At 51.1% G+C, this 67,852-nt stretch overlaps 2 protein-coding genes across 2 annotated transcripts; both read right to left on the reverse strand.

The window, feature by feature from the left end:
• Window positions 1–306: 306 nt before the first annotated feature.
• On the reverse strand, window positions 307–38,435 carry AP1M1 (adaptor related protein complex 1 subunit mu 1). Its single transcript, XM_033199762.1, has 12 exons — window positions 37,964–38,435; window positions 32,116–32,272; window positions 29,622–29,689; window positions 27,915–28,045; window positions 26,893–27,040; window positions 9,013–9,139; window positions 7,872–8,014; window positions 7,354–7,425; window positions 6,645–6,803; window positions 2,005–2,130; window positions 1,365–1,440; window positions 307–1,226 (listed from the first exon to the last, which is right to left on the reverse strand). The coding sequence occupies exons 1-12, from the start codon at window positions 38,003–38,005 to the stop codon at window positions 1,204–1,206; spliced, it is 1,272 nt and encodes a 423-aa protein (XP_033055653.1). The 5' UTR covers window positions 38,006–38,435; the 3' UTR covers window positions 307–1,203.
• A 7,909-nt stretch (window positions 38,436–46,344) lies between these two features.
• Window positions 46,345–53,036, reverse strand: FAM32A (family with sequence similarity 32 member A). The gene is made up of 4 exons (XM_033196082.1): window positions 52,884–53,036; window positions 52,635–52,776; window positions 47,820–47,873; window positions 46,345–47,505 (listed from the first exon to the last, which is right to left on the reverse strand). The coding sequence occupies exons 1-4, from the start codon at window positions 52,955–52,957 to the stop codon at window positions 47,437–47,439; spliced, it is 339 nt and encodes a 112-aa protein (XP_033051973.1). The 5' UTR covers window positions 52,958–53,036; the 3' UTR covers window positions 46,345–47,436.
• Between the last annotated feature and the right edge of the window lie 14,816 nt (window positions 53,037–67,852).

The following is a 67,852-nucleotide window of genomic DNA, read 5'->3' on the forward strand; positions in this document are numbered from 1 at the left end:
TCTGAGTCGGCCATTAGGTTGGGGAGAGGTGGGGACAAGCTGCTGGCCATCTGAGGGTGAAGCAGACTGGATGAGAGGAGAAGACTCTACCTCCATGGCCTCATCTGTATGGCCTGGAAGTGGTGGCCCATGGTGCAGCGCTGCAGCTGCCTCTTCCCGCAGCTGCTTTTCCTGTGTTTCAGCTGGGGAAGCAGAGGGACCTGGTGACACCTCGTGGGGCCACAGGGAAGGTCGGCGATGAAACTAGGCAAGCCCTGTGGTCACGCAGGAGGGGTCGGGACCACGCCGCATCAGAGGAAGGCTGTGGAGTATTCAATGAATGGAATTTAATGTAACTATGACGTGAACATACACAGGGTAGAGAGGGCGGGTGACCAAGCACAGACGTGGGTGACACGTGGCCCCACTCTCTGGACCCTCAGTGGGAAAAAGTCTGAGGCTGGCGTCTCTCACCGATCCCCACCTCCCCTGGTGGTTCAATACTGATCCGGCTGAGTGACAGCGTCTTGTGACCCAGGCTGGCCCTGGGAAGGCGCCACAGGCGAGGCCTGCGAGTCCAGGCAGCAGGCAGACGCTGCAGTGGCCCCCGAGAGCGCCAGGTGCCGGCTCCAATGTGTAAACGGCCCGCTGTGGGCGTTGCCGGGGAGGAAGACAAGAAGGGTGAGGGCTCGTCCTCACTAAGTGCTGCCTGAGTGCCATAGGACGTGGGTGGGACATGGGGACAGTGAGGGTAACACAAACAGCAACGAATGCACAAAGACAAGTTCCAGGAACACCCATAAACCCATAACATTCAATAAAATGGCAACAAAATGACGCCCCTGCTGGCCCGGCGAGGCTGGTGCTTCCTTCGTGGCAGATGCCAACTGCAGCTGGCTGGCTGGCAAGCATTGGCCAAGCTTTTTGGTACCTGGGAGCTCAACAGCATAAAAGGCTGTAACCTCAGAAGGGAAAATTTTCACATCCTTCCCCTGAAACTGACTTCAGGGACAAAGAGACGAGCCTTCTCGAAGACCAGCCTCTTCTGGGAAAGGGGCTTCTGAAACGAGTGTCAACGGCAGCGCAGATGGCCTGGGGAAGGCAGGGGGTCCCTGGGCGGAGGCTGGGAGGGTGGCCAGAGACCAGGGAGGGCCCCTCCATCTGGCAGGCTTGGCAGGTGTGTCCCAGGAGCCCCGAGGCTGGGGCGTTGGCCACGACAGCCCCTCACTGGGTCCGGAGCTGGTAATCTAGGAGACAGGAGGGAGGCGTCATGCTGGGCTCTGCACCCTCCCAGCTTTTGGGACCCAACCCAATGGCTCCACCCTGGGGGTAGCCACAGAGGACCCCTCAGCACAACCCCATCCCACGGGTGGGGCCTCACTCACCTCCGTTCTGCGTGATATAACGCACCCACGGCAGGGCCTGGTATCCACTCTTCTCAATGATCTTCAGGTAGCGCACCTGGGGCACAGGTAGCAGGGCCCTGAGCACCGCAGGCTCCCGCCCTGTTGGTCCCCCCTTAATCATTCCTGCTGGGGCAGCCTGAGGTTGGCAGGGGAGGCCATGACAAGCGGATGAGTACAGGCCTCAGGGGGGTGAAAGGGATGTGGGAGGGCAGAGCCGCCTCTGGAAGTGGTGAGGAGCCAGGGTGTGGCTTGCAGACACGGCCTCAGTAGCCTGCTGGGGGCACCCGGCCAGAAGGCCCCTGGCTCTCTGGGGGCCTCTCCTTCCTCTGTGAGCTTCTGAGGGGGTGCCAGGGAAGAGGTCCTACGGGGCATGTGTGGATGGCAGAGCCTCAAACGCTAGTTTTGGGGCAGAATGATCTCTGAGCTTTGAACTCAGGGGTCAGGGCTGAGCAGAGGCAGCCTGGCCTCTCCCTGTCTGTGGGGAGGCAGAGGCCGAGGCCCGTAGCACTGCACGGTCCGGATTCCAGCTGACCAACACCCCTTCCCAAGCTGGCTGCGTTGATGTGTCCCCTGCGGCCTGTGTCCCTGCTCTGGGCCCAGCCGCCTGGGCCTTGCGTACCTGGATGCCAGAGGTAGTGAAGTATGGGATCTCGAACTTGACGCTGATCGGGGGCTTGCCCTCCTTGTCCTCAGCCTCCACGCTGGGCAGGCCGAAGTGGGCCCGCATCAGGTACTCCTTGCCGCCCTGGGGAGCAGACGGGGGAGGTGCTCAGGCCCAGGCCCTGCCCCAGCTTAGCCAACAGCTCTGGCCCTAGTGGCGATGGGCAGAGACTGACCACTCACCCCAGTCCAGGGAGCAGAGCATGAGCCCCTGTGCTGGGGAACCAAAGCTTGGCCCTGTGCTGCCCCAGGCTGATAAGGACAGCCTCTGCTCTGGGGTACCCAGCTGCCCCATGAGGACATCTAGGCACCCAGAGCTGAGCTCACCAAGCCGCCAGCCCCAGTCACCAAGCCCCTGCCAGTGTGGCCTGCAGTGGCCCAGCACCCCCCGCTCCAGCTCCCCTAATGCACTTTCCTCCAAGGCTGGCGAACCAGACAGACGGGCCATGGGAAGGAAGTGTGTGTAATGACCGTGGCAGGTGAAGGCTGCCGGGGACAGAGGCCACACGCCCAGTCTCAGGACAGCATGTGAAAGAAAATAGTGTCCAGGTGAGAACCATGACCAGGGAGAGGCGACAAAAGGAAGAAACCAAGGAGCGTGCACTGAGTGACGGGTCAGCCCTGGGTCCTGCTCCTGAGGGTGAGCAGGGGGCGGCTCTGGCTCTGACTGGAACCGGAGTCCTGGCTGTAGCCTTTACCCTCTCCCTGCCTTGAGGAGCAACAGGTTGCAGCCTGGTCGCCCCCAGTGCCTGGTCTCGCCCTGAGCAGTCGGGGGCACGATCTCAGCTCTGGCCACGCCTGGAACCCCACAGTCTGTGCTCCCCAGGGCTCAGGCCGAGGTTCAGGGGGAGCTGCTGCCAACTAGAGCTGTTTCCACCTCAGAGCAGGGGCCGTCCCCATGCACCTGGGGCAGGGCCGAGTGGTCCATCTCTGCCTACTGCCACAAGGGCAGCGTGACAGTGAGAACTCTGCCTGACTTGGTGACATGTGCTGAGTACAGACTCCGGGAGGATGATGGGGGGATGATGCAACATCAGCAACTGGTAAAGCAGGCAGCGAGGGAACAAACCTGCTCGGTGACTAGCCTGTGTCCCAAACACTCAGCCTGACCCCAAATCTGAACCTTAGCAAAGACCAAAGGGAAAACACAAGCCAAAGAAAAGGCAGGGAAGCAGACCCTCCCCAGGGGCCATGGAGGCCTGCATGCCCAGCCCGTGTTGTCATGTTGAGCCGAATGGGTTTAATTCTGCTCTCGATGAGAGCTGTAGGCTGGCACCAGCTCACACACCAAAACCGACTCGACGGCACAAAGGCACAGTGAGAAGGGCTTCCCGGGTAGGAAGAACAGACATTGACAGGCGTGCTGCCAAAGGCAGGCAAAAGAGGACAGGCTGCCATCATCACAAGGGAGAATGACAGGCGAACAGGAGGACAGGCCACAATCCTAGAGGCTGCTGTCCTAATAGTCACAGGTACCCACGCACCAAGTAACGTGGCAGCAACTTCTATGAAGCGGGTGCTATGGGAGATGCAGAGAGAGCCAGGAGAAGGCGCGGACGCAAGGCCTGGCCCAGCTCTCCGTCCAGGTGGACAGTGTCATGGTGCCATGGCCACTCATGGGCACACATCAAATTCTCTACCCTGGTAACAGACGGCAGTAGGGACAGGACGGACAAACACTGCGTTTAAAAGCAAACAGCCTACACTAGGGCACTTCCACAAAAAATTGAACATAGAATTACCTCATGATCCAGCAATTCCACTTCTGGGGATATACCCAAAACAAATGAAAACGGGTCTTGAAGAGATGTGTGTGCACCCACGTTCACAGTAGCATTATTCACAATAGACCAGGCGTGGTGGCTCACGCCTGTCATCCCTGCACTTTGGGAGGCCGAAGCAGGCAGATCACCTGAGGTCAGGAGTTTGAGACCAGCCTGAGCAACACAGTGAAACCCTGCTTCTACTAAAAATACACACATTAGCCGGGTGTGGTGGCGTGTGCCTGTATACCTGGGAGGCTGAGGCAGGAGAATCGCTTGAACCTGGGAGGTGGAGGTTGCAGTAAGCCGAGATCATGCCTCTGCACTCCAGCCTGGGCAACAGGGCGAGACTTCTCAGAAAAAGAAAAAACAAACAAAAACAAACCTTTTAGTATGCAGCAATCTAAGAAAAAGGGAAGGGTATCTATTTATCTAATCTATCAACCATCTACTTCTCTATATTTCTTAAAATTTATTTTCTGCACTTCCTTTTGTCTTTAGGGTGTGTTACTTGAAGTAATGTGTATCTGTAGCTGCCATCAACTTGATACGCTGATGAATTAATTTTGCTTTTCATTTTTAGGAATTACCTTTTTTTCCATTTTGATTTAATTTTGTTTTATATGCTTGGAAAGCACTGACAGGTGTACCTTGAGACATTGCAGTTTGGACACTGCCATAAAGCACATAGTACAGTTAGGCAAGTCACACACATTTTTTGGTTTCCCAGTGCATATAAAAGTTACATTTACTGGCTGGGCTCGTGGGCTCACGCCTGCAATCCCAGCACTTTTGGAGGTCGAGGCTGGTGGATCACAAGGTCAGGAGTTCGTGATCAGCCTGGCCAATATGGTGAAACCCCATGTCTACTAAAAATACAAAAATTAGCCAGGCGGCCGGGCGCGGTGGCTCACGCCTGTAATCCCAGCACTTTGGGAGGCCGAGACGGGCGGATCACGAGGTCAGGAGATCGAGACCATCCTGGCTAACATGGTGAAACCCCGTCTCTACTAAAAATACAAAAATTAGCCAGGCGTGGTGGTGGGCGCCTGTAGTCCCAGCTACACGGGAGGCTGAGGCAGGAGAATGGCGTGAACCCGGGAGGCGGAGCTTGCAGTGAGTGGAGATCGTGCCACTGCACTCCAGCCTGGGCGACAGAGAGAGACTCTGTCTCAAAAAAAAAAAAAAAAAAAAAAGCCAGGCATGGTGGTGCATGCTTGTAATCCCAGCTGCTCAGGAGGCTGAGGCAGGAGAATCACTTGAACCTGGGAAGTGGAGGCTGCAGTGAGCCGAGATTGTGCCACTGCACTCCAGCTTGGGTGACAGAGCAAGACTCTGTCTCCAAAAAAAAAAAAAAAAAAGCTTACTGTATAATGTAGTCTGAATAATGTGCAACAGTATTATGTCTAAGAGAATGTACATACCTTAGTTAAAACATACTTTATTGCTAAAGAGTGACAACACAGAGACGCGAAGTGAGCATGTGCTGTTGGAATAATGGCGCCAACAGACTTGCTCAACATAGGGTTGCCACAAACCTTCCATTTGTTTAAAAACTGAAAAAAAAATAAAAATGCAGTATCTGGGAAACACAATAAAATGAGGTGTGCCCATGCATAGCTTCGAAGTCAAATTTACACAAGCACGGTCCACGCCAGCCTGTGTCTCGGCCCTTAGCCCTGTCCTTTCCTCCTCCGTCTACAGCTCACCATGCTGTTTATTTGATGAGGCATTCTCCCATTGTGTTTTAAATAATAAACACTATTTTCAACAGTGGAATTGCAGGAAAAGAGGAGATAATCCAACAATCAGGGATGGTCACTACCCCTCCATGGAATATTCCACAGCTCCCAAAGCCGACCGCCAAGAAGACAGTCAACACCAGAAGGAAAATGCTCTGCCGCAGCGCTGAGTGGAAGGGCAGGCGCCGAGTTGGCTCTACTTGAGTATAATGAGGAAGACCCAAATACGCAGAAAGAAAGGTGAGAAGGAGACATGCAGAAAGGCTGACGGGAGTATTAGGTGGTGGGGTAACGGGCTTTTCTCTCTCCTTTCTCTACTTTCTGCATTTTATGTCATGTGATTAGATTGAGACTGGGAGGGAAAGTGCCATCATGAAATTCAAGGCGCTTGAATTGCAGCATTTCCAGCTTAACTCAGCTGGGGCTGCAGCCGGAGAGACGGGAGAACATGGAAAGTAGCGCCTGCCCTGAGCCTGCCTGGCGGAGCAGGTCAGTGCCACCCGGCTCAGCTCCAGAGCCATGCCCGGGCCTAGCCTCTCTGTGCACTGTGTACACCCAGCAAGCCCAGACTCAAGTCCTCAGAACCCCTAACACGGTGCCGGGGAAGTCATGCCGGTGCAGAGCTGGCCCAGGACATGGGCGGCTGGTGCAGGGCTCTGGAGGCTATGCTGCTCTGGCCTACAGGCAGCCATGCCCCTTGATGGCAGGCAAGGCTGAGCCTGCACGGAAAGGGCCCTGCACCTGCCAGGGTGGACGGGGCTCCTTCAGGGCCTGCCTGGACAGGAGCCCCATCTCACATCAGTACTCGGGGGCAGCACAGAGAGAGAGGAAGAGGGCACTGCCCTGAGGTTGAAGACAGAGGCTGGTTCACAAACAAGAGGAAAGCAGAAAGGGGCCCAGGGGCCAAGTAAGCCTCTGACTCTTCCCGCTTTTGCTCCAGTCCTTGGCTCTCCGTCCACCCTTTCAGAAGCCCCAGGTGTGGGGGACACGGTGGCCACAGTCATCCCATCTCGAGGTGCTGGGGTCCTGGGCACCCAGGCTGCCTTGCAGAGACAGACACAGGGGGCATGTGGATGTCTGGATGGAGTGCTCACCGGGAAGGACTTGATGGACCACACGATCTCGCTGTTCTCGGGGACCCACTTGACGCTCCCCACTGTCGTCTTGAACTTGGGTGAGTCGGCATCATTGGGCACGGGAATGTGGATCTCCACGTTGTTGGCTGTTGACCGCCGCTTGAACTGGCTTTTGGCCTGCAGGCCAGGCCGATGCGGCCCGGGGTTATGGAGGCCAAAGTGAGCTGGCCCAGCCCCTCCAGGCCACATGTCCCTCAGCCTGGCCTGGGGAATCCTCCCTAGCCCCACTTCTCCAGGCACTACCCACCCCCACTCCTACCCTCGAGACTCTCCCAAGGCCTAATTTCAGGCGTTTCATCTTCGTCCTCCTGTCTGCTCAGCTTCCAAGGCTCCCCATCCCTCCCTCTGCCCTGCCCTCCTAGGACAATGTTGTGTCCCAGGGCCAGGCTGCGCTGGACAGGGTCACTGAGGGGCAGAGGTGCTCCACCTGGGGGCAATACCTCTGGGAGTGTCCTGGATGCCTAGTTATAGGCCCCTCCCCACAAGTGGCACCATCTAGGAGCAGGCCTCAGGCGGTGTCCCCTCAGTGTCAGGCCACTCCTGCATCTGAGGCCACAGCGGCGGTGCATGGACGGCAGCCCTACGGCACCCCCAGCCCTCGGTTAGGCCCCCAGGACAGGCCAGAGACACCAGAAGGCCCTCAGTGGGTGGCCTCAGGCCCCCGCACCTTGATCATGTACTCGATGCGGCTGTGGGAGTGCTTCTCAATCACCGACTCGATCCATATCAAAGGCTTGACCTGCCGAGGAGGGCAGAGAGGGTGCTCACACCTGGCCATGTTTGACAAAGGCCCATTTCAGAGGGGAAACCAAGGCCCAGGGCAAGGGGCCATCTGCCCAGCTGTTGGCCCAGGGCCCGGTGGGGAGTGCACAGCCAGCGTCAGGGAGGGTCAGGGCAGACAGGCCGAGGCAGCAGGGAGCTACTAGGGAGGCCTCGGTACAAATGCAGAAAACGTGCGCAGGGCCTGCTCTAGAGGGCTGCCTGGGAAAGAGGTGTGGTGGCGAAAGGGGTCTGTGCCCCTCAGAAAGCTCGGAGTCCCAGGTCCTCAGACTCCATCTCTGCGGTGCCAGGCAGCTCATGGAGCATGGGGTGGGGCCAGCCCCGGCGCCTGCCTGGGCTTCACCTCCTGGAGGTGAAGGGGAGGAGGCGGCCACCAACAGCCCAGCCCCGGGGTGGCGCACTCACGTGGGTGTTGAGGCGGTAGGACATGAGCTCGAACTCGCCGTCGGGCGGGATGAAGGAGATGGTGCGGTCGTTCTCGAAGCGTGATAGCCGCACACACTGGTGGAACTTCACATCCTCCAGCTCCACAGATTTGCTTTTGCCGCCTGGGGTCAGGGGTGAGGGTAGAACAGACCTGGGCCCTCCGGGTCACTCTCTCAGCAGTACTCCTACCACCTGGGACCCACCCCAGCAGAGCAGGGCCCCCAGTCCACGCAGTAACAGCAGCCTGGGCCACAAACACCAAGGGGGCTGGGTCCCAAGACAACTGCCCCATCACTCCTCATACCCCTGGGGTCCTGGCGGGCAGGGCTGGTGGGTCTGGTTCATGCTGAGTCTCCAGCGGCCACCCCAGGGCCCAGCCAGGGGACCTGCTCAGGACACGTTCACTGAATGGTTGATCAATGGACTTGGCTGGGGGATGGCTCGGGGCTCCCCAAGGGCTCAGGCCCCGGCATCCACGGGGTCCTGGGTCTTCCTTGGTTTCCCACCTCCCTGAGGGCTATGTGGGTGGGGCCTTGCCCAGCCCCGGGCGGGAGCTGCCCTGATGGGCTGATGCCCAAGAAGCCCTCACTGGGCCAGGAACGGGGGCATGCCTAGCCACTGTACCCTTTTCCAGTGGCCTGTGACAGCTGAGAGGTGGGAGGCACAGTTTGCAAACCCAGGCCCTGAGCCCCTCTGACCCCGCCCTGCCGTGGGAAGTGTTACAGACCTGCAGCGGGAGCGAGAATCACCGTGCGTGGCCTTCACACAGCCCACACCTAGGGCCCAAGGTGAGGGGAGAACCTGGCCTGGGAGGGAGCAAGCAGGGCCTCAGCCTGAGCTCCAGCGGCCTGGGCAGTGCAGGGCAGGGTGCAAGACCTGGCATGTGAGGCTGGGTGATGGGGGCCTCCCAGCTGGACTGGAGGATTTCACTCCCCTGCGCCTTCTATGTCCCGGAAGGGAGGAATACTCTACGCAGCTGTCTCAAGCAGTGTGAAATGCTGCTAAACCAAGCGCTTGAAACCAGCTTGTTCCTCCGCCTGGCCCAACCCTGCTCTGGGCTGTAATGTGCGTGCCCGGTGAAGCCGTCCTCACGCGCAGGGCCCTTGGCACAGGTACTCACGGCCCGTGTTGTCGAAGAGGACCTTGTCGTTCAGGCCCAGGCGCAGCTCGGGCATGCCCGAGAGGAAGACCCGCATCTTGATGGAGCCCACAATCTCGCTGCGCAGGACGTTGCCGTTGGCGCTGACCTGGGGGTGGTGGTGTGGGAGTGAGGGGAGGTCTGCAACTCACCAGCCACTGCCTCCTACCACGTCATGTGACCCTCTGGCCACCCTACTCTCAACGCCCTTCTCACCTCCAAGCCCATCCCTCTCCTGGGCATTCCCTGAGCTGGGGGAGTCCCAACTGTGGCTCAGGCCTACCCCCAACCCAAACCAACCCATGCCTGGCTGAGGGTCCCCAGGCTCACCCACCCCCTATTCCAGCCTTAACGCCGGGGCCCTGTGGACATGAGGTGGACACTGTGGGTCCTGCCCTCTAGGCCTCAGGCCACAATGGGGCTTGGTGATGCGTGCCTGGAGCCCCCTCTGAGAGTTCTCTCTCAGGCACCAGTCCCTCCCTCCTGAGAGCCCCCTGAATGCCCCGGGCCAACCTGGCAGCTGGTCCCTGTGCTGAATCAGCCTCGAGAGGCCATGAGCTCGGCTGGCCCCAAGCCAGGACCTTATGGTCCCTGCTCACCCAATGGGCTGGGCTGGGGTCTCTTGGACCAGGCCAGACTTGCTTTTCTTGAATGCTGTTTCTCCTCTTGGCCTCCTGGGGAGGCCACCGGCCCCTCACCCCCCAGGGCTTATGAGAGATGGCACTTCCTGGGTCCTGACCCCTTCCTGCTTCCCAGGGCCACCCTGAAGTGTGATAACGCTTGATTCAAAATAATCAACTTAAATCCAGTCACAGTGGCTGACACTGACAGCATTTCCACCACGCCAGGCATTGTTCCACACACGCCTCGACAACCTCTGGGGAAGGGACCGTGGGGAGAGGACCTGAGGGGCTGTAACCCACTGTGCATGCCGAGATGCATCTGAAAGTGCAATTAAAAATCCACACCAGGGCGATGGTCCTGCATCCCCTAGCCTGTCCTGAGGGAGCCAAGATGCTGGAGCATCTCTTCTTGCATCCATTTTAGAAATGAGGAAACAGGCACAGATCAGAGGCCCCGTGCTGAGGGCACAGAGTGACAGGCAGAAGAATCGCAGGGGCTGCAGCCCCGGCCACCACTGCATACTGCCATACTGCATGAGGCCATGCCCACACCAGCAAGTGGGCCAAAGGCCACCGACTTGAACACCTGGGGCCAGATGCTGGCTCCAGCCAGGCTAACATGGTGCAGGGCCTGTGTTTCCTGTCTGCAGAGTGGCAGGAGAGTCTGTGCAGTCTTATGCATGATGTCCAAAAAGCACTGGGTAGACAAACAAAAGACCCTCACCAGCTTGCCGCTTCTGAGAGAATTGGGAAAACTGAGGTGCCAAGCAAATGACAGCCCGGGGAGGGGCAGGGAACTGGACATGGCCCCAAGGGCTCCGGTTCCGTCACCTCCCCAGCCTCACCTCCTGGTGCTGTCCTGTCCTCATCTCGCAAGCAGCTCCCTGATCCCATGGTGCACAACAGCTTCCCTGCAACTGCCTGCTTGTCTGTCTCTGTCTCCCTGCTGCGGGAAGCCACGTGCGGCTGTGCGCCGCCATGTCCAGCACTGGAAACAGCATGTGTGGCAGCAGGTGCTCAGTGGACACGCAGAGGCTCAGGAGCTCGGGACCCTCACCGGCCAGGGTTCCAGGAGCCCGAGCATTGGGATTTCGCCTGCCTCCTTCTCGGAGGGCCCTCTTCTCAACTGTGACAGCCCCTAATTCCCTTTGGGTGCTGCCTCCCCCTGAGGGAGTAGCTGTAACTGAACACATGGGTCATGAATGCCGTGAAGGCAGGCCCAGGGAGTGGAGCTGAAAAGCCACCCAGTCCATGAGGCTGATCTCAGCCCTGCGGGCAGCAATCAGGACCTTCTCAGCTGAGGTGTGACAAGCCACCCAGAACCGGTGCACTTCCCAGAGTGGGTGCTGAAGGGATGCTTGCTGAGGGCCCGGCTGTGTAAGTACGAGGCTCCACTCAGATGATCGCAACTGGAGGCAAATGTTGACCCAGCCGCCAGCTCTGCAAGCCACTTAGGAAGGCAGCATTCTGACAGCTGCCTTTGTGCTGACCCGTGTGGGATGGAGCCACGGGCAGCAGCGCACTGTGGCAGGGACCCCCACAGCCCCAGCGCTTCCCTGCTCAGTTCTCTCTAAGCTGCCCCCGGGGACTTGCCTTTGCACCCTAGGACACCCAGATTTGGGCTCAATAAACCATCAGTCAAGGGTCCCTAGGGGAGAGGGGAATGTGGTTAGCAAGGCCACTGTCCTGTCCCATGGTTTAGAAAGTAAGAAAGCGAAGAGGTCTGCATGGAGCGCGCTGGAAGAGTCTTTCCGGGCAGCACTCTCCTTGGCAATTCCGTGTCTGGGGCCTCGGCCCTCCAGAAATCCCAGCTCAGGTCACGGAGACACCCAAGTGCACACGTCTGAGGCTGAGCAAGTGTGCCCAATGCTGCACTGCCTGTGGCCGTCAGAAACGGGTGCCCGAGTGACCTGCATGACTGGATCGGCTGAGCCCATCAGTCTACCCACACTGCAGGGATGAGGCCAGAGTGAACATAAAAGCAAGCGGCTGGCGAGGTGGGTCAGCTGGTGCCCCTTCCCCTGCCACTGACTACAGCTCTGAAACCTGGGCAGGAGGCTTGGCAGTTGCTGGAACACTGAGGACAGCGGCAGGTGGACCAGAGAAGAGCCACGAACACAGTGTCCTCACCGCCCCCCATGAGAAAGTGCAGCAGCAATCTGGAAGCAGAAGTGTGCACCACAGAGCACACGAGAGCTCAGTGGAGCCTCCAGGCCTGGCTCTGGGGCCAGAAGAGGAACTTCCAGCTCTCCTGGAAAACACAGAAGTCCCCTGTCTCCCTGGTGCCTCATGTCCCAGGCCCTGTGGTGCCAGCTACTATTCCGAGGGGTGGGGGAACCGTTGTCCTTTTCTCACACTGTCCTCTCCATGTGGGCTGGGAAGTGGGCCCAACGGCAGACGTGTGCAACAGAGTAAACTGCAAGGTATCAGAAAAGTACTGAGTAGACAGCACAGAGCCAGAAGTTCAGGAAAGTCACCCCATGAAGTGGTTTATGTCTCCAGAACTCTCTAGAATCGAGCATGTGTGAATCCTGTGCGTACACCACACTTTGACTTACCAAAGACTTTGAGAACTGAACTAACCACCCTGGTCCCAGACTGGCCACTGGGCAGTGCATACCCAGGAGATTTGACCTGGAAATGGCACAGGGGCTTTAAGAACTGACGTGATGTTTATGGTCTACAGGTTGGGGGCTGGAACTTGTGCCCTAAAACTAAGATTGGCTGTTGGCTAAAACAAAAATATCAATATTTCCCATATAACTTAAACAAGACCTAGAATATCACCACATAATGCTCAAAAAGTCCAGGATGCAATCCAAAATTACTCAGCATACAAACAACCAGGAAAATGTCAACTTGTCTAGAAAACCCAATCAACCACTGTCAACACTTCACAGATGCTGGGATTATCTGACGACTTTAAACAGCTATTTTTAAAACTGCAAATGCTTGCAACAAATGTTAAAATAGAAAGTCTCAGCAAAGAAACAGATCATAAAGAAGAATCAACCAGGAGTTTGAGACCAGCCTGGGCAACATGGTAAGTCCTAGTCTCTACAAAATAAAAAATAAAAAGAATTAGCCAGGCATGGTGGTGCTACTCATGTGGTCTCAGCTACTCAGCACACTCAGATGGGAAGATCACTTGAGCACAGGAGGTTGAGGCTGTAGTGAGCTACAATCGCACCACTATACTCCAGCCTAGGCAACAGAGTAAGACCCTATCTCAAAAAAAAAAAAAAAAAAAAGAGAGAGAGAGAGAAGAATCAAATGGAGAAATTTTAGAACTAAAAAATAGAATAACTGAAATAAACAACTTGCTCGATGGACTTAATAGCAGAATGGAGGCCAGGTACAGTGGCTCATGCCTGTAACCCCAGCACTTTGGGAGACGAGGTGGGAAGATCATTTGCCCCAGGAGTTTGAGATCAGCCAGGGCAACACAGCAAGACCCTCATCTCTACAATTTTTTTTTTTTAATTAGCCAGGCTTGGTGGTACACACCTGTAGTCCCAGCTACTCAGGAGGCTGAAGCAGAAGGATCACTTGAGCCTGGGAGGTTGGGGCTACAGTGAACCATGCTTGCTCCATGGCTCTCCAGCCTGAATGACAGAGTGAGACCCTATCTTGAAAAAAAAAAAAAAAAAAGCAGAATGGAGACAAATAGGAAAGGGCCAATGGACCTGTGAACTTAAAGACAGATCAATGTAAATTGTCCAATCTAACAGAGAGAAGAAAAGACAGAATAAAATAAGCAGCCTCGGGGACACATGAGACAATAACCAAAGGTCTTTCATGTCACTGGCATCCTGAAGGAAGAGTAAAATGACAAAAACATATCTGGGGGCCAGGTGTGGTGGCTCACGCCTGTAATCCCAGCACTTTGGGAGGCCAAGGCAGGTGGATCTCCTGAGGTTGGGAGCTCAAGACCAGCCTGATCAACATGGAGAAACCCCATCTCTACTAAAAATACAAAATTAGCCAGGTGTGGTGGCACATGCCTGTAATCCCAGCTACTCAGGAGGCTGGGGCAGGAGAATTACTTTGTAGAAAGCAAAGAAGTTCCCTTTCAAAGTTTCCCTTCTTATTAAAGAATAAATTGTAAGTGTTAGAAATAATGTACATTCTATGTCCTTGTACTTTAACCAAAATATTTGTTTTAGACATAAGAGGTGTTAGATATAAGGGAATGAGTACATTCTATGTCCCTGTACTTTAACCAAGATATTTGTTTTTGATGTGAGAGATGTTAGATACAAGGGAATGAGCACATTCTATGTCCTTGTACTGTAACCAAGATATTTGTTTTTGACGTAAGAGATGTTAGATACAAGGGAATAAGCACATTCTATGTCCTTGTACTTTAACCAAAATGTTTGTTTAAGACATAAGGATGTTAGATGTAAGGGAATGAGTACATTCTGTCCTTGCACTTTAACCAAGATATTTATTTTAGATGTATGGGATGTTAGATATAAGGGAATGAGTCAACTTCCTCTTTTTCCTTTGTTCTCCCTTGCCTTTACCTATTTAGGAAAGTTTTAAGTTATTAGCCAGTCAGGTTTAGCTTAGATTGTGAGGTCTGGCTCTAGCCAATGGAGACAGGACACAGCAGCAGGGACAAGCTGCGTAAGGGATAAAAATGGCTTCCCTCCTTTGTTCAGGTGTGCTCTCGCCATTGTTCCATCTGCAAGGAGCACCCTTTCTGCAAAAAGTAAATTTGCCTTGTTGAGAAAACTTTTTGTCTGAATGCTGATCTTTCCTTGCAGTACTGAGGAACAAGCATTCTGTTTCTGAATAAACATTTTACTTATAACAGCTTAAACCCAGGAGGCAGAGGTTGCAGTGAGCCAAGATTGTGCCACTGTACTCCAGGCTGGGCAACAAGAATGAAACTCTGTCTCAAAAAAACAAAACAAAACAAAAAAACAAAAAACTGTATTTGAGGAAACAATGACTGAAAACTTCCCAATTTGATGAAAGACATAAACTTACAGATCCAAGAAGCTGAACAGATCCCAAATGGTAGAAACACAAAGATATGCACACCTCATCTAACTGCTGAAACTAAAGGCAAAGAAAAATCTGGAAAGCAGCCAGAGGACAATAACACATCACTTATATGGGAATAAAGATTTGGGGGACTGTGGATTTCTCACCAGAAATGATGGATGCCAGAAGGAAGTGGCATAACATATTGAAGTGCTAAACAAAAACCGTCAATTCATAAGTCCATATCCAGTGAAAATGGCCTTCAGGGATAAAGGTAAAATATAAAGACATTCTTAAACGAAAACCAAGGGAATCTGTAGCCAGTAGACCTCTTCTACAAGAATGGCTTTTTAAAAAAACCTTTTTAGGGCTGGGTACGGTGGCTCACGCCTGTAATCCCAGCACTTTGGGAGGCTGGGGTGAGCAGATCACTTGAGTTCAGGAGTTTGTGACCAGCCCAGCCAACAAGGTGAAATCCTGTCTCTACTAAAAATACAAAAATTACCCAGGCGTGGTGGTGCATGCCTGTAATCTTATCTACATGGGAGGCTGAGGCTGAAGAATCGCTTGAACCCGGGAGGCAGAGGTTGTGGTGAGCTGAAATCGTGCCACTGCGCTCCAGCCTGGGTGACAGAGAGAGACTGTCTCAAAAACAAAAACAAAAACAAAAACAAAAACTAGCCGGGCATGGAGGCACATGGCTGTAGTCCCAGCTACTCGGGAGACTGAGGCGGGATGATCACTTGAGTCAAAGTGTAGTGAGCTGTGATCACGCTACTGACCTCCAGTCTGGGCAACAGAGCAAAACCCTGTCTCAAAAAAAAAAACCACTTTTTTTTTTTTTAATTCATGGTTAAAAGCATTTTGTAAAATAAATCTCCAGGCTTGGACAGTTTCAGTGGTGAATTCTAACAAATGTTTAAAGAAGGCCAGGTGCGGTGGCTCAAGACTGTAATCCCAGCACTTTGGGAGGCCGAAACGGGCGGATCACGAGGTCTGGAGATCGAGACCATCCTGGCTAACATGGTGAAACCCCGTCTCTACTAAAAACGACAAAAAACTAGCCGGGCGAGGTGGTGGGCGCCTGTAGTCCCAGCTACTCGGGAGGCTGAGGCAGGAGAATAGCGTAAACCCGGGAGGCGGAGCTTGCAGTGAGCTGAGATCCGGCCACTGCACTCTAGCCTGGGCAGCAGAGCGAGACTCCGTCTCAAAAAAAAAAAAAAAATGTTTAAAGAATTAACATGGATTCTATAAAATGTCTTCCAGAAAACAGAAGAGGAAAAAACACTTCCTCCATTACCTTGATACCCAAACCAGATAAAAACATTACAAAAAGAGAAAATTACAAACCAGTATCTCTTATGAGCGTAGATCCAAAAATCTCCAACAAAATACCAGCAAAGGAAATCCACCAATACATAAAAAGAATACAGGTTAGGCATTCCTAACTCAAAAATCCCAAATCCAAAATGCTCCAAAATCCAAAACTTTTGAGCCCTGACACGATGTCAAAAGTGGAAGATTCCATACTCAACTTCATGTGACAGGTTGCAGTCAAAATGCAGGTACACAATGCAGTTTATTCAGCATCCCCAAGGGAAAAGTAAAATTACCTTCAGGCTATGTGCATAAGGTGTATATAAAACATAAATGAGGCTGGGTGCAGTGGCTCATGCCTGTAATCCCAGCACTTTAGGAGGCTGAGGCAGGCGGATCACCTGAGGTCAGGAGTTCAAGACCAGCCTGGCCAACATGGTGAAACCCCGTCTCTACTAAAAATACAAAAATTAGCTGGGTGTGGTGGCAGATGCCTGTAATCCCAGCTACATGGGAGACTGAGGCAGGAGAATCACTTGAACCCAGGAGGCACAGGTTGCAGTGAGCTGAGATTGTGCCATTGCACTCCAGCCTGGGCAACAAGAGTGAAATTTCATCTCAAAAACAAAAAACAAAAAACCATAAATGAATTTCATTTTTGGACCTGCGTCCCAGCCCCAAGATATCTCATGATGCATATGCAAATATTCCAAAATCCAAAGAAATCTGAAATCCAAAATACTTCTGCTCCCAAGCATTTGTATAAGGGATACTCAACCTATAATACACCATGACCAATGAGATTTTATTCCAGGAATGCAACACTGGTTCAATAATCAGAAAGCAGTCAGTGGAATACACCATACTAACAACCTAAAGAACAAAACTCATGTGATCACATCAATTGATGCAGAAAAAGAACGGAACAAAATACAACACCCACGCACGATTAAAAAAAAAAACCAAACTGTTAGCGAACTAGCAATAAAAGGGAACTTCCTCAAGGTGAAAAAGAACACCTACAAGAAACCTACAGCTAACATCCTAGTTGGTGGCAAAAGACTTGAGGGTCTCCCTCTAAGATCAGGAACAAAGCAAGAATGTCTGCTCTCACCACTCGCATTCAACGTTGTGCTGGAAGTCTCAGTGAGGAAAGATGTAAAGCAAAAGAGATAAAAGGAGCTTCCAGAGAGCTGAACATGTGGAGGTTCCTGGAGGGTGGCGTGCCCAGAGAGGGCAAGGAAGTTCTGGGTCCCTTCCCCGTATACCTCACTTATCCAAAGAGGGGTTCATGGGAACCCTAACTTGAAGCTGTTTAAAGACTTTATCTAGATTTTGCTCCTGCTCCAAGACGGCCAACTAGATGCAGCCAGGAGAAAGAAACCTCTCCCACTAAGGGACAGGGACACTGAGGACAGGTGCACTCCCAGACTCCTAGATCTTCAGAGGAAAGGCCCTGAGAGTGGATGGAGGGAAGACACAGAGGCTGAAGGGAAGACAGAGGAGGAGGCTGGGAACCCTGCACAGGGTTACTGTGCACCAGGAATCGTTCCTGGCTCCCAGTGACTCCTGTGAAGGGGGTGAGTTGAACTAGCAAGGGGCAACCCACTCTCGCCATGGCCTCTGGAATCCTGGCAGGAGGGACCCCTTGACCACCACTGCCAGCTGCGTTGGCAGGGGAAGCTACTCAAAGAAGTGGTAGTAGGCCGGGCGCGGTGGCTCAAGCCTGTAATCCCAGCACTTTGGGAGGCTGAGACGGGCGGATCACGAGGTCAGGAGATCGAGACCATCCTGGCTAACACGGTGAAACCCCGTCTCTACTAAAAAAAAAATACACACACACACACACAAAAAACTAGCCGGGCGAGGTGGCAGGCGCCTGTAGTCCCAGCTACTCGGGAGGCTGAGGCAGGAGAATGGCGTAAACCCGGGAGGCGGAGCTTGCAGTAAGCTGAGATCCGGCCATTGCACTCCAGCCTGGGTAACAGAGCGAGAATCCGTCTCAAAAAAAAAAAAAAAAAAAAGTGGTAGTGATGCAGGGCAGGTGAGCCCCAAAACTGAGACAGCCCAGGAGGGTTCTTGGCTTCACCCAGGAAAGAACTCAAGGGCGAGCCAGTGGTGATAAACAGAACTTTTAGTAAAACAGACACATGCACAGCAGCAGAGGCACTGCTCCCTGTGAAGTGGGGCTACCCCACGGGCAGCACGCCCAGAGCAGCAGCTCAGAGGCAGCTCTGCAGTCACATTTATACTGACTTTTAATTATATGCAAATTAAGGGACAGTTTATAAAGAAATTTCTGGAATGTAGGTGGTAGCTTCTGGGTTGTTGGGTCATTGCCATGAAAAGGGACAGTAACTTCCAAGTGTTGCCATGGCAGTGGTAAACTGACAGCAGACTGTGGGGTGGGTCTTATGGGGAGGCGCTTCTGCCCTGACCTGTTTTAGCTAGTCCTCAATTTGGTCTGGTGTGAAGCCTCACCTCCTACGTCGAGTTCTGCCTCCTACCTCAGTCGGGGCAGAACTCCAGCCTGAGCCAGGCCAGGGGGTTTGATGCAGAAACCCCCTGCATCAAAGGTGGAGCACAGCTAGGACGTCCATCCCCTAGGCTTGACTTGCTCTCACAGGAGACTTTAGCCCCAGGGGAACTGTCAGACCTGAACTCTCTAGGGTAGTCTTGCCCATCAGATGGGGCTGGTCGGACCTGAGCAACCCTCAGTCTGCTGGCCTCTCCTGCGGCCCCAGCCTGGCCAAGCCTGCTTGCAGTACAATCCCCAGGTACCTCCTGGGGCAGCATCAGAGCTCCTGCACTGGCAGACTATACCTGAACGGGGAGTACTCCTGCACAGCGGCCCCATGGACACACTAGCCCGCCTGAGCTCTGCTCCCACTGAAGCCTCCCCCGTGTGGTTTTGCCTGCAGGCTCTTGCCCACAGCCACCCTCAATATCGTTTTGCTGGTTGTGTGTGTGGGTGGACCTAGCCCACCCTTCCCCAACAGCATGCCTGTGTGTGCACCCTGCTGTGCCACTGGTTGCCAGCGTAAGTGCACCCCAGCCCCCCATTCTCCTCTCCCACCACCATTGTTGTCAGAGTGTTGGCAGCATAGAGCCTGCCAGCCCCACCCCTGCCAGTGCCCCACCCACGCTGGGCCTCCCGCAGGAAACTAGGCAGAGAAAACAGTGGACCTACATGCAGCCCTGAGCAGCCACTGCTGCCAGTGTGAACATGCACAAAGGGCACACACAGTCCTGCATCCACCAGTGTCCTGCCCCCATGCTAACCCTACCGTTGGCACCAACGAACAGGCGCACAGTTGCCAGCGTGGCTCCTGCCACCACCCCAACCACACTGCCACCACTGCTGCTGCTACAAATGCCCTCCCAGAGGCTGGCTCCCTGACATTCACTAGCACCCTGTCACAGCCGATGAGCATGCACCCCGCCGTGCTGCTGCTGGCACATGCAAACAAGGACAGATCCCGCTGCCACCACCCTACGAAGTGCTTTGCCTGGCACCACCCATTGGAGTGTTGTGACCAGTTGTCTGGGAGCAGCGTGGTCCCTCCAGCAGAGCAGGTTTCTAACCTGAAGGAGCCAGAGATCAAAGCCAGGGCTGGATACCAGTTCTCCAGAGTTAGAGCACGCAGTTCAGGAGTCCTGAACTGAGCCTTGGTCCCCTAAAATTGTCCAATAATGAAGCCATCCAACTGAACCCACCTTATACACAATCAAACCCCCAGGGTCATCAAATAGGATAAAGGAAAAAGAAACCCATTCAAAAGACAGCAACTTCCAAGACTGAAGGAATATCAGCCCACAAAAATGAGAAAGAACCAGCACAAGGACTCTTGACAACTCAAATAACCAGCGTATCCTCTTTCCTCCAAACGACTGCAGCAGTTCTCCAGCAAGAGTTCTTAACTAGGTTGAGATGGCTGAAATGACAGAAATAGACTTCAGAATATGGATAGGAACAAAGATCATTGAGATTCAGGAGAACATTGAAATCCAATCTAAGGAGGCTAAGAATTATAATACAACAGTATATGAGCTAGCAGACAAAATAGCCAGGATAGGAAAGGATGTAACTGACCTGATACAGCTGAAAAACACAGTACAAGAATTTAACAATGTAATCACAAGTATTAACAGTAGTATAGACCAAGTTGAGGAAAGAATCTCAGAGCTTGAAGACTGGCTTTCTGAAATAAGACAGTCAGATAAGAATAGAGAAAAAATAATGAAAAGGAATGGACAAAGCCTCCGAGAAACATGGGATTAAAAGAGACCAAATTTACAACTCACTGGTATCCCTGAAAGAGAAGGGGAAAAGGAAGCAACTTGGAAAACGTATTTCAGGATACCATCCGTGAGAATTTCCTCAGTCTAGCTAGAGAGGCCCATATTCAAAATCAGGGAATGCAGAGAACCCCTGCAAAATACTTCCCAAGATCATCCCCAAAATATGTAATCATCAGATTGTCCAGGGTCAAAATGAAAGAAGCTAGAGAGACACAGCAGGTCACCTACAAAGGGAAGCCCATCAGACTAACAGTGGACCTCTCAGCAGAAACCCTACAAGCCAGAAGAGATTGGGGGCCTATATTAAACACCCATTTTTTTGAGATGGAGTCTCATTCTGTGGCCCAGGCTGGAATGCAGGGGTGGGATCTCCGCAGCTCACTGCAACCTCTGCCTCCCAGGTTCAAGCAATTCTGCCTCAGCCTCCGAAGTAGCTGGGACTACAGGCGTGTACCACCACGTGCAGCTAATTTTTGTATTTTTAGTAAAGACCGTGTTTCACCATGTTGGTCAGGCTGGTCTTGAACTCCTGACCTCAGGTGATCCCCCTGCATGAGCCTCCCAAAGTGCTGGGATTACAGGTGTGAGCCACCACTCCTGGCCAATATATTAAACATTCTTAAAGAAATTCCAGTCCAGAATTTCACATCTGGCCAAACTAAGCTTCATAAGCAAAGGAGAAATGAGATCATTTTCAAGTCAGGTGTGCTGGCTCACACCTGTAATCTCACACTTTAGGAGGCTGAGGTGGGTGGAACGCCTGAATCCAGGAGTTTGAGACTAGCCTGGGAAACATGGCAAAACCCCATCTCTACAAAAAATATATAAATTAGCTGGGTGTGGTGGTACCTGCCTATAGTCCCAGGTACTTGGTAGGCTGAAGCCAGAGAATAGCTTGTGCCAGGGAGGTAGAGGTTGCAGTGAGCCATGATCATGCCACTGCACTCCAGTATGAGCAACAGAATGAGACCCTGTCTCAAAAAAAAAAAAAAAAAAAAAAAAGAAGAAGAAAAAAAGATCCTTTCAGACAAGCAAATGCTGAGGGAATTTGTTACCAGCAGACCTGCCTTACCTGTTTCAGAAGCACTAAATATGAAAAGAAGGCTGGGTGTGGTGGCTCCTTCCTGTAATCCCAGCACTTTGGGAGGCTGAGGTAGGCGAATCCCCTGAGGTGAGGAGTTCGACACCAGCCTGGCCAACATGGTGTAACCCCGTATCTACTAAAAATACAAAAATTAGCTGGGCATGGTGGTGGGTACCTGTAATCCCAGCTACTTAAGAGGCTAAGGCAGGAGAATAGTTTGAGCTGGGAAGGCAGAGGTTGCAGTGAACAGAGATCATGCCATTGCACTCCAGCCTGGGTGACAGGGCAAGACTCCATCTCAAAAACAAAACCAAACCAAACCAAACCAAACAAAATAAAATAAAATAAAATAAAATCAGCCGGGTGCACTGACTCACGCCTGTAATCCCAGCACTTTAGGAGGCCAAGGCAGGTGGATCACGAGGTCAGGAGATGGAGACCATCCTGGCTAACACAGTGAAACCCTGTCTCTACTAAAAATACAAAAACAAAATTAGCCAGGCATGGTGGCATGTGCCTGTAGTCCCAGCTACTGGGGAGACTGAGGCAGGAGAATCACTTGAACCTGGGAAGCAGAGGTTGCAGTGAGCTGAGATCATGCCATTGCACTCCAGCCTGGGCTATGCAGCAAGACTCCATCTCAAAAAAAAAAAAAAAGAAAGAAAGAAAGAAAAGGCCATTACCAGCCACTACAAAAACACACTTAAGTATACAGACAAGTGACACTATAGAGCAACCACACAAACAAGTCAGCATAACGAACAGCTAACAACACAATGACAGGATCAAATACACACATATCAATACTAACCTTGAATGTAAATGGGCTAAATGCCCCAATTGAAAGGCACAGAGTGGCAAGAGCTGGATAAAGAAGTAAGACCAAATGATATGCTGCCTTTAAGACACTCATCTTGGCTGGGCACAGTGGCTCATGCCTGTAATATCCCAGCACTTTGGGAGGCTGAGGCAGGTGGATCACTTGAGGTCAGGAGTTCAAGATCAGCATGGCCAACATGGTGAAATCCCGTCTCTACTAAAAATACAAAAGTTAGCCAGGTGTGGTGGCGCATGCCTGTAATCCCAACTACTCAGGAGGCTGAGGCAGGAGAATTGCTTGAACCTGGGGGGCAGAGGTTGCAGTGAGCCGAGATTGCACCACTGCACTCCAGCCTGGGCAACACAGCAAGACTCTGCCTCAAAAGGAAAAAAAAAAAAAAAGACCCATCTCAGATGCAATAACCCCCATAGACTCAAAATGGAGAAAAGTCTACCAAGCAAATAGAAAACAGACAGAAGCAGAGTAGCAATCTTAATTTCAGACAAAACAGACTTTAAGCCAACAAAGATAGAAAAAAGACAAAGAAGGGCATTGCATAACAGGGGATTCAATTCAACAAGATCCAACTATCCTAAATAAATATGCAGCCAACAGGAGCACCCAGATTCATAAAGCAAGTTCTTAGAGACCTACAAGGAGACTCAGACTCCCACACAATATCAATGGAAGACTTCAACACCCCACTGACAGTATTAGACAGATCACCGCGGCAGAAAAATTAACAAAGATATCCAAGACCTTAACTCAGCACTGGATCAACTGAACCTGACAGATATCTACAGAACTCTCCACCCAAAAACAAGCGAACATATCTGATCTGTACATGGCATATACTCTAAAAACAACCACGCAATTGGACATAAAACAACCCTCAGCAAATGCAAAAGAACCAAAAGCATACCAGCCACTCTCTCAGACCACAAATCAATAAAAACAGAATTCAAAACGAAGAAAATCGCTCAAAGCCATACAATTACATGGAAATTAAACAACTTGCTCCCGAATGACTTTTGGGTAAATAATGAAATTAAGGCAGATGTCAAGAAATTATTTGAAACGAATGAGAACAAAGACACAACAGACCAGAATCTCTGGGACACAGCTAAGGCAGTGTTAAGAGAAATTTACAGCACTACATGCCCACATCAAAAAGTTGGAAAGATCTCAAATTAACAACCTAACATCACAACTAAAAGAACTCATGAAGCAAAAGCCTCCACCTCTAAAGCTAGCAGAAGACAAGAAATAACCAAAATCACAGCTGAACTGAAGAAGACTGAGACACAAAAACACCATTCAAAACATCAAGTAAGCCAGGAGCTGGTGTTTTAAAAAATGAGTAAGATACACAGGCTGCTAGTTAGACTAATAACAAAAAAAATCCAAATAAATACAATTAGAAACGAAAAAGGGGATATTACCATTGATCCCACAGAAATACAAATAACCCTCAGAGACTATTATTAACACTTCTATGCACACTAACCAGAAAATCTAGAAGAAATGGATAATTTCCTGGACACATATACCCTTTCAAGATGGAACCAGGAAGAAACTGAATCTCTGAACAGACCAATAATGAGCTCCAAAATTGAATCAGTAATAAATAGCCTACCCACCAAAAAAAGCCCTGGACTAGATGGATTCACAGCTGAATTCTATCAGATGTACAAAGAAGAGCTGGTACCATTCCTGCTGGAATGATTCCAAAAAAAATTGAGGAGGAGGGACTCCTCCTCAACTCATTGTGTGAGGCCAGCATCATCCTGATATCAAAACCTGGCAGAGATGCAACAACAAAAAAACTTCAGGCCAATATCCTTTATGAACATTGATGCAAAAATCCTCAACAAAATACTAGCAAACTGAATCCAGCAGTACATCAAAAAGCTAATCCACCACAAACAAGAAGGCTTTTTTATCCCTGGGATTCAAGGTTGGTTCAATATATGCAAACCAATAAACATGATTCATCACATAAACTGAACTAAAGGCAAAAACTACATGATCATCTCAATAGATGCCGAAAAGGCTTTCGATAAAATTCAACATCTCTTCATGTTAAAAACTCTCAACAAACTAGGGTTTTTTGGGTTTTTGTTTTTGTTTTTGTTTTGGAGACAGGGTCTTGCTCTGTCGCCCAGGCTGAAGTGTGCAGTGGCACAATCTGGACTCACTGCAACCTCCGCCTCTGGCGCTCAAGTGATCCTCCCACCTCAGCCACCCGAGTAGCTGGGATCACAGGCACACATCACCACACCTGGCTAATTTTCCTATTTTTAGTATAGCGTGAGCTACCATGCCCAGCCAACAAACTAGGTTTTGAAGGAACATACCTAAAATAATAAGAGCCATCTACGACAAATCCACAGCCAACATCATACTGAATGGGCAAAAGCTGGAAGCATTCCCCTTGAAAACCGGCATAAGACAAAGATGCCCTCTCTCACCACTCATATTCAATATAGTATTGGGGGCCAGGCAGGGTGGCTGACTCCTGTAATCCCAACACTTTGCGAGGCTGAGGCAGGCAGATCACCTGAGGTCAGGAGTTCAATACCACCCTGGCCAACATGGTATAACCCTGTTTCTACTAAAAATACAAAAATTAGCTGGGCACAGTGGCATGCGCCTGTAATCCCAGCTACCTGGGAGGCTGAGGCTGGAGAATCACTTGAACCCGGGAGGCGGAGGTTGCACTGAGCCAAGATCATGCAACTTGTATTACAGCCTGGGCTACAAAGTGAGACTCTGGCTAAAAACAAAAACAAAAACAAAAACACTACTAAGAGAATAAAAAGATAAGCTACAGACTGGGAGAAAATACTTGCAAATCACCTATCTGACAGAGGACTTCTATCTGGACATACAAAGAATTGTCAAGGCTCAACTATACAAAAATAATCCAATTTTAAAATGCTAAAAAGATGCACAGAGACACTTCTCCAAAGAGGATATACAGATGACAAAGAAACATGTAAAGCAATGCTCAACATTATTAGCCATTAAGAAAATGCAATAGGCCAGGTGCAGTAGCTCATACCTGTAATCCCAGCACTTTGGGAGGCGGAGGCAGGTGGATCACCTGAGGTCAGGAGTTCGAAACCAGCCTGGCCAACATGGTGAAACCCCATCTCTAGTAAAAATACAACAATGAGCCGGGCCTGGTGGTGGGCGCCTGTAATCCCAGCTACTCAGGAGGCTGAGGCAGGAGAATCACTTCAGCCTGGGAGGCAGAGGTTGCAGTGAGTGGAGATAGCGGCATTGCACTGCAGCCTGGGCGACAAGAGCGAGACTGCATCTCAAAAAAAAAAAACCACCCAACTATGCTGAGATACTACTACATACCTATTAGGATGACAAAAATAAAACTACTGACCAAGGATGTGGGGTCATCACAACCCTCATCCGCTGCTGGTGAGAATGCAAAACGGCAATGGTTTGGCAGTTTCTTATAAAGGTAAACATACACTTACCGTGTGACCCAGCCATCCCACTCCTGGGTATTTACCCTAGAGAGATGAAAACTTATGTCCACACATAAACCTGGACACGACATGTTTCTAGCAACTCTACTGACAATTGCCAAAGATTGGAAAACCACCCAAATGTCCTTCTGTGGTTCAGAACAGAAAATAAATACAAATAAATATAAAAGGGAACAGACCTTTGATACACAAAACAATTGGATTTGGATGAATCGCCAAGAATTAGAAGGAGTTAAAGAAGCTGGACTTGAGAGCTCATGACTGTATGACGCCATTCATACGACAATCTCAGAAAGACAGCTACAGTGACATATGATGCCGCTCGTGTGACAATCACAACACGATGAAGACTCCAGTGATGGAGAATAGATCGATGACGGCCAGGAAATGGGCAAGAGGGGAGCGTGGAGCTGCGAAGGGGCAACATGAGGAGGTTTTGAGGTTCTGTGTCTTGGGTGTGGTGATGGGTACACAAATCTGCACAAGCGCTAAAATTCATTTTCAAAATGTCAACTTTCCTCATAATTAAAAAAACCAAAAAAAAACAACAACAAATATATACAAAACAGTAACACTGAACGCAAAATCAAAACCCAAACGACAACAAAAAAATAAGTTGCAGGAGAACCACATCTTATGATCTCAGGTTTATAGAAAAACCAACATACTTGTTTCTGTCTATCTACAGAATGAGGCCCGAGAGGCTGATGGTGAATAAATCCTAATCTTTCTGATTATAGGAGCCCTTTGGTTTTTTTTTTTTTCTTTTTTCTGTACATGGTGACTGATAAGAGCCCTTCACTTTCTAATCTCATACCCTGCTTCTAATTTTTAAAAATAATGTGCATGTATGGATTCTCAGTCAGCATAAATGCTAATAAAGATAAAACAAGCTTTAGCCGAGCATGGTGGCGGGCGCCTGTAATCCCGGCTATCAGGAGGCTGAGGCAGGAGAATCGCCTGAACCTGGGAGGCGGAGGTTGCAGTGAGCCAAGATTGTGCCACTGCACTCCAGCCTGGGCAACAGAATGAGACTCAGTCTCAAAAAAAAGATACGACAAATTCACATTTCAATGAGTGGCCCAAACTGAATCCTACTATTTGTTACCACACAGAATGGCTCTTGGGGCTTTGCCAGTTTTAAAATGCTGTGTTTATTTCTATCATGGAGGAGATAAAACCCTACAGAAGGAGGAAAGAAACGAGGCCTACCAAGAGGTTGACAGACTCAATGACGTCCAGGAACACCTCATTCTTCCGATACTTGATGCCTTCGGACCGCCAGGACACCGCGTTGGTGACGGTGGCTGGGGGCCGCGGGGCCCCTGTTTCCAGCTTGTGGCCTTCCTGAGTGATGTACCTGTGGGGCCACATGCTCAGAATGAAGCAGGTGGCACCTGCACCAACGCCACAGCTTCTGGCACTGACATTTCGGCAGGGTCAGGGCGGGTGCAGGGCAGGTTCTGGCCACCTTGAAAACAGCCCCTGGATTTCAGCAGCTCCAGAAAAGGCAGCCTGTGGTTTCACCTGGGGCTGCTTCATACAGGAAAATCTTCACAATTTCCAAAAGCCAACATGCTCAAGTTATAGAGTCTAAAGTGCTCATTTTGGGGGGCCAAGAAGACCATGTTGGGGAGGAAAACAAAAAGTGTGTGTGAGCTGCTTCCCATCCCCGCTGAGCATGCGGATGGAACTGCCGCCTCGGAGCGTAACCCGGTGACCCCACCCGCTGAGGGAGCAGCAAGTGCAGTGGTTAGGAACACAGGCTTCTTGGGGAGTCTGTTTGCTTGACCCCCTGTAAAACGGGGAGACAGTAAATGGGGAGGCTATGAATCGAGTGACTGTGAAGTGCTGGGGCCTGGCCCCCAGGAAGCACTTAATTCACATGGCTTACTGTCTGAAGGGCAGGGTTCCAAAGAGGAGAGATTTCGATCACAGTCTCATTTTATGACAGTAAAAACAAAGGAGCTACCTTAGTAGCAAGGGACTGAGGGCATCCGTGCGGATGGAGAGTAAATACGAGGAGCAGGAAAAGCACTGTTACGTGGGGGTATAGAGGAGGAAACAAATTAAAACCACTAAGCAACTTAGTAAAAACCCGAATACAGCTGGAGGTGGAAGGCGGGTGGGGGACAACACGAACACAAATTTGCCCCTTCTGTTTCCACACCTGATGACATCGATGTCATGACACTGCCCAGGCCTGGCCCCAGGCCCCACCCCTGCCCACTCACTCCTGCAGGATCTTGCTGTCGGTGGTCTGGGGGTAGCCGAAGTCCATGAGCTCGTCCAGCAGCTCGTAGATGATAACAAAGTTGTCCCGGATGCTCTCCTCCTCCAGCTCCTTGAAGTACTCGGAAAACACCTGCGGCAGTGAGGGAGGGAGGGAGGGAGGGATGGGAGGCAGATCGTTGAGCAGACAGATGAGGAATGAATGAACGCTTGCACACATTCATTTGCCCACTAAGTCCTACCAACAGCCCACTTCCCAGGCTCGGTGGCGTGCTACAGGCCCTGGACCCAGGTAATGGGGCAGGAGGACAGCAGTGGCTGGCTGTGGGGTGGGACCAGTCTAGAGCTGCTACAGATGTCCCCGTTCTCTTCCCTGCCCAGACACTCCCAGGCAGGCAGCCCCTCCTGAGCGACTGTAACTGTCCTCCCTTCCTGAGTCTGGAGTGACTCAGGGGAGGACCTGATGAGCTACCATCTTCTCCATTTCAATAGAAAGCTCAGAAGGTTAAGGAAGGGACGCCAAAGAAGAGGGACTGTTAGAAGCACTTTTGCAGGCACGAATGCTGAAGGAAGGGGCGTCACTAAAGCAGAAAGGAACTGCCCAACCCTTGGGTGAGGACCTTCCCCTTTCCTCATCCCCCATCCTCTGATCTGCTGACCCCGCGCGCTTCAGGACTGTGATCGCCCGGCCTCTGCTTGGAAACCACAGGTATCACAGCCAGGCCCAGCCCCGCCTGTGACAGCACCACGGGTCCAGTGAAGGCAGCCCTTGGCCTGCACATGGGGCCTTCCCAGGTGACCCTCAGCTCCTTCCCCAAGCCCTCGCCGCCCAGGCTTGCCCCTGTTCCCCAACACAGGCGGCATCAGTGAGGGATGAAAGCTTTCCCAGGCCTAGCACAGGCCTCCTGGGTCCTATTCCCCACTTTCTTGAGCCCCAGAGCCCGCCTCAGCCAGGCTCATCCTCTCCGGGAAGCCAGCAGCAGCCTCCTCACTGGTCTCCAGGCTGCCTTCAAGTCCTCCTTCTGCTCAGCAGCCAGAGAGGCTGCTTTAGATCAAACCGTGTCTCGTCAGTCTCCTGCTTAAAGCACTCCACTACCTTTCATCAGAAGTGGAATGAAATCCACACTCTTGTATAATCTGCCCTCTTCTCAGGTGACCTCAGCCTCATACTCTGCCACAGGCATGCTGGCCTCCCTGGCCGCACCACACACACACCTGTCCCAGGACCTTTGCCCTGGCTGCTGTCTGCATCTCACTGGCAGCCTGGGCCTGGCGTGTCAGCTCTCTCCAAGGTGGGCCTCGGGCATCTGTGCCTTGAGAGCCCCCTGGGAGATTCTGAGCTGGCTCAGCTCTGCAGCTCTGCTGGTTATTCCAGCCCCATCAGCTGGTCACCCCACATCCTTCCAAAGCTGGCTGGGGGACTTGCTTGTCCCTTCCAGGGTCAGGGCACCCCTGCTCAGCCCCACCTTTTCCTGTTCACTTTCCTTTCTTCCCCAGGGTCAGGGAGCAACATGAGCTACAGAATTCCACAGGCATGGCGGGGGGGTTTGGGGCTCCCCTTTGCCACTTCCTGGGGTTCCAGCCCCAGCACTCCCTAGGGAGGCCATCTCTAAGGTGGCTATCTCTAAGGTGGCCAGGTATGGGGAGGTCCACAAGCAGAGCCAAGACAACTGCCACCCAAGCCCACGGCCCCTCTGAGCGAGACTCACCTGCACCACCTTATAGAGGAAGGAGAAGACCAGTGACACGCATGCATTCTTCTTGGATGTGGCAACCACTGCATGGTGGTCAGAGTTAAGGAGTATTCAGAGGCTGGGGCTGTTGCCTGGAAGATCCCAGTTCATGGAGGGACCTTCTAACCCTTACAACCCTCAGAGCTTTCCCTACTCCCACTCCCAGTCGTTTACTTGGCCTATGGTAGGCTACCAAGCTCCTGGTCCAAGCTACACCTGGGACACAGGAGTCACCAGAAAGACATGCTCCCAGGCCCCAGGGAGCACTCACTGAGATGGAGAATCACAGGGATGGCAGGTGGCACAGGGCATCTGTCCCAGTGGCTGGGTGAGGAGTTGCTCTGAGCAGGGAGGGAATGAGGCTCATTCCAGGAGCAGAAAGCAGGACACACTGGCCCTGCTCCTCCAAAGCTGACACCTCGTCACGACCCTGATGAGGTCCAGGGTCCCCTGGCCAGACTCTGCGGCAAGTAGCCAGGGCCAATTCTGGCTTCAGCCCTTCCTGTCTTTGGAAACATAAGCCTTGGCCCATGAAATAAACCTTTCTAGAGAAACCTCAATATTTCTCTCCTGTGTAATGGGGGCCTGGGAATGAACTCACCAAGGCAATGTATGTGAGATGTCTGGCACAGATGCTCCCTTCTACCACGGGAGCCAGCCCCTGCCTTCCAGCGTCAGTGTGTGCTGGGCGCTTCCTGTTCCTTTTTCCCTAATGGGCCCCCAGAGAAGGCTGGTTCTTCCTCTGTAGGCCCACGCACTGCACCCTGGACATCCCTGTTCACAGCATGTCTGTGCCGCCTGGCTTGTCTGCCCAGCGGTGAGCTCTAGGAGGGAGGGCGGGGCCTGCATCCTCTCTCTTCCCGCCTCACCCCAGTACAGCACAGGGCCCCAGGAAAGGGACGCTGGCCCAGTCAAACCAGCGCTGGCCTCCCTCCTGCTGCCTGGCAACGTGCCCTCCCCAGATGCTTTACAAGCAGGGGCAGTGGGTGCCTCTCAGCCACGGCCTTGCTGAGAACTGTCCCGGCTGGGGGTGAAAGGATGTCCACTCAGCCAGAGGGGTGAGCCCTCCCTGCCTCTTCCCTAGATGCCCAGGTGTGAAATGTGGGGGCCCAATCAGAAACTGATCTGATGGCTCCTGCTGAGCTCGGACCACAGCCACCTCACCCTCCTCTCAATACCTGGGCGGCTTCAGAGGACTGTCAGCTCCCTGGGTTAAAAGCCACCTAAGATCATCTTCAGAGCTATTCTCAGGGCCTTCCAGACCCAGGTGAAATATACACAGAGGCACACCACAGGGAGCCCTGGACCAGCACGGCCCACATGGGAATGTGCACACGAGTCACCAGGAACAGATCTTCCTACAATGCAGATTCTGACAGGGCAGGGCTGGGTGGAGCCCGGGATTCTGCATTTCCAAAGGGCTCCCAGGGGAGGTTCTGGCCCATTGGCCACACTGTACTGGCAAGGCCCCAAGTGTCTCCAAGAACACAGGAAAGGGCAGAGAGCCCATGTCTGCTGGGAGCAATGTGCACAAGTCAGCTCAACTGACCCGAATGGTCCTGCAGCGAGGGGTGGTTGTTCCCACCAAACTGTGGGAAGGTGAGGGATTCACCTCCACGAACTGCTGGAGCTGGGGCTCAAACTAGGCTGTGGGCTTCAAAGCAGGCCCTTCCACAGTAGTGTGGGTACTGAGATGGGCCTGCAGGTCTGCCCAAAGCCGTGGGGTGGCCAGTTAGACCTCCTGGATAGAAACTGGCTTGGCCAAGTCTCCCCATGGGCCCAAGGACAGGAAGGGTGGGGGGGCTCTGAGATCTGGGCAGGACTGTGAGGAGTCTCTCCCCTTCTCTGTACCCTACCACCCCTCCGTGGTCCAGGCCACTTCCCCTCCGACCTGCATGATGGCCCCAGCCTACTCCTCACCTACCCATGTCCTCTCCTGTCCCCACAGTCTTGCCCCACTCAGCAGCCAACCTCCAGAAGATGCACATCTAAAAGCCTCCAAAGACTTCCTGTCACATTTCAGATGATGTTCTTTGAGACCCCAGACCCCGTTGACCACTCCAGCCTCACTGCTGCCACACGCCCCCTCTCCAAGGCTCCAGCCACCCCAACTGCAGCTGCTGGAATGAGCCTTTCCCCTGCAGAGCCTTCACCCACGCCTAGTGCCTGCCTGCCCCTCCAGCTGGCAGAAGCCAGGCCTCCCTGCAGGCTTCCTCCAGGGTGTAACTTCCCTTCCTGGCCCCTGGGCCAAAGGAGTTCAAGTCACACCTTCTCCTCTCCCCACACCCATCACGCATGTCATCGTGCATTCTCTGCCTGTCTCTGCAGGCAGCAGGGAGCTCCGGGAGGGCTTAGCTGTGTCCAATGCTCCCGCTGTGCACAAACCAGTCCTGGTTGAAGGCGTGTGGATGTGCACACACACCAACACCCACACAGGAGTCTCCTGGGAGCTGCCTCAGTAAAGGGATACGATACAGGTTGTTGTGTTTGATCCACATGAAACGGACCCCCCCGTGGGCCAGGATGGGCGACAGCATCCCCTCCTCCTCCTTCTCCATCAGGATGGGCATGAAGTGCTCCACCTCCGACATGTCCACGTCGCCACGGTAGTTCCGGCAGATGAGCACCTGGGGTGGGGAAGGAAGAGGAACGATGCTTGCATTTTCAGTTCTACAATCCAGGGGCTTGGGGCAGGGGGTGAGATGCACCAGCCTGCTTCCCTATGGGGACTCCGGTCATGGCCCCTATCCGCAAAAGAGCAGGACTGGACGCCGTTCTGATCTCCATCCCCCAGGGAATTCCTGGAGAAGAACATCTCCCAGTGTGACCGTCCACAGGGGCCACTGCAGTTCTTTGCAGGGTGAGGGTAGAGGGGAACTCTGCGGCAAAGGTCCAGGACCGAATCATTCAAAGACATCAGGTTAAGTAATGCCTCACAAGCTCTCAACGCAGACCTTCTCAGAGCCTTTGCTGGGCCAACGCACCCTGTTCTCCCGCCCGTGTCAGGGCGCCCACTCCCGCTGAAGATTCGTATTGACTGAAGTCTACCGGCGGCCTGAAGAGAAGAAGCCCTCTTCCTGGTCTCTCTCTTTCATAGCCTGTGGGTCAGGATATTCAGCATCCAGAACCCCTGTCCACTGCTGACAGGAAAGGAAAATGGGACAGCTACTTTGGTGTAGTCTGGCAGTTTCTCAAAAAGTGAAACCCAGTGTTACCATACGATCCAGTCATTCCTCTCTCTGGTATTTTTTTTTTTTTTTTTTTTTTTGAGGCGGAGTCTCGCTCTGTCTCCCGGACTGGAGTGCAGTGGCCAGATCTCAGCTCACTGCAAGCTCCGCCTCCCGGGTTTACGCCATTCTCCTGCCTCAGCCTCCCGAGTAGCTGGGACTACAGGCGCCCGCCACCTCGCCCAGCTAGTTTTTGTATTTTTAGTAGAGACGGGGTTTCACCGTGTTAGCCAGGATGGTCTCGATCTCCTGACCTCGTGATCCACCCGTCTCGGCCTCCCAAAGTGCTGGGATTACAGGCTTGAGCCACCGCGCCCGGCCCTCTCTCTGGTATTTACCCAAGAGAAATGAAACCACATGACTGCACAAAGACTAGCACGAGAATGTTAACAGCAGCTTTAACTGAAACAGACCCAGACTAGAAACAACGCCGATGTCCTTCAGCAGGTGAACTAGAAACAAACTGTCCGTGCACAGCATGAGAAGCACGCCTCAGCAACGAAAGCGATCGGACTCCCGATATACGGGCGCATCAGACTCACTGTGCTGGCTGAGAGAAACCAGACAGATGAGCGCTCATCCTGTATGACTGCACGTGTATAAAAGCCTAGAAAATGGTGATGAAAAACACATCGGTGGCTGCCTAGGGATGGGGCTGGACAGCAAAAGGGCGTGAGGAAGCTTTCGGGGGCGATGGAATGTGTAGTTATGGCTTCCCACATGACTGAGCTCATCAAATTGTACACTTTAGGTAAGTGCAGGTTATTAATGCAAATTACATCTCATTAAAGAAAAAAAGGAGGTCGGAAGTTTTGCTAGCCTGGGCACGGCTGCGGTTGGAGATGCTGCCTGGAGCAGCTGCAGCTCTTGGGGCCTGCAGGACAGCCAGCTGCAGGACTCAGCAACGCGCTGAGAAGGCCATTGCGGCGCTGACCATCCTGGGAACCAACTGCCTCAGAACTTGGCATTTCATCACACGCTGCTTTTATTCTCTTAAGGAGAGACTGGGGGTGGTGGAGGGTGGCACTTTCCTTTCCTAGTGTCTCCTTCGTGGTCTGTGGGACTGATTGGAGGGAGGCAGGTGATGACGTGTTAAGGGACCAGCCCCTCCCTCTGCTGTCACTCTTGACCCCCTAGGTCCTTCCTCACAAAGGGTGACAGGGCTTTTCCTACACAGAAGCCAGATGGGGTCTCTCTCCCACTGTTGAATCGCCACCTACCCCAGCCTCCCCGGCACTGAGAACAAAGCCCGAGTCCGTCCCTGTGGCTCCCAAGGACCGGTATGGTCTGGCTCCTCACAGCCTCTCTGACGCCTCTCTGCCTGCGCTGCCCTGGTTCATTCCCCTCCAGCCTGGCCCCTTAGCTGGTCTCTGAGTGATCCACATCTGTTCCCACCTTGGGCCTTTGCCCTGACCTGGCTCTTCTCATTTCTCAAGCCTCAGCTCAAATGATACCTCCTCTGAGAGTCCTCCCAGCTGGGCGCAGTGGCTCACGCCTGTAATCCCAGCACTTTGGGAGGTCGAGGTGGGCGGATCACGAGGTCAGGAGTTTGAGACCAGCCTGATCAATATGGTGAAACCCCATCTCTATTAAAAATACAAAATTAGCCAGGTATGGTGGTGCACGACTGTAACCCCAGCTACTTGGGAGGCTAAGGCAGGAGAATCACTTGAACCCAGGAGGCAGAGGTTGCAGTGAGCTGAGGTTGTGCCATTGCACTCCAGCCTGGGTGACAGAACATAACTCTGTCTCAAAAAAAAAAAAAAAAAAAAAAAGAAGTCCTTCCTGCTTGCTCTGAGATCATGTCCCATCCCTCTGCACCCTGACCCCTGCTTTATCCCTATCACCTGCTGTGTTATACATTTATTTGTATCCTCGTCTATTGTCTGACATCCCCTGAGAACAGTGATGACTCCTGTCTCATTCACAGCTGTGTTCCAGCACCCAGAACGGGGCCTGGCCCATAGTAGGTGCTCAGTAAACATTTGTGGAGTGAATATGGGGGTGAGGAGAAAAAGGAAGCGAGGATAATGTCCAGGTCTCCAGTGCAGATGGCTGAATGGGTGATGGCATCACTGAGATGGAGAGAGAGCAGGTACAGGAAATGCATCTAGAGAAATGCTGAATTTGTGGTGGTGGCGGGACCTCCCCAGTGTCCCAGAGGCCAGTGGATCTCCAGAGAAGTGCTGTGGACAAAGTCGAGAGTCACCGGCCCATGGACATGAGTCGAAGCCCACCTGGGAAGAGTGACAGCGTGGGGAGGCACGCGTGGGCCCGAGCCGCTCCACAGCCCTGAGGAGGGCAGAAAAGGAGGAGAGCAGGCAGTGCGAGAAACAGGAGGAAAGCCCCCAGAGCGCGGCCTCCCGGAGGCGGAGGGGAGCGCTGAAGAGGAGGTGGTTAGTGGTGTAAGAAGCCAGCTAGATAAAGCGGAGGAGCTTCCTGCTAGGAGAGCTTCCTTCCAGCCCAGGGTGGCCACGCCGGTGTCCTCGGTGACCAGACACGTGGCCATGAATTTCTCAGTGTGCTTTATTTTTCATTAAATGCAGTGGGCTCACGAGGCTTACTTTGGAAACAGGAGGTCCGTGGGTTGTGGAATAAGAAAGGGCATCACGGTTGCAGAGGGAGGGAGGGAAGCCCACGGCTGCCTTGGGGAGCTTTCTGAAAGGCAGATCTCATCATGCCTCTCTGGGCTATGGTCTCCTCACGGTGGCTCCTTGTTGGAAATGAAGTGGTCCCCTTGGTCCCTCTCTCCCATCTCAGCATTAGCCAGGACTTCTGGTTCGGTGACCCCAGCAGGCTGCCCCATGCAATACCTCTTTTCCACCTGATAGTGCCTGATCACCTTCCAAACCCACTTCCGGCGTTGCCCTCTTCCAGGGAGCCTTTCATAACCACCTCCACCTTCCACTGGCTAAAGACGAGGTTGAGCAACTGCAGGACTTGGGACCTTGTTCCTGCCCCTGTGGCTGCCTGGATCCAACTGTGTGGTAATGTCTCTGCTTCTAGGGGACTCCCCTGCTAGACCAAGAGGCCTGGGAAAGCTAACATGGACCATGGGTGGTGCTGAGCCTGTCTCACGCATCTGCTCAGCAAATCTGCACAGTAACTCTATGAAAGCCTCTTTTGACCGGTGAGGAAAACGAGGCTCAGAGAGAAGGTGCCTGTCCCAGGTCACACAGCTGAGCAGCAGAGATGGGTTTTGAGCTCAGCCCGAACACCACAGCCACAGTGCCAATGGACACCCTATGCCTGGCACAGGACAGGGTGCATCCTAGGTGCTCATGAAATGTTTGCTGAAGGAATAAGCCAGCCAAGACAAGCAGCCTGCTGGCACTTCTGGGGAGGCAGTGGCCAGGGCGGAAGCAAGGCTCATGCCACCAGGACTCAGGGTACACTGCACACACCCAGCCCCTGGCATGCTCTAAGACGGGTGTCTTCCCTGCTTCCAAGAAGGTGGGGGAAGGAAACCCAGCACTGGATCTCACCAGTTATTGGCTTTGGTTGGCTTCCAGGGCAGGCACCCACTCAAGGGACTTCAGGAAAGTGTGGGGGTGGGGTGGGGCAGGAAGGGGCAGCCACTTCACCTCTTCACTCTCAGCTGCTTTAGGGCTCACCCCTGCCCGCCTCACCTAGGACCTGACACCCACGTTTGTTTCTCTCACTGATCAACGTTGGGTTTAACATTGTTGGACCAGTGCTTGTTGCTTCTACATGCAACAGGCCAGGCAGCCACTTGCCTTGCACCTGGGATGGACTTGGGAGAAGGCAGAGGACCATTTCTAAAAGGCGGGGACAATCCCTTCTTTAAGTTTTCTCAGATCCTCTGGGGAAGATGCCCGGGTTCTAGTTTATGTCCAGCTCCCTGGTATCTCAGGTCCATTTGTCACCCCTCCTTAGGGAAACCCTTTCTCATCCCCGGGCTGAGGCTGACTGTCTGTATAACACATCTGCCCTGTCCCACCACTGCAACTGACATTTATTTGTGTTTTTGGAGATCGGTATCCACCTCCCCAATCAGCCTGTGAACATCATAAGAACACAGATTGTTGAGCCCTGGCACAGTGACTCACGCCTGTAATCCTAGCACTTTGGGAGGCTGAGACAGCTGGATCACTTGAGGTCAAGAGTTCGAGACCAGCCTGGTCAACATGGTGAAACTCCGTCTCTACTAAAAATACAAAATTTAGCTGGGCGTGGTGCCGGGTGCCTGTAATGCCAGCTACTTGGGAGGCTGAGGCAGGAGAATTGCTTGAACCCAGAAGGCAGAGGTTGCAGTGAGTGGAGATTGCACCACTGCACTCCAGACTGGACGACTGAGCATGACACTATCTCAAAAAGAAAAAAAAAAGGGGGGGATTGTTTTTTGCTAAACACAAATCGACCCCAGGCTTACTATCCTGCCTGGCATTAGTAGGAGCTCCCCAGATATCAGCTAAATAAACAAATGTTTCTGGATCGGACTCCTAGACTTCCTACTTCTCCGTGACCATTGTGACCTTGGTCAGGTTACTTCACCTCTCCGTGCCTCAGTTTATCCCTCTATAAAATGGTACTCGTGATCACCATCCACCTCACCTAACCCTTGTAACTCACTATCGCAATGAACGTGGAGAGATTCCTACTGAGAGAAGGTGCACGATAAACAGAAGCTGCAACGCCCTGAGAGGGCGGAACTGGCTCCGAGAGCACCCAGTCCCCGCCACGCCTCGCCACCCCCGGCCAAGGGTCGCGCAGCCCCTGGACGCCCTGCCTGGCTCCGAGGCCGGCTGCGACCCCCCTTCTGGGTCCTCCACCGAGTCCAGAGCCCCTGGCCCCGGTGCCGGGTAGCAGAGGGCGGTGCAGTCAGTCACCTGGCAACCCGGTGGCTGCAGCCCACCGCGTTACCTAGCAACAGGGCGGGGATTACCCACTTAAGACCCCCGCCCGGTTACCCAGAAATAGGGTGGGGCTCTCAGGTGAGGTCTACCGGCCTCTTTGCCTCACACCAGGGTGGGGCTCATAAGCCGGTTACCTAGCAACAGGGTGGGTCCCCGCGGGCGGAGGCCCCCCGCCGGTTGCCTGGCAACAGGGAGGGTGGGGAGCCCTCAGTACCTTGCCCTTCAGGTCCAGCACGTAGACGGCGCTGGCGGACATGGTGGCTGCAGGAGGCCTCGGCAGCGGCAGCGACTGTGGGGACTGCCAGGCGTTGAGCAAGGCCGGGCGCCGCCCGCGACAGCTCACCCCCACTTCCGGTTCGGGGAGCCGCGCGGGGACCGTTATGTCCGGTCCGGGAGGCGCTGTCAGGAATGCGCAGGCGCAGGACGGACTGCGCGCAGGCGCATTACGTTGTGTGTGACCATGTTTCTTGCTCCCGCCTGAAGCATCCCGGAAGTAAGGCCCTGGGAGGCGGGGCCGACCAAATCAGGACACTCAGTTGCAGCTCGCAGGCTGAGCTATGGAGCCAGAGCAGCTGAAAACCGCCTCCCGTGGGCCGAGTTAGGCGAGCGACCCTAGTGGTGAAACTGACTTGGGACCCAGCCATATGGAGCTCACAGTCTAGTGGGGAAGTCTATGAAACAAGTGTACAGTCACCAATTGTGATAAGCTCAAAAGGGAGAGGTAAGGCCGTGGTTACTTGGAAAGAGGTCAAACAAACTTTCTGAATGGCAATCAAACCTTATCAACAGTCACTACCTGTCATTGTCAACATTTATCAGTGAATGAGCATGCCTGTTTATTGCCTGGAATGTTACGAAAACCAGTCTCACTGAACCTTGACCCAGCGTACCGTGTTTCATTTCTGCGAAGTTAGTAGTCGGTAATGCAACTGGTGGCCCTTGATTAATCCATTGAAGCATATCTAATTTGCTTTTATGAACTCTCGGGCTTTGGAGAAATACCTGTATTCTGTTCCAGTTAGCCATCACAGTACCCTGGGGATCCCAACCCTGCAATATCAGAGTGGTTTACCCAGGATGCCTGCCTCTCACATCTTTTATTTTCCCTCCTACCTCCGTTTTGGCGTTTGGAAAGATGATTTTTGCAACTCGGTAATTGTATAGTCTTTGCTTAGGATAGAAATGTGACCGAAACTCTAGAGAAGCAAACTAGAATGTTTGAAGACTACTAAGTGATCCTGGGCTGGAAGGATTCCTGCACAAGGCACAGAGCAAGCAGCCAAGAGAGGCTTTTTGTTTTTTGCTTTTTTTGAGATGGAGTCTCATTCTGTCACTCAGGCTGGAGTGCAATGGCACCATCTCGGCTCACTGCAACCTCTGCCTCACGGGTTCAAGCAATTCTCCTGCCTCTCAGCCTCCCAAGTGGTTGTGATTACAGGCACGTGCCACCATGCCTGGCTAATTTTTGTATTTTTAGTAGAGACGGGCTTTCACCATGCTGGCCAGGCTGGTCTCAAACTCCTGACCTCAGGTGATCCACCCACCTCGGCCTCCCAAAGTGCTGGGATTACAAGGGTTAAGTTAAATATTAAAAGATGAGAGAGCCAGTGCCCTTATACAAAGGCTGGGATGTAACAAAAGCCTACCCAGAATTGTGCCTAGGCTTTTCCTGGGCCTTGGAGCATGACAAGATAACGAAGGAATTCTTAGCAGGACCCTTTTAGGATTAAACAAACTTTACTGGAGGTCTGAAGAAGCTCCTCAGGCCTCCACAAACAAGTTTACGGGGGTTTGAAGGAACTCCCCTAAACCTCCATGATTTAGCAGGAGACAAGATAAGGGTAATCACCCCAGCACCTGGACTCCACTTAGATTAAGTAAATTTGCTGAGGCTTGAGGAAGGTCTTCAGGACTCAGATCTTAGTTATAGGTTAAAAGACTATAATAACATGTCTTTAAATGAATGCACACTTACACGTAGACATATAGCTTAGAAGGTATATGAGCTCTGGAAGACTTTGGAATTTTGAGTTGGTCTGGTAATATTTTCTCCAGGCCTTTTCCCTGTAACCAGTTACAGAAATAAAAACCCTTCCTAGTTCATCTGTGTCTCATTATTGGGCTGTGAGAAACAGAAGTCCAACCCTCAGTTTGGTCTGGGAACAGGTTAGGAGTGGGGGGTCTCAAAAGCATCCCCAACACAACACACACAAGAACCACTGAGGCCTGAGGCCGGGCGCGGTGGCTCAAGCCTGTAATCCCAGCACTTTGGGAGGCCGAGACGGGTGGACACGAGGTCAGGAGATCGAGACCATCCTGGCTAACACGGTGAAACCCCGTCTCTACTAAAAAACACAAAAAACTAGCCGGGCGAGGTGGTGGGCGCCTGTAGTCCCAGCTACTCGGGAGGCTGAGGCAGGAGAATGGCGTAAACCTGGGAGGCGGAGCTTGTAGTGAGCTGAGATCCGGCCACTGCACTCCAGCCTGGGCGACAGAGCGAGACTCCGTCTCAAAAAAAAAAAAAAAAAAAAAAAAGAACCACTGAGGCCTGAAACCCATGTATAGAGATTCCGTTTTAATTGGTCTGGGCTGGGGTTTGGTTATTGAGATTTTTCTTTTCTATTTTTTAATTTTGAGACAGTCTCACTCTGTCACCAGGCTGGCGTGCAGTGACACGATCTCGGCTCACTGCAACCTCTGCCTCCCAGGTTCAAGCGATTCTCCTGCCTCAGCCTCCTGAGTAGCTGGGACTATAAGCGCCTACCACGCCCAGCTAATTTTTGTACTTTTAGTAGAGACAGGGTTTCACCATGTTGGGCAGGATGGTCTTGATCTCCTGACCTTGTGATCCGCCTCAGCCTCCCAAAGTGCTGGGATTACAGGTGTAAGCCACCGCGCCTGGCCTTCTTTTTTCTGTTCTTTTCCTTTTTTTTTTTTTTTTTTTTTTTTTTTTTTTTTTTTGAGGCAGGGTCTTATTCTGTCACCAGAGTGCACTGGCACAATCTCGGCTCACTGCAACCTCCTCATCCTTGGCTCAAGCAATTCTCAGCTGGGACTAGAGATGCGCGTCATCACGGCCAGCTAATTTTGCTCTTTTTGTTTGTTTGTTTGTTTTTTGAAAAAGGGTCTCGCTCTGTCACCCAGGCTGGAGTGCAGTGGCGCATCCTCAGCAGCTCATTGCAACCTCTGCCTCCTGGGTTCAAGCGATCCTCCCACCTCAGCCTCCTGAGTAGCTGGGACTACAGATGTGTGCCACCAGGCCTGGATCATTTTTTTTGTAATTTTTAGTAAAGATGGGGTTTCACCATGTTGGCCAGGCTTAATTTTGCAATTTTTGTACAGACGTGGTTTCCCCATGTTGCCCAGGCTGGTCTCAAACACCTCAGATCAAGTGATCTGCTCACCTTGGCCTCCCAAAGTGCTGGGATTAAAGGCGTGAGCCACTGCACCTGGCCTGGTTATTGGAATTTTTTCCAAGTTCCCCAGATGATACTAATAGGAAACAAAATTTGAGAAACCCTGGTGTATCACAATAGGTATGGTCTTTCTTTTTTTTTTTTTTTAAATATGGAGTCTCACTCTGCTGCCCAGGCTGGAGTGCAGTGACATGGTCTCAGTTCACTGCAACCTCCTCCTCCCAGGCTCAAGTGATTCCCCTGCCTCAGCCTCCAGAGTAGCTGGGATTACAGGCGCCCGCCACCACGCCCAGCTAATTTGTGTATTTTTACTAGAGACAGGGTCTCACCATGTTGGCCAGGCTGGTCTCGAACTCCTGACCTCAGGTGATCTGCCCGCCTCGGCCTCCCAAAGTGCTGGAATTATAGGCGTGAGCCACCATGCCCAGCCCACAATAGGTATGGTCTTTTCTGAGATATTGCAGAGGTCAAATTAAGTTCGAATGCCAAAGTTGAAATTGAGATGTGATCTGAATAACCTCTATAAGTGGAGCAAAGGGGGTTAGAAGTAGTTTCTGTGTAAAGAGTGCTTACTGTGATGGTACTCTCGACATTTGAGTCTTTGTTTCCTCAAAAGATTTATCCAATCCCTTCCAGCCCCCTTGACACCGATTTTAAAAATCTAAAAATGCCTAGGGCAAGCCTGGAAGGAAACAGTCTGCAATGAAAGGGGTCACCTCTCTTAGGTGGTTTTTCTTTTTCTTTTTTTTTTTTTTTTGAGACGGAGTCTCGCTCTGTCGCCCAGGCTGGAGTGCAGTGGCCGGATCTCAGCTCACTGCAAGCTCCGCCTCCCGGGTTCACGCCATTCTCCTGTCTCAGCCTCCCGAGTAGCTGGGACTACAGGTGCCCGCCACCTCGCCCGGCTAGTTTTTTGTATTTTTTAGTAGAGACGGGGTTTCACCGTGTTAGCCAGGATGGTCTTGATCTCCTGACCTCGTGATCTGCCCGTCTCGGCCTCCCAAAGTGCTGGGATTACAGGCTTGAGCCACCGTGCCCGGCCAGGTGGTTTTTCTTTTTGCCTTATAGTTTTTGGCATTTCCTGTTTTTCCTCAGTAAATGTGTATAGTTTTGTGCTTTAAAAAAGGTATGTTCACTTTGGGAGGCTGAGGCGGGCAGATCATGATTTCAGGAGTTCGAGACTAGCCTGGCCAATATAGTGAAACCCTGTTTCTACTGAAAAAAAAAAAAAAAAGAAAAAAATACAAAATTAGCCGGGCATGGTGGTGTGGGCCCGTAGTCCCAGCTACTTGGGAGGCTGAGGCAGGGAAATTGCTTCAGCTCCAGAGGCGGAGGTTGTGGTGAGCCGAGATCATACCACCGCACTCCAGCCTGGACAACAGAGTGAGACTCAGTCTCAAAAAAAAAAAAAAAAAAAAAGGGGCCGGGCGCGGTGGCTCAAGCCTGTAATCCCAGCACTTTGGGAGGCCAAGACGGGCAGATCACGAGGTCAGAAGATCGAGACCATCCTGGCTAACATGGTGAAATCCCGTCTCTACTAAAAAATACAAAAAACTAGCCGGGCGAGGTGGCGGGCACCTGTAGTCCCAGCTACTCGGGAGGCTGAGGCAGGAGAATGGCGTAAACCCGGGAGGCGGAGCTTGCAGCGAGCTGAAATCCCGCCACTGCACTCCAGCCTGGGTGACAGAGAGAGACTCCGTCTCAAAAAAAAAAAAAAAAAAGTGTTGCTTGGCGCTATGGCTTACTCTTGTAATTCCAGTACTTTGGGAGGCAGAGACAAGAGGGTCACTTGAGCCAGGAGTTTCAGACTAGCCTAGGGAACATGATGAAACCCCATCTCTATAAAAAATACAAAAATTAGCTGAGCCTGGTGGTACGCACCTGTAGTCCCAGCTACTTGGGAGGCTGAAACAGCAGAATCACTTGAACCTGGGAGACTGTCAAGGCTGTAGTGAGCTATGGTGGCATCACTGTACTCCAGCCTGGGCAACAGAGTAAGATCTCTAAAACATTACAATAAATTGGGCAAAATATGAGACTAGGTCCAATAGGGTTTGTTACATATCATGTCTATTTCTGTTCCTGTCTTGCTGAACAGACCCTGATGTTCTTCCTTAGCAGTAAAAAGTCACAGTTGTGGCTGGGCTGGTGGCTTACGTCCACAATCCCAAGACTTTGGGAGGCCAAGGCAGGAGGATCACTTGAGGTTGAGGCCAGTAGTTTGAGACTTGGGCAACATAGGGAGACCCCGCCTCTACAAAGAAATAAATAAATCAGCAGGGTATGGTGATGTGCACTTGTGATCCCAGCTACTCAGGAGGTTGAGGTGGGAGGATCACTTGAGCCTGAGAGGTCAAAGCTGCAGTGAGCCGTGATCACACCAGTGCACTCCAGCCTGGGCAACAGAATGAGACCGCATCTCAAAAAAAAAAAAAAAAAAAAGTCATAGTCCTGACATCTCATCAGATTCCTTCTAGAGCTTAATCAGTGGGCAATTAGTATCAAAAGCCTCTCTTGGCTGGGCACAGTGGTTCACACCTGTAATCCCAGCACTTTGGGAGGCTGAGGCAGGTGGATCACCTGAGGTCAGGAGTTTGAGACTAGGCTGGCCAACATACTGAAACCCTGTCTCTATTAGAAATACAAAAATTAGCTGGGTGTGGTAGCATGTACCTGTAACCCCAGCTACTTCGGAGGCTGAGAGGCAGGAGAACTGCTTCAATCTGGGAGGCAGAGGTTGCAGTGAGCCGAGATCACACCACTGCAGTCCAGCCTGGGTGACAAGAGCGAAGAGCCATCTCCACACACACACACACACACAAATTAACCAGTCAGTCAGTACTGAAACAGTAATTTCGGAGGCTGGAGGCCTGCATTAGTGAGACCTGGCCTGCCACAACACCCCTAACACACAGTAAGAATCTCTGTTCTCCAGACTGGCTTTGAACTCCTGGGCTCAGGCAACCCTCCAGCCTCAGCCTCCTGAGCGGCTGGGATTACATTTGTGTGCGTACCACTGTGCCTGGCACCAGGACTTGGCGGTTTTTAATGCTCCCCAGATGATTCTAAATGTAAATTTGAGGACAGCGGTGGTGGACTGTTAGGGTATTGGATCCCGGTAAACCACACTGCCTAGTGTTCACACTGTAGAGTTCCCTGCCAGACTCCGGGTTTGGCTACGTGGCTTGTTTTGGCCACTGAAATAGGCTATGTAGGCTGGGCGTGGTGGCTGATGTCTATAATCCCAGCACTTTGGGAGGCTGAGGCGGGGGACTCACTTGAGGTCAGGAGTTCGAGACCAGCCTGGCCAACATGGTAAAACCCTGTCTTTACTAACATACAAAAATTAGCCGGGTGTGGTGGTGGGTGCCTGCAATTCCAGCTACTTAGGAGGCTGAGGCAGGAGAGTCACTTGAACGGGGAGGTGGAGGTTGCAATGAGTTGAGATCACACCACCGCACTCTAGCCTGGGCAACACAGCGAGGCTGTCTCAAAACAAATAAATAAAAATAAAAATAAGGCTAACACGGTGAAACCCCGTCTCTACTAGAAATACAAAAACTAGCTGGGCGAGGTGGCGGGAGCCTGTAGTCCCAGCTACTCGGGAGGCTGAGGCAGGAGAATGGCGTAAACCCGGGAGGCGGAGCTTGCAGTGAGCTGAGATCTGGCCACTGCACTCCAGTCCGGGCGACAGAGCGAGACTCCGCCTCAAAAAATAAATAAATAAATAAAAATAAAAATAAAAATAAAAATAAATAATAAAGCAATAGGCTATGTGAAGGGAGATCCTGGAAGGTGAGACGCCACCCTGGACTTTCTGGCCCCAGGAAAGCCAACGCAACTAAACGAGTGAACTGAACCACACTCCATGCAACAGAATCCTCTGGCCAAGCACAGTCAAGAGTTGTGATACCACAGAGTTGTGATAATAAATAAATTTTTGGCCAGGCGCGGTGGCTCACGCCTATAATCCCAGCACTTTGGGAGGCTGAGGCGGGTGGATCATGAGGTCAAGAGATCGAAATCATTCTGGCCAAAATAGTGAAACCCCATTGCTATTAAAAATACAAAAATCGGCCGGGCTCTGTGGCTCAAGCCTGTAATCCCAGCACTTTGGGAGGCCGAGACCGGCGGATCACGAGGTCAGGAGATCGAGACCATCCTGGCTAACATGGTGAAACCCTGTCTCTACTAAAAAATACAAAAAACTAGCCGGGCACGGTGGCGGGCTCCTGTAGTCCCAGCTACTCGGGAGGCTGAGGCAGGAGAATGGCGTAAACACGGGAGGCGGAGCTTGCAGTGAGCTGAGATCCGGCCACTGCACTCCAGTCTGGGCAATAGAGCGAGACTCCGCCTCAAAAAAAAAAAAAAAAAAAAAAATTAGGTGACGTGCACCTGTAATCTCAGCTGCTTGGGAGGCTGAGGCAGGAGAATCGCTTGAACCCGGGAGGTGGAGGTTGCAGTGAGCCAGGATTGCATCATTGCACTGCAGCCTGGGCAACAGAGCCAGACTCCATCTCAAAAAAATAAAATAAAATAAAATAATAAATTTTTGTTGTTTTAAGCCACTGCCTTTTGGAGCCATTTGTTCTGCAGGGAAAGAACTGAAATAACTACCTTTCCACTATACTAATAAAGGGTTTCCACCACAGTAGTACATAATGCAGACTCCTGCTGCTGGCTTGTGGATGGAAAAGGTCTGAAACTGTCTTTCCACCAGGCCATGCAAGAATCACTGGCAAAAGCCGCTGCTAATGAGAGTGTGTCATCTCTCTTAGGTGTGAACCACACGCAGGAACAGATGTGCCATCGAAATTTTTCCAACTGAGTCGCCGTTTTCCAGTATGCATATTTTTCTGTGCCGCAAATCCAAGACATTTTGGTAACAATTAAACAGCCTATAACAGGATATTCAGCACTTTGGGAGGCTGAGGCGGGCAGATCATTTGAGGTCAGGAGTTCGAGACCAACCTGGCCAACATGAAGAAACCTCATTTCTACTAAAAATACAATAATTAGCCAGGCATGGTCACGGTTGCCTGTAGTCCCAGCTACTTGGGAGCTTGAGGCAGGAGAATCACTTGAACCTGGTAAGTGGAGGTTGCAGTGAACCGAGATTACGCCACTGCACTCTAGCCTGGGGAAGAGTGAGACTGTCTGGAAAAAAAAAAAAAGACGACACTCAGACTTATAACTGGCTTTTGCTTTATTGTGTAATTTACACAGGACAACCCCAAACTCTACACTTGGTTTTTCTCTTCTGCCTTCATTATTCTTTCAGTATCTATGTTGACAGAGATCTTTTCTCCCAATAGTATATGTGGTTTGATCCTCAACCAGGACGCACAGGCCCTACAAGATCCCAGCCCTCCAACACGAACACCTGGGCCCTCCCATTTGGCTGCAGCCTTGCCTGTTTGTACTGGGGCTCTGCCCTGGTCCTGTCACCCCTGAGGCATCCGTAGGGCAGGAATGCCAAACAGGATCCATGTGATTTACTCTGAGTAAATACAAGAGGCTGCTAGGAGCCCCCAGCTGAGGACTGAGAGGCAGGCTGTCTGGGTTTCATTTCAAAGAACGCTGTGATGCATTAGCAACGTCTGCTTTGGAAACACCCATTAGAAGTACCTGGAAGGAGGGTTTTGGGGAACGGACTCAGAAAGGAACAAGGTGTGTCCGATCCATTCTTGCCTTATGTGGCTGTTCTGCTACCCAGGCTGCACTGTCTCAGTGGCCAGGTGGCTGAGGAGGAAGTCTGAAGGCCACAGAGTTGCAAGTGACTTTCCTGGGGCCTGCGGGGGACAGCATAGGCCCGAAGCTAGAGGAAGCTCAGAAGGGCGCCCACGCTGGGTCCTGTGGGGCTCTGCACGCTGCAGGCCACCATGGCGCTAGCTCCTTATCCTCTGGAGTCTGTCTCATCCAGGAGAAGACAGCTGGCTGGCCTCACAGCGTTAGATGCAACTCAGGGGTGAAAACATTTTTACATGGCACGGACACACAGTGGGCTTTACCTCTGGATAAACTGAGAAACTTTCCATCCAAACGAAAAGGGTGTATCTTCTGTACGTTGCCAAGAAGCCTAAACTGAGTACAAGGACAATCTTACTTTAATCAAGTTCCAGAATGAGGGTACACAGCTTCGAAAAGCAGTCTGTAGCAGAAGATGCAAGGGTGTGCGTAAGGCCGTGTTTCTAGAATATACCAAAGGAAACACACACAACCCCAGGGCGGCCTTTTGCGAGTCCCCGACGCTGCTCCGCACCGGGGCAGGTGGCTACTTCGTCCAGCTGACTTTGGGAATGTCATAATGCTCCGTGAGTGTGTCCAGGTGTCTGTTGAAGTCCTGGGAAGGTGGAGTAGAAGGCTGGTGTCAGCGCAGACCCAAGTTGGCTGCTGGGGAGAAACGGCACTGCCAAGCCCCACCTCTCCCACATCCTATCTCTCCTGAGCCCCGTCCTCTCAAACTCACCCTGCCAGGTTTTACAGACTCCTGAACCCTGGGCTCCCCTTTGAAGAACCCTGGGGAAATGTCACTTCTGTGAGGTAAACTTCCCTTCTCGTCAACGTGCCAATGGCTCCCTCTGCCAGGCTGTTAGCCTCTGGGCCCAGATGGGACCCTGAATGGCTCAATCTCCCCGACTGGACACAGCAACTCACCTCCACTCTCTGCTTGTGGGTTTTGGATGCTTTCTTTAGGATCCTTTCCATTTGCTGGAGAGAGAAAAGACATGGAGATGAGTTTACAGGCTCAACACAGCCCAGGCCGACATGAGATGGAAGATGGAGCCCCAGCCAGCCTGGCTCCCACGTTTAGAACAGCTGGAGGTTTCAGGCTGTGTGCCTTGTCCCCCTCCCTCAACTCCAACCAGGCTGGTCCAACAGGGAACCCAGGTCAGTTGCCAGCTTCGTGAGTGGAAGGAAATGAACCAGCAATGCCTGAGCGTGTACCCATGAGCAGCCTCTGCTGGGAGCTGTTGGCATGCTTCCTGCATCCCGAGGTGGCTGTTAGCACTCCCAGTTTGGAGGAAAACAAAATCCCAGAGCGGGTTTGAGGAATGATGAGAAAGAGAGAGGTAAAGGGCCCGACACAGAGGAGGTACTCAAGTGACACTTCCCATCCTGATGTTAGGGCTACAAGACCAGGATCACCGTCCCTAGGGTTATTCTGAAATATGCCTCCTGCACCATGACCTGCTCTGATCCTCACTTCAAACACTCAATGACAGCTGCAAAGGTCAGTATTCGGTAGCAGCTGGGAGTGTGGGCTGGACGCAGTGGCTCATGCCTGTAATCCCAGCACTCTGGGAGGCTAAGGAAGGAGGACCGCTTGAGCTTAGGAGTTTAAGACTAGCCTGGGCAACGTAAGGAGACCCCAACTCTACAAAAAAATTAGCTGATTGTGGTGGTACACGCCTATGGTCCCAGCTACTCCAAAGGCTGGGGTGAGAGGATTGCTTGACCCAGGAGGTTGAGGCTGCAGTGAGCTATGATCACACCAATGCACTCCAGCCTGGGCGACAGAGTGAGAGAAACCCTGTCCAAAAAAAAAAAAACAAGAGTTGGGAGTGTGGGATATAAAGCCAGGCTGATCTGAGGCCACACCTGGCTCTATGCTTCTGGCTGGGTGACTGTGGCCCACTCTCTGGTGGCACCTATGAACCGTGCTGCCTATGATTCATCCCTCGTGCAGTCTCTGTGCCACGCTGACTCTGACCCAGCCGTGGACTCAGTTAACTCAAAGGAACGCAGTACCAGTTCTGGGTCCATGCATAAGACCTGGCAGTGTTAGCTTTGTGCCCTTGGAAGCCAGTTGCTGTGTAGGAAGTCTGATGGCCCTGCTGGAAAGAAAGGACCTGGAGGATGAGATGACATGAAGGAAGAGGCCACGAAAGAAGCACTGACAGGTGGGGTATGGCGGCTCATGTCTGTAATGCCAGCCCTTTGGGAGGCCGAGGCGGGAGGATCACTTGAGGTCAGGAGTTCTAGACCAGCCTGGCCAACATGGTGAAACCCCATCTCTACTAAAATACAGAAATTAGCTGGGTTTGGTGGTGCGTCCCTGTAGTCCTGGCTACTTGGGAGGCTGAGTCAGGAGAATAGCTTGAACCTGGGATGTGGAGGTTGCAGTGAGCTGAGATAGTGCCATCGCACTCCAGCCTGGAGCCTGGGCGACAGAACAAGACTCTTTCTAAAAAAATAAAAAGCACTGAGGGACCAGCTATATGGCGGCAAAGCCATCTTACATGCTCCAGCCCAGATGCACCTTTAGAGACTCCAGGCCCAGCTGCCATCTGACCGCACCAGACCCCAAGTGAGGTCAGACCCTGCTGAGCCCAGTCAACCCAGAGCATCATGAGATATTATTGGTACTCCAGGGGCCACCCGGCTGCTCCTCTCTGTCTCCCCTCTTCTCCTTCATTCCCTCCTCACCTCCTTCTGTGTCCCGTCAGCCCTCACCTGGCTGATTCTCCCTCTAAGGCGAGCACCCTGCCCATCTCTGTCCCTCTTCCTGCTGCTGCGAGCCCAGCCGAAGCCTGTGTCTCCTCGTGAGAAGCCACACTGACTTGTCCAGCAGCCACACAATGCCAGGAACCTGGCTGGACTCTGCCCACAGGCGTGACACCCAGCTAATATTTTAGTTTTTGCAGATACAGGGTATCGCTATGTTGCCCAGGCTAGTCTCGAACTCCTGGGCTCAAGTGACCTTCCCACATCGGCCTCCCAAAATGTTGGGATTACAGGCATGAGCCACCATGCCTGGCTGATTCCACTTGGATTTCTACTGGGGCACTGCATTTACCTTCTTTAAAACTATAGCTTTGGTTTCCCCTCCCTCGACTCCCACTCCAGAAAACTTGCTTTATCTGCAATCCTTCCCACTCCAGTAAACAGCACCTTCATTCATCAAACTGCCCAGCCCAAAGTCTTGGTCATCCTTGACTCTTCTTTCTTTCCCAGCTTAGGGGTTACCCAGGTTAGCCCAACGGATAACCCTGAATTCATCCTTGAAAACATATTCTAAACCTGTTACCTTCCACTGGCTCCATCACGACTGCTCTACTCTCAACTCTCATTATTAGTCTCTTGATAGCTGCATAAGTCTCTCATTCTGGCTCCAGCAATAAAATCTCAGCCCTGCCTCTGACTACTGCCTCAGGGTTAGAAGGGACAGAAATGCATTCACTTGGCCAGGCATGGTGGCTCACGCCTGCAATCCCAGCACTTTGGGAGGCTGAGGCGGGTGAATCACTTGAGGTCAGGAGAACGAGACCAGCCTGGCCAACATGGTGAAGCCCTGTCTCTACTAAAAATACAAAAATTAGCTGGGCACGGTGGCAGGCGCCTGTAGTCCCAGCTACTTGGGAGGCTAAGGCAGAAGAATCGCTTGAATCCAGGAGGCAGAGGCTGTAGTGAGCCGAGATCGCACCACTGTACTCCAGCCTGGGCAACAGAGCAAGGCTTTGTTTCAGAAAATTTTAAAAAGGCCGGGCGTGGTGGCTCACACCTGTAATCCCAGCACTTTGGGAGGCTGAGGCAGGTGGATCACCTGAGGTCAGGGGTTCAAGAACAGCCTGGCTAACATGGTGAAACTCCGTCTTTACTAAAAATACAAAAAAATTAGCCGGGCGTGGTGGCGGGCGCCTGTAATCCCAGCTACTCAGGAGGCTGAGGCAGGAGAACTTGAACCTAGGAGGCGGAGGTTGCAGTGAGCCAAGATCGAGCCACTGCATTCCAGCCTGGGTGACACAGTGAGACTCAGTCTCGCTGAGATGCAGTCTCACTCTGTTGCCAGCCTAGAGTGCAGTGACATGATCTCAGCTCACTGCAACCTCTGCCTCCCAGGTACTGGTTCAAGCAATTCTTCTGCCTCGGCCTCTTCCAAGTAGCTGGGATTACAGGCGTGTGCCACCACGTCCGGCTAATTTTTGTATTTTTAGTAGAGACAGGGTTTCACCATGTTGGCCTGGCTGGTCTTAAACTCCTGACTTGTGATCCACCCACCTGACTTGTTAAATCCTTACCACAACCCTGTGAGGTAGACTTTACTGCTACTTTAACTAAACGGTAACTGGCTTGCCCAAAGTTACACCACTAATTCGTGGTACAGGCAGAGTCAAACTCAGGTCTGTCTTGCCAGAGGTAGTGCACCCATGTGTTTTCTGTATGCCTGAATTAGACCTGGGATTAAGGAGTTAATTGTCCCAATGTCCCCAATGTCCATTTTCCCCAGTGTCACTGTACAGAATCACCTAGACCAGGGTTAGGGTTTCTCAGCCTCAGTGCTACTGATATTTGGAGCCAGATCATTCTTTGCTGCAGTGGGTTGTCCTGTGTATTATAGGGTGTGAAGGATCATCCCTGGCCTCTAGCCACTGTTGCCAGTAGTCCCCACCCCAACCCAGTTGAGAACCAAAAATGTCTCCAGACATTGCCACATGTGCTTAGGGGTGGGGGTTTGTGGGGTGGAGACTATCCCCAGTTAAGAATCACTGACCCGCACTGATTATTCTGTCTCCCTAGCATAATGGACCCAGTTTATCTATCTTACTATGAACTCTTCTGTTCTCCACTGCACACATTTATTGTGTTTAATATCAAGAAGCAATAATTTATTGGAGCCTTAAATACAATACAAAGTTGTCACGGGCATGGCCCTTCAACATCAACAGCTGAGACTGGGTGCGGTGGCTCACCCCTGTAATCCCAGCACTTTGGGAGGCTGAGGCGGGCGGATTACTTGAGATCATAAGTTCGAGATCAGCCTGGCCAACATGCTGAAACTGCGACACTACTAAAAATACCAAAATTAGCCGGGTGTGGTGGTGGGCACCTGCAATCCCAGCTACTCGGGAGGCTGAGGCAGGAGAATTGCTTGAACCCGGGAGGCAGAGGCTGCAGTGCTCCGACCCCACCAAAAATAAATAAATAACAAATATAAACAACATGTTTGAATCTGCCAAAGTTGTCTTGGAAACAAACTTTGTGGTGACTTCGAGCGGTGAGCATGGCCATTTAATATCAAGAGCTGGCATCCACTGAGCATTTACGCACTGCCTTTTACTTTCATGACTTCCTCCCGAGTTCCCAACCCTCTTAGAATAAATTACTATCCTGACTCATACAGAGAAGTAAACTGAGGCACAGAAATAAGAAAGTCACTGGCCTAGTGTCGCAGGGCAAATGAGCCACAGCACTGGAATCCAAACCCAGGTCTCCAGCTCTGGCCTCCTTTCAACGCCAGTTCTAGCTCTCCCCTCTGCTGCCCACTAGGGCCAGCGGGGTCTTCTCATCCTTGGCGCTCCCCCGGCAGAGGGCGACTCTTCTCTCACTCACGCACAGCATCATCTCCCCGTAATTAAGGTCTCCTCTGACCGCTCCCCTGCCCTCCGAGCGCCCCAGCCCTGACCCCAATATCGAGTCTCCCGGCGCCAGGTGTCCCCGCCCTCCTCGTCGCCTTCTGCTTTTGCTCACCCGCTTCTCCTGCATTTTCTCGAAGGCCGCCTGGGCCGGGGTCCGCTTGTCCAGGCCGCGCCGCTTCTCCTCCTCGTTCTTTTTGCTCGTTCCCATTGCTTCCAGGAGTTTCGCTTTGTCTTTGTCCTTCTTTTTCTTCTTCCTGGAAAAAGACATGAGGAGGGGGCGGGTCGGAGGGTCAGGCCCAGGGGTCCAGAGAAAAGGTCTAAGGGGAGTGAAGGTGGAATCCCGCGGGCCCTCGGGCCTCACCGCTTGGTCACTCCCAGCTCTGCGACGCCTTTCAGCTTCAGGGGTCCCTTTTGGACCTGCTCGTAGGCCTCCATAACACTCTCCGGTCGTTCAGCAGATGTACTGCCACACTTCCTGTTTGCAAACACTATTTCCTCCCGAATGCCCGCCTCACTTCTCTTTGATTGGCTGAGCTACAAGGTGAGCATGCGCTCTTAGTTCTGGAGCGGGGCCACACTTCGGGGTAGTGGGCGGGACAGAGAGCCAAGCGAGGGAGTGCCGTTCGCATCCTGTCTCCTGCCACACTTCCGAAATTGGCGCCCACTTCCGGTCTTCAGTTCTTCAGACAGGGTGATGGAAACAACCCCTTTTTGAGGGTTGTGCACACTTTTGGGTGAACTATTCTCTCTCCTTGATTTTTTTTTTTCTTTTTTAGAGACATGGTCTTGGTCTGTTGCCTAGGCTGGAGTGGAGTGGCGCGATCGTAGTCTTGAACCCCTGGGCTCGAGATCCTCCCGCCTTACTGCAGTCTTGAACTCCTGGGCTCGAGATCCTCCCGCCTCAGCCTCCCCAGTAGCTGGGACTACAGACGGACGCCACTGAGCGCGGCTAATATTTTCATTTAATTTTTTTTTTGTCGAGATGGGATCTCGCTATATTGTCTAGGCTGGTCTCGAACTTCGGGGTTCAAGCGATCCTCTGGCTTCAGCCTTCCAAAGCGCAGGGGTCACAGGCCTGAGCCACGTGCGCCGCCCCCGTTCTCTTTTATTGCCATATTCTGAGCGTTCAATGGATAGCTGGGCCTAATTTTGTAAACCTAATCAGTATCCATTAATTTTTCAGCTTTAGGTAAATGACAATATTATGTGACAAGGTTGGTGGTATGTTAAAACAATTAAAAATCTATTTTATGCCAGGCGCAGTGGCTCACCCCTGTAATCCCAGCACTTTGTGAGGCCGAGGTGGGCGGATCACGAGGTCAGGAGATCGAGACCATTCTGGCTAACAGCGTGAAACCCCGTCTCTATTAAAAATACAAAAAATTGGCTGGGCGTGGTGGCATGCGCCTGTAAGGCAGGAGAATCGCTTGAACCCGGCAGGCAGAGGTTGCAGTGAGCTGAAATCACACCACTGCACTCCAGCCTGGGCAACAGACTCCATCTCAAAAACAAAACAAAACAAAACAACAACAAAACAAACACAAATGTATATATATTTAAATCAGCACTTTGGGAGACCAAGGTAGGCGGTTCACATGAGGTCAGGAGTTTGAGACCAGCTTGGCCAACATGGCGAAATCCTGTCTCTACTAAAAAAACAAAAACAAACAAAAACCCAAAATTAGCTAGGCATGGTAACAGGGGCCTGTAGTCCCAGCTACTTGGTAAGCTGAGGCAGGAGAATCACTTGAACCCAGGAGGCAGAGGTTGCAGTGAGCCAGAATCGCACCACTGCACTCCAGCCTGGTCAACAGACAAAGACTCCATTTCAGAAAACAAAAAACAAACAAATGAAAAAATCCACAAAACAACAAATCAATAGAGAATAGGGTATTGCTGTGTTGTCCAGGTTGGTCTCAAACTCCTGTCCTCAAGCAGTCCTCCTGAAGCACGAGAATTACAGGTCTGAGCCACCACCCCCGCCCCTTCCTTTCTTTCTTTTCATCCTTTCAGCACTGTGCAGTTTTCTTACATAGGATGTGTACATGCCTATATCTTTTTGTTTGTTTGTTTGTTTTTTGAGACAGAGTCTTGCTCTGTTGCCCAGGCTGGAATGCAGTGGCACGATTTCGGCTCACTGCAACTTCCACCTCCTAGGTTCAAGAGATTCTCCTGATTCAGCCTCCTAAGTAGCTGGGATTACAGGCGCCCACCACCATGCCTCACTAATTTTTGTATTTTTAGTAGAGACGGGTTTTGCCATGTTGTCCAGGCTGGTTTCAAACTCCTGACCTCAGGTGATCCCCCTGCCTCAGCCTCCTAAAGTACTGGGATTACAGGCGTGAGCCACCGCTCCCGACCCTTGCATATATCTTTTTAATGTCAGCAGAGGACTATGGGAATTTTTGGTTTCTTCTCTATTTCCCTCTGTATCAAAAACCTAGTAAAAAAAAATGGTTATGAGAAAAATTTTAAAAGACTGTGCCTACCAAGGGTCTGTGAAGACGTGTTGAAACTAGAACTCAAACGTGCTGCTGTTGTGAATGTTAAACGGCATAAACAGTTTAGAAATCAGTCTGACAGTTCTTTAAAAGATTAAGCATTCACTTATACTATGACAAAAGAATTAGATTCCTAGGTTTTAACCCAAATTAAATGAAAGTATAGACATATATACAATTGTGTACATGAATGTTCACTGAAGATTTATTTGTAATAGCCAACAAATTAGAAACAGCCCTAACACTGCCCTAGATAAATGAACACGATCCGTGCCCACAAATCTTGGCTGACTTTTGCAACCAATGGAATTGCTAGATCCAAGGTTATGCACATTTGCACGTTTTATTTCTCATATATTTTGTCGAAATTGTGCCAGGGTGGTGTTTTTGTTTTGTTTTGTTTGTTTGTTTGTTTTGTTTTAACTGGGGGCGGGGAGGGGGAAGAGGCGAAGGAGGTGGAGAAGAAGGAAGCAAACGTCCCCAAATCTACCGGATTCAAGAAAAAGGAGGGCACAGGGGCTGCCTTTCTCAGTCCTACCTGCAGGGGGCAGCAATCCACTGCCTAATTCTCCGTCCACAACTGGAAAAGACTGTGCAGAGGGGCTTCTGGTACCAGAGGATGGGGGCTGCCAGCACTTTTGTGTCAAAAGAAAGACGATCTTTTGGCCGGGCGCGGTGGCTCACACCTGCAATCCCAGCACTTTGGGAGGCCGAGGCGGGCGGATCACGAGGTCAGGAGATAGAGACCATCCTGGCCAACATGGTGAAACTCTGTCTCTACTAAAAATAAAAAAATTAGCTGGGCGTGGTGGGGTGAGCCTGTAGTCCCAGCTACTCAGGAGGCTGAGGCGGAGTCACTTGAACCCAGGAGGCGGAGGTTGCAGTGAGCGGAGATTGTGCCTCTGCACTCCGGCCTGGCGACAGAGCAAGATTCCATCTCAAAAAAAAAAAAAAAAAGAAAGAAAGAAAGAAAGAAAAAGAAAAAGAAAAAAAATTAGCTGGATGTGGTGGGGCACACTTGTGGTCTCAGCTCCTCGGGAGGCTAAGGCAGGAGGATCACTTGAGCCTGGGTGTGGGTGTTTGAGGGTGCGGTGATCTAGGATCCTGATGGATGCACTCTAGCTTGGGCAATTAGGGCAAGACCCTAGCTCAAAAAAAAAAAAAAAAAAAAGGAAAATAAAATGATTATGTTGAGTCTTGAATACAAATTAAATTAAAAAAACTATAAAAAAAAAGAAATAGTAATAGTAATGTGACAGTGTTAAATTCCTAGTAGTGCTAAATGTGCTGCAGTTATGTAAGATGTTAACATTAGAGCCAGGCTCAGTGGCTCACACCTGTAATCCCAGCACTTTGGGAGGCCGAGGCAGGTGGATCATCTGAAGTCAGGAGGTCGAGACTAGCCTGGCCAACATGGTGAAACTGCGTCTGTACTGCAAATGCAGAAATTAGCTGGGCGTGGTGGTGCACACCTGTAGCCCTAGCTACTGGGGAGGCTGAGGCAGGAGAATCACTTGAACCCAGGAGGCAGAGGTTACAGTGAGCCGAGATTTTGCCATTTGCCATTTCACCCAGTGTGGGTGACACAGTGAGACTCCATCTCCAAAGACAAACCAACAAACAAACCAAACAACAACAAAAAACCATTGGAGGAAGCAGGTCACAAGGGTTATGGGAGCTGTCTGTATCATCCTTGCAATTTAATTTAATTTAATTCAATTTAATTTAATTAATTTGTTGAGACAGAGACTCACTGTCACCCAGGCTGGAGTGCAGTGGCGCGATCTTGGCTCACTGCAACCTCCACCTTCCAGGTTCAAGCAATTCTCCTGCCTCAGCCTCTCCAGTAGCTGGGATTACAGGTGTGTGCCACCACACCCGGCTAATTTTTTTTTTTTTTTGAGACGGAGTCTTGCTCTGTCGTCCAGGCTGGAGTGCAGTGGCCTGATCTCGACTCACTACAACCTCTGCTTCCCAGGTTCAAGCGATTCTCCTGCCTCAGCCTCCTGAGTAGCTGGGACTACAGGCAGATGCCACCACGCCTGGCTAATTGTTTGTATTTTTAGTAGAAACAGAGTTTCTCCATGTTGACCAGGCTGGTCTCGAACTCCTGACCTCAAGTGATCTGCCCACCTTCGCCTCCCAAAGTGCCTGGATTATAGGCGTGAGCCACTGAGCCTGGCCCATCTTTGCAATTTTAATGTAAATTTAAAATTATTTCAAAACTGAAAGTTTATTAGGAAAAGGAAGAGGCTGGGCGTGGTGGCTCATGCTTGTAATCCCAGCACCTTGGGAGGCTGAGGCGAGTGGTTCCCCTGAGGTCAGGAGTTTGAGAACAGCCTGGCCAACATGGCAAAACTCCTTGTCTACTGAAAATACAAAAATTAGCCAGGCGTGATGGTGGGCGCCTGTATTCCCAGCTACTTGGGAGGCTGAGGCAGGAGAATCACTGGAACCCGGTAGGCAGAAATTGCAGTGAGCCCAGGTCGTATGACTGTACTCTAGCATGGGTGACAGAGCAGGACTCCATCTCCAAAAAAAAAAAAAAAAAAAAGGAAAAGAAAGAATCTGTACAGGAATTAAGTGAGGGTGGGGCTTGACTTTCTAGCCAGCTTTGCAATAATGTCAGGCTCACTGAGTGAGCTCCCACTTCAGGAATGTAGCTAAGCGCATGGGATTCCACACCCCCCTTCCTCACGTCCTAGGGGAATTTCTTCCTAGCCACCGCCTCCATTCTGTGAGTTTTGAAGCGAATGCTTTTAATGACTGTGCATGTACAGGCAATGATAATGCTCCAACAGCACTTTCGAGATGCATCTTGATTTTGAGGGTATTAAAATGTGGAACAAAATGTGTATGTTTAAATGGAGAGGAAGTTTTTTTTTTAATTATACTTTTAATTTGAAATAACTGAAGGCTCACATGCAGTTTTAAGAAGTAAACAGAGGCCGGGCGCGGTGGCTCACGCCTGTCATCCCAGCACTCTGGGAGGCCGAGGGGGGCGGATCACAAGGTCAGAAGATGGAGACCATCCTGGCTAATATGGTGAAACCTGGTCTCTACTAAAAATAGAAACAATTAGCTGGGCGAGGTGGCGGGCGCCTGTAGTCCCAGCTACTCGGGAGGCTGAGGCAGGAGAATGATGTGAACCAGGGAGGCAGAGCGTGTAGTGAGCCGAGATCGCACCACTGCACTCCAGCCTGGGCTACAGAGCAAGACTCCATCTCAAAAAAAAAAAAAAAAGAAAAAGAAGCAAACAGAGACCAGGCATGGTGGCTCACGCCTGTCATCCCAGCACTTTGGAAGACCGAAGCAGGCAGATCACTTGAGCCAAGGAGTTCAACACCAGCCTGGGCAACATGTTGAAACCCTGCCTCCTCCCAAAATACAAAATATAAAAATTAGCCAGGTGTGGTGGCAGGTGCTTGTAGTCCCAGCTACTCAAGAGGCTGAGGTAGAAGGATTGCTTCAGCCAGGGAGTTTGGGGTTGCAGTGAGCTATGATCGCACCACTGCACTCCAGCCTGGGCAACAGAGTGAGACTGTGTCTCTAAAAAAAAAATTCCTCTTGTTGCTCTTTTGTAGCCATATGCACTTGTCCCCTCACCCCCATTCCTGCACAGCTGGCAACCAGGGATCTGGTCTCTATTTCTCTGATGTTGTCATTCATTTTAAGAACGTGATATAGCCGGGCGTGGTGGCTCAAGCCTGTAATCCCAGCACTTTGGGAGGCCGAGGCGGGCGGATCACGAGGTCAGGAGATCAAGACCATCCTGGCTAACACGGTGAAACCCCATCTCTACTAAAAAATACAAAAAACTAGCCGGGTGATGTGGCGGGCGCCTGTAGTCCCAGCTACTCGGGAGGCTGAGGCAGGAGAATGGCATAAACCCGGGAGGCGGAGCTTGCAGTGAGCTGAGACCCGGCCACTGCACTCCAGCCTGGGTGGCAGAGCGACACTCCGTCTCAAAAAAAAAAAAAAAAAAGAATGTGATATAGCCGGGCGCAGTGGCTCACGCCTGTAATCCCAGCACTTTGGGAGGCCAAGGTGGGCAGATGACGAGGTCAGCAAATCGAGACTATCCTGGCTAACACAGTGAAACCCCGTCTCTACTAAGAAAAATACACACACACACACAAAATAGCCGGGCGTGGTGGCGGGCGCCCGTAGTCCCAGCTACTCGGGAGGCTGAGGCAGGAGAATGGCATGAGCCCGGGAGGCGGAGCTTGCTGTGAGCGGAGATAGTGCCACTGCACTCCAGCCTGGGCGACACAGCGAGACTCCACCTCAAAGAAAAGAAAAAAGAAAAAAGAATGTGATATAAATGGAATCATACAATATGTAACCTGCTAAGATTGGTTTGTTTTCCACTCAACATAATTCCCTAGAGGTTCATCCAAGTTGTGAATATTTATCTTTTCTATTCCCCAGTAGTTTTCTATGGTATGGACATATCCATTCGCTTAACCATTCACATGTGGGTGTTTCCAGTTTGGGGTTATTATGATAAAACATCTGTTACAGATTTGTATGCGAACATAAGTTTCCATTCCTTTGGAATTGCCCAAAAGTGTAATTACTGGATGATATGGTAGCTGCATATTTAAACTACATTAACAAAAAAAAATTGTAGTAAAGTCTGGGTGTGGAGGCTCATGCCTGTAATCCCAACACTTTGGGAAGCTGAACAAAAAAATAATGGTAAAGGCTGGGCCAGGTGGCTCATGCCTGTAATCCCAGCACTTTGGGAAGCCGAGGCGGTGGATCACCTGAGGTCAGGAGTTCAAGACCAGCCTGATCAACATGGTGAAACCCCGTCTCTACTAAAATTATAAAAATTAGCCAAGTGTGGTGGCAGGCACCTGTAATCTCAGCTACTCAGGAGGCCAAGGCAGGAGAATCCCTTGAACCCGGGAGAGGGAGGTTGCAGTGAGCTGAGATCGCGCTATTACACTCTAGCCTGGGCGACAAGAGCAAAACTCCATCTCAAACCAACAAACAAAAAACCCCAAAGACCTTGTGGTAAGAACACAACATGTGATTTGCCTTCTTCTTCCTCTTCTTTTTTTTAGAGACAGGGTCTGTTGCCCAGGTTGGACTACACAGGCACAATCACGACCCACTGCAGCCTCAACCTCCTGGGCTCAAGCAATCCTCCCACCTCAGCCTCCTGATAGCTGGTACCACAGAGCATGCTGCCACATCCAGCTAGGTTTTGTATTTTTTGTAGAGACGAAGTTTCATCATGATGTTGCCCAGCCTGGTCTTGAACTCCTGAGGTCAAGCGATCCACCTGCCTTGGCTTCCCAAAGTGCTAGGAATACAGGCGTGAGCCACTGTGCCTGGCCGATCCTTTTAATTTTGTTTTTGAACCTTCATACCGTTTTCCATAGCAGCTACACCGCTTTGCATTCCCACCAACGGTATGCAAGGGTTCCAATTTCTCCACACCCCTGACAACACTTGTTGTCTTTTTGTTGTTGTTGTTGTTTTGGGTTTTTTTTTGAGACAGAGTCTCACTCCGTTGCCCAGACTGGAGTGCAGTGGCGCTGTGGGGAAAAGAAAGAGAGATCAGACTGTTACTGTGTCTAAAAGAGAGATCAGACTGTTACTGTGTCTACGTAGAACGAAGTAGACCTAAGAGACTCCATTTTGTTCTGTACTAAGAGAAATTCTTCTGCCTTGAGATGCTGTTAATCTGTAACCCTAGGCCGGGCGCGGTGGCTCAAGCCTGTAATCCCAGCACTTTGGGAGGCCGAGACGGGTGGATCACGAGGTCAGGAGATCGAGACCATCCTGGCTAACACGGTGAAACCCCGTCTCTACTAAAAAAATACAAAAAATTAGCCGGGCGAGATGGCGGGCGCCTGTAGTCCCAGCTACTCGGGAGGCTGAGGCAGGAGAATGGCGTAAACCCGGGAGGCGGAGCTTGCAGTGAGCCGAGATCGCGCCACTGCACTCCAGCCTGGGTGACAGAGCGAGACTCCGTCTCAAAAAAAAAAAAAAAAAAAAAAAATCTGTAACCCTAGCCCCAACCCTGTGCCTGCAGAGACATGTGCTGTGTTGACTCAAGGTTTCATGGATTTAGGGTTATGCAGGATGTGCTTTGTTAAAAAGGTGCTTAAAGGCAGTATGCTTGGTAAAAGTCATCGCCATTCTCTCATCTCGAGTACCCAGGGATACAATGCACTGTGGAGGGTCGCAGGGACCTCTGCCTAGGAAAGCCAGGTATTGTCCAAGGTTTCTTCCCATGTGATAGCCTGAGATACAGCCTCACGGGAAGGGAAAGACCTGACAGTCCCCCAGCCCGACATCTGTAAAGGGTCTGTGCTGAGGAGGATTAGCGAAAGAGGAAGGCCTCTCTGCAGTTGAGATAAGAGGAAGGCATCTGTCTCCTGCTCATCCCTGGGAATAGAACGTCTCCGTGTAAAACCCAATTGTATGTTCTATTTACTGAGATAGGAGAAAACCGCCTTATGGCTGGAGGTGAGACATGCTGGTGGCAATACTACTCTTTAATGCACTGAGATGTTTGTGTAAAGTCAAACATAAATGTGGCCTACGTGCACATCAAGGCATGGCACCTTTCCTTAAACCTATTTATGACACAGATATCTTTGCTCACATGTTTTCCTGCTGACCCTCTCCCCACCATTACCCTATAGTCCTGCCACATCCTCCTCTCCGAGATGGTAGAGATAGTGATCAATAAATACTGAGAGAACTCAGGGACCAGTGCCAGCGCAGGTCCTCTGTATGCTGAGCGCCGGTCCCCTGGGCCCACTGTTCTTTCTCTATACTTTGTTTCTGTCTCTTATTTCTTTTCTCAGTCTCTCGTCCCACCTGACGAGAAACACCCACAGGTTGTGGAGGGGCTAGCCCCCTTTCAGGCGTGATTTGGCTCACCGCAACCTCTGCCTCCCGGGTTCACACCATTCTCCTGCCTCAGCCTCCCGAGTAGCTAGGACTACAGGCACCTGCCACCAGGCCCGACTAATTTTTTGTATTTTTAGTAGAGATGGGGTTTCACGGTGTTAGCCAGGATGGTCTTGAACTCCTGACCTCGTGATCCGCCCGCCTTGGCCTCCCAGAGTGCTGGGATTACAGGCGTGAGCCACTGCACCCGGCCTGTTGTTGTTTTTAATCACCATCCTGACAGTTGTCAGGTGATATATCATTGTGGGCTTGATTTGCATTTCCCTGATGGTTAGTGATGTGCAGTATTCTTATTATTACAATTCTGTGTTCTATATCCTATATTGCAAGGGATATTGTTGCCGATGGTTTATTGTAATGAAGGTAGAATTGATCCATATAAAGATAAAATTAATTTTTCTTTTCTTTTTTTTGAGACAGATTTTTGCTTTGTGGCCCAGTCTGGAGTTCAGTGGCACTATCTCAGCTCCCTGCAACCTCTGCCTCACGGGTTCAAGCAATTCTCCTGCCTCAGCCTCCCAAGTAGCTGGGACTACAGGCACCCGCCACCACGTCTGGCTCGTTTATATATTTTTAGTAGAGACAGGAGTTCTCCATGTTGGACAGGCTGGTCTCGAACTCCTGACCTCAGGTGATCCACCCACCTTGGCCTCCCAAAATGCTGGGATTACAGGCATGAGCCACCTCACCTGGCCAAAATTAATTTTTCTATGCCAGGCTGGGTGTGCCGACTCACACCTGGCCTGGTGTGCAATCCGAGCACTTTGGGAGGCTGAGGCAAGAGGATCACTTGAGCCCAAAAGTTTGGGAACAGCTTCAGCAATATATTGAGAACTCATCTCTACAAAGAATACCAAAAATTAGCCGGTGTGGCGGCACATACCTGTGGTCCCAGCTACTCGGGAGGGTGAGGTGGGAGGATCAGTTGAGCCCAGTAGTTTGAGATGAGTCTGAACAACATGGTGAGACCCCATCTCTACAAAAAAGTAAAAAATTAGCCAGGTGTGGTGGTGTGCACATTTCATGTAAATAGAATCACACTATATGTGATTATATAGCTTCTTTCACTCAACGTAACGGTTTTGTTTTCTTCTTTTCTCTTTTTTGCAAAAGTTACCTTGATCAGCATAATGTTTTTATTTGGGTTATTTGTCTTTCTATTTTTGAGATGTAAGAGTTCTTAGTTTTTATTGTGGGTTTTGTTTTTTGTTTTGTTTTGTTTTTCAAGATAGTCTCGCTCTTATTGCCCAGGCTGGAGTGCAATGGCATGATCTCAGCTCACTGCAACCTCCCCATCCCGGATTCAAGTGATTCTCCTGTCTCAGCCTCCCGAGTAGCTGGGATTACAGGTGCCCACCACCACGTCCAGCTAATTGTTTGTATTTTTAGTACAGACAGGGTTTCACTAGGTTGGCCAGGCTGGTCTCGAACTCCTGACCTCAGGTGATCCACCCACCTCGTTCTCCCGAAGTGCTGGGATTACAGGCGTGAGTCACCGTGCCTGGCCCCAAGAGTTCTTTATACATTCTGAATAGTAGTTCCTTGCGAGATATATGATTTGCAAATACAGTTAGCCCTTCATATCCAGTTTCCTTATCCATGGATTCAATAAACCACGGAGTGAAAATACCTGGAAAGAATCAAATAAAAAGAATACAACAATAAAAAGAATATGAATAAAAATGTATAACAACTATTTATATAGCATTTATATTTCATTAGATATTATAAGTAATTTAGAGATAATTTAAAGTGTATAGAGGGCCGGGCATGGTGGCTCACGTAATCCCAACACTTTGAGAGGCCAAGGTAGGCAGATTACTTGAGGTCAGGAGTTCGTGACCAGCCCGGCCAACATGGCAAAACCCCGTCTCTACTAAAAATACAAAAATTAGCAGACATGGTGGTGTGCACCTGTAATCCCAGCTACTACGGAGGGTGAGGCAGGAGAATTGCTTGAACCCAGGAGGCGGAGGTTGCAGTGAGCCAAGATTGCGCCACTGCACTCCAGCCTGGGTGACAGAGCGAGACCCCATCTCAAAAAAATATAATATAAATAAATAAATAAATAAATAAAGTGCATGGAGGATGTGCATAGGCTATATGCAAATATTATGCCATTTTATATAAATGACTTGAGCATCTGAGCATTTCTCCCATTCTGTGGGCATGACAGGTTTTGTGTGAACCTAGTTTAAAATTTTGTTTTTACATTATACTTTATTAATTAATTTATTATTATTTTTTGAGATGGAGTCTTGCTCTGTTGCCCAGGCTGGAGGCTGGAGTGCAACAGCATGATCACAGCTCACTGCAACTTCTGCCTCCCAGGTTCAAGCCATTTTCCTGCCTCAGGCTCCCGAGTAGCTGGGATTACAGGCATGAGCCACCATGCCTGGCTAATTTTTTTTGTGTTTTCAGTAGAGACGGGGTTTCACCATGTTGGCCAGATTGGTCTCGAACTCCTAACCTCAAGTGATCCACCCGCCTTGGCCTCCCAAAGTGCTAGGATTACAGGTGCGAGCCACTGCACCCAGCCTATACTTTATTTTTTAGAGCAGTCTTAGGTTCACAGCAAAATTGATCAGAAGGTACAGAGATTTCCCGTACACCTGCTGCTTTCATACTTGTATAGCTTCCCCTACAATCAACATCCCCCAGGAGCAAGTGCATGACAGTAGCTAGTCTGTTACAATTGATGAACTGACACTGATACATCATTATCACCCACAGTGGATAGTGGATAGTTTACATTAGGGGTCACTCTCAGTTGAACATAGGTTTTTATTTCCTTTGGGTAAACACCCAGGAGTCTTTTTTTTGAGACAGGATCTCACTCTGTTTCCCAGCCTGGAGAGCAGTGCAGTGGATCGATCATAGCCCCCTGCATCCTCGACCTCCCTAGCTCAAGCAATCCTCCCAAGTAGCTGGATGCCACCACGCCTGGCTAATTTTTGTATTTTTTGTAGAGACGGGGTTTCACCGTGTTAGCCAGGATGGTCTCGATCTCCTGACCTCGTGATCCGCCGGTCTCGGCCTCCCAAAGTGCTGGGATTACAGGCTTGAGCCACTGCGCCTGGCTAATTTTTGTATTTTTTGTAGAGATGGGGCTTCACAATGTTGCCTAGGCTGGTCCAGCTTCTGGGCTAAAGTGATGCTTTTGCGTTGTCCTCCCAAAGTGCTGGGATTACAGGCATGAGCCACCATACCAGGCCCTGAGTCTTGTGGTAAGGTTAAGTTTAATTCTATTTAAAAAGCCCAACCAACCTATTTTCCAGAGTGTCTATACCGTTTTGCATCACCACCAGCAATGTATGAGCGTTCCAGTTGCTCCATACCCTCACCAACACTTGATATTGTTTATTTTTTAAAAGTCAATCTTGAATGGCTGGGCATAGTGGTTCATGCTTGTAATCCCAGCATTTTGGGAGGCTGAGGTGGGCGGATCACCTGAGGTCAGGAGTTTGAGACCAGCCTGGCCAACATAGTGAAACTCTTTCTCTACTAAAAATACAAAATTTAGCCAGACGTGGTGGTGGGCGCCTGTAATAATCCCAGCTACTCCAGAGGCTGAGGCAAGGAGAATCATTTGAACCTGGGAGGTGGAGGCTGCAGTGAGCCACTGCACTCCAGCCTCAGTGACAGAGTGAGACTCAGTCTCAAAAAAAAAAAAAAAAAAAGTCTAGATATCAATCTTTTTTTCTTTTGAGACTGAGTCTCACTCTGTCACCCAGGCTGGAGTGCAGTGGTGTGATCTCAGCTCACTGCAATCTCCACCTTCTGGGTTCAAACAATTCTCTTTGCCTCAGCCTTCCAAGTAGCTGGGATTACAGGCACCTGCCACCATGCCTGGCTAATTCTTGAATTGTAGTAGAGACAGTTTTCGCCACATTGACCAGGCTGGTCTCTAACTCCTGACCTCAGATAATCCTCCCGCCATGGCCTCCCAAAGTGCTGGGATCACAGGCGTGAGCCACTGCGCCCGGTCAATTGTGTGTGTGTGTTTCTGAGATGGAATCTCACTATGTTGCCCGGGCTTCAGCACAGGAGTTTTAACCTGCTCCATTTTTTACCTGAGCCAGTTCACCCATCCTAGGTAACCCAGTGGTCCCCAGCTCCCGGGAGGCCACCATACTGATGTCAAACTGAGTGTGGACATCTAGTCAGCGTAGTGCACCATCGCCCAGAACTCCTGGATCCTCCTGCTGCAGCCTCTGGAGTAGCTGGGATTACACGTGTGCAACAATGTACCTGGCAGAATATTAAAGGCTCTGACAATTCCTGCAACAAAGAACTCTATCTGGTGTTATTTAATCCACTGTTTATCAACCTTAAACCTTGGGTCACTTTTTTCAAGTCATAGCATAACATGATAATAATAATAGGGTGGGCACGGTGGCTAACAATTGTCATCCCAGCACTTTGCGAGGCTGAGGCACAAGATTTGCTTCAGCCCAGGAGTTTGAGACCAGCCTGGGAAACATGGTGAAACCCCATGTCTAAAAAAAAATACAAAAAAAAGGCTGGGCGCGGTGGCTCATGCCTGTAATCCCAGCACTTTGGGAGGCCGAGGTGGGAGGATCACGAGGTCAGGAGATCAAGACCATCCTGGCTAACACGGTGCAACCCCGTCTCTACTAAAAATACAAAAAAATTAGCCAGGCTTGGTGGCAGGTGCCTGTAGTCCCAGCTACTTGGGTGGCTGAAGCAGGAGAATGGCGTGAACCCGGGAGGTGGAGCTTGCAGTAAGCTGAGATTGCGCCACTGCACTCCAGCCTGGGCGACAGAGCAAAACTCGGTCTCAAAACAAAACAAAACAAAACAAAACAACAAAAAAAAAGCCCCCACAAAAACAAAACAAACAAAAAATTAGCTTGGCATGGTGGTGCACACCTGTGGTCCCAGGTACCTGGGATGCTGAGGCAGGAGAATCACTTGAGCCCAGGAGGCAGAGATTACAGGGAGCCAAGATCATGCCACTGCACTCCAACCTGGGCAACAGAGTGAGACTCTGTCTCAAAAAAATAAAACATCATAAAATAGTAATAATAACGTCAATGCACACCCCAGAACTTCATCTAGCTTGTTCATGTTGCCAGTGCAGTGATGCAATCATGGCTCACTACAGCCTCAAACTCCTGGGCTCAAGCAATCCTCCCACCTCAGCCTCCCGAGTAGCTGGGACCACAGGCATGAACCACCACATCCAGCTAATTTTTGTATTTTTAGTAGAGACAAGGCCTTGCCATGCTGCTCAAGCTGATCTTGAACTCCTGGCCTCAAGCGAACCTCATGCTTTGCCTCAAAAGTGCTGGGAGTGCAGGTATGAGCCACCTCACCCAACCAAAACCTTATTTTTTTTGGAGATGGAGTCTTACTCCGTCGCCCAGTCTGGAACGCAATGGTGTGATGTCGGCTCACTGCAACCTCCGCCTCCCAGGTTCAAGCAATTCTCCTGCCTCAGCCTCTGGAGTAGCTGGGATGACAGGCATGCACCACAACAGCAGGTTAATTTTTGTATTTTTAGTAGAGACGGGGTTTCACCGTGTTGGCCAGGCTAGTCTTGCACTCCTGACCTCAGGTGATCCACCTGCCTCGGCCTCCCAAAGGGCTGGGATTACAGGTATGAGCCAATTCACCCAGCCAAAATCTTTTTTTTTTTTAATCTCAGATCCTGAGAATGACTGTATGAGGTAGGTATAATGTAATTTTCATCTCATGAATGAGGTTCAGAGAAGTCAGGTGACTTGCCCAGGGCCACACAGCTAGTGGGCAGAGAGCTGGAATTTGAGCTGGAGTGTGCCCATAGCCCTTCCATATACCCTGCCTGTCTCTTGAGCGTGCCCCGTAACCCCAGCCTCACCTGGTGGTGGCAGATGTGGTCTCCCCACTG

The sequence above is a fragment of the Trachypithecus francoisi genome, unplaced genomic scaffold, assembly GCF_009764315.1.
Source record: "Trachypithecus francoisi isolate TF-2019V2 unplaced genomic scaffold, Tfra_2.0 Lachesis_group5, whole genome shotgun sequence".
Classification (NCBI taxonomy): Eukaryota; Metazoa; Chordata; class Mammalia; order Primates; family Cercopithecidae; genus Trachypithecus; species Trachypithecus francoisi.

Bases quoted from the DNA above. Each gene is read 5' to 3' on its own strand.
- AP1M1 (XM_033199762.1), bottom strand. From the start codon at position 38,005: ATGTCCGCCAGCGCCGTCTACGTGCTGGACCTGAAGGGCAAG. The intron at 9,140-26,892 runs GTAGGCCTCGTT...CACCACCCCCAG, and splicing joins TTGAGTCTGTCAACCTCTTG to GTCAGCGCCAACGGCAACGT. The intron at 1,227-1,364 runs GTGAGTGAGGCC...CCTGTCTCCTAG, and splicing joins TTATATCACGCAGAACGGAG to ATTACCAGCTCCGGACCCAG.
- FAM32A (XM_033196082.1), bottom strand. From the start codon at position 52,957: ATGGAGGCCTACGAGCAGGTCCAAAAGGGACCCCTGAAGCTGAAAGGC. The intron at 52,777-52,883 runs GTGAGGCCCGAG...GTCTTTTTCCAG, and splicing joins GAGCTGGGAGTGACCAAGCG to GAAGAAGAAAAAGAAGGACA. The intron at 47,506-47,819 runs GTGAGTTGCTGT...CCACCTTCCCAG, and splicing joins CCCACAAGCAGAGAGTGGAG to GACTTCAACAGACACCTGGA.